This window comes from Cololabis saira, chromosome 24 (genome assembly GCF_033807715.1).
Source record: "Cololabis saira isolate AMF1-May2022 chromosome 24, fColSai1.1, whole genome shotgun sequence".
Lineage (NCBI taxonomy): Eukaryota > Metazoa > Chordata > Actinopteri > Beloniformes > Belonidae > Cololabis > Cololabis saira.
The window spans coordinates 23,351,674-23,409,173 of NC_084610.1; the positions used below are offsets into that span (position 1 = coordinate 23,351,674).

Genomic DNA, 57,500 nt, shown 5'->3' on the forward strand with positions numbered 1-57,500 from the left:
TTGAAATTTCGACTTTATTCTTCATATTGTATTTCAACATTAATCTCGACATTTCGACTTTATTCCCGAAATTGTATTTAAACTTTATTCTCGAAATTTCGACTTTACTAACGAAATTTCGACTTTATTAACGAAATTTCGACTTTATTAACGAAATTTCGACTTTATCCTTGAAATAGTATTTCAACTTTGTTCTCGAAATTTCGACTTTAGTAAAGAAATTTCGATTTTATTCACGAAATTTCGACTTTATTCTTGATATTGTATTTCAACTTTATTCTTGAAATTTCGACTTTAGTAAAGAAATTTCGACTTTATTCTTGAAATTTCGACTTTATTAACGAAATTTCAACTTTATTCTCGAAATTTCGACTTTATTCAAAAAATGTCGACTTTATTCTTGAAATTTCGACTTTATTCTTGAAATTTCGACTTTATTCCCGAAATTGTATTTAAACTTTATTCTCGAAATTTCGACTTTACTAACGAAATTTCGACTTTATTAACGAAATTTCGACTTTATTAACGAAATTTCGACTTTATCCTTGAAATAGTATTTCAACTTTGTTCTCGAAATTTCGACTTTAGTAAAGAAATTTCGATTTTATTCACGAAATTTCGACTTTATTCTTGATATTGTATTTCAACTTTATTCTTGAAATTTCGACTTTAGTAAAGAAATTTCGACTTTATTCTTGAAATTTCGACTTTATTAACGAAATTTCAACTTTATTCTCGAAATTTCGACTTTATTCAAAAAATGTCGACTTTATTCTTGAAATTTCGACTTTATTCTTGAAATTTCGACTTTATTCTTGAAATTTCGACTTTATTCACGATATTTCGACTTTAGTAAAGAAATTTCGATTTTATTAACGAAATTTCGACTTTATTCTTGAAATTTCGACTTTATTCTTGAAATTTCGACTTTATTCTTGAAATTTCGACTTTATTCTTGAAATTTCGACTTTATTCTTGAAATTTCGACTTTATTCTTGAAATTTCGACTTTATTCACGATATTTCGACTTTAGTAAAGAAATTTCGATTTTATTAACGAAATTTCGACTTTATTCTTGAAATTTCGACTTTATTCTTGAAATTTCGACTTTATTCTTGAAATTTCGACTTTATTCTTGAAATTTCGACTTTATTCTTGAAATTTCGACTTTATTCTTGAAATTTCGACTTTATTCTTGAAATTTCGACTTTGTTAACAAAATTTCGACTTTATTCTTGAAATTTCGACTTTATTAACGAACTTTCGACTTTATTCTTGAAATTGTATTACAACTTTATTCTCGAAATTTCGACTTTAGTAAAGAAATTTCGATTTTATTAACGAAATTTCGACTTTATTCTTGAAATTTGAACTTTATTCTGGAAATTTCGACTTTATTATTGATATTGTATGTCAACATTAATCTCGACATTTCGACTTTATTCACGAAATTGTATTTCAACTTTATTCTCGAAATTTCGACTTTAGTAAAGAAATTTCGATTTTATTCTTGAAATTTCGACTTTATTCTTGATATTGTATTTCAACTTTGTTCTTGAAATTTCAACTTTATTCTCCAAATTTCGACTTTGCTCATGAAATTTCGACTTTATTAACGAAATTTCAACTTTATTCTTGAAATTTCAACTCTATTCACGAAATTTCGACATTATTCTTGAAATTGTATTTCAACTTTATTCTCGAAATTTCGACTTTAGTAAAGAAATTTCGATTTTATTCTTGAAATTTCGACTTTTTTCACGAAATTTCGACTTTATTCTTGATATTGTATTTCAACATTAATCTCGACATTTCAACTTTATTCTCGAAATTTCGACTTTACTAACGAAATTTCAACTTTATTCTTGACTCAACATTAATCTCGACATTTCAAGCTAACTAACTTACATCCTTGGAGTGGAACGTTAAGTTTCTGAAGTTATGCAACGTTTATGCAATGTTTGATATGTGTTTTAAATCAATATCGTAAAGACAATTCACTTCATTCACGAAATTTCGGCTTTATTCTTTAAATTGTATCTCAAATTTATTCTCAAAATTTCGACCTTTTTCTCGACATTTCGACTTTTTTCTCGAAGTGCACAATAATAAAAACAAATCTTTTCCTCTCAAATTTGTTTTATCCTTCATGGCCCTGATTCTCTTCCGTGAAAGTCGGATGTCGTTCATCTGAAGTTCTTTTACTTATCATGATCAGATGATTGATTGTTCTGATTGATGATTTTCTGAGGCGACACCACCGTTTCCTCTCACAGAAACACCAGACGGTTGTGGAAATAAGTTAAAGTTGCTGCTGTGGTTCTGAGACATGCTGGGGGTCCGGACCCAGAAACATGGACCTGGTTCTGGATCAGAAACATGGACCTGGTTCTGGATCAGATACATGGACCTGGTTCTGGATCAGAAACATGGACCTGGTTCTGGCTCAGAAACATGGACCTGGTTCTGGTTCAGAAACATGGACCTGGTTCTGGATCAGAAACATGGACCTGGTTCTGGATCAGAAACATGGACCTGGTTCTGGATCAGAAACATGGACCTGGTTCTGGTTCAGAAACATGGACCTGGTTCTGGTTCAGAAACATGGACCTGGTTCTGGATCAGAAACATGGACCTGGTTCTGGATCAGAAACATGGACCTGGTTCTGGATCAGAAACATGGACCTGGTTCTGGATCAGAAACATGGACCTGGTTCTGGTTCAGAAACATGGACCTGGTTCTGGATCAGAAACATGGACCTGGTTCTGGATCAGAAACATGGACCTGGTTCTGGATCAGAAACATGGACCTGGTTCTGGTTCAGAAACATGGACCTGGTTCTGGGGACTTTATGAAGGATAAATCTGCAGGAACCTTTTCCCAAGTCTCATGGTTCTGGTCCTCCAGACTTGGTTAATTTATCCAGAACCATCGCACCAGTTTGGCCCGGTTGGTATCTTAGTGCAGGAGATAACCAAAACAATCGTTCAGTTTGTGATACCAGCATGACATTTGGTACACACATAAATAGCCAAAGACATTCCAAAAATAATTGGACGTGGAGCCATCGTGAATTTTCAACATGGCGCCCATGGCAGCCATTTTTCAAAATGGACGCCAGAAACAACTCTTTATAACACTTGGGACATAATATGATATTTTAGACATATTTACCACATATAGTACTTGGTAGATGTCTCTTAGATAATGTAAAAGTTGTCATTTAATATTCAAGATGGCCGCCATTTTTTAAAGATGGCAGCCATAGTTTGTGTTTGTGTCTGATATGGATGATCTTGGTGTCTAATCAGTCATTATTTATGATGCAGAAATCACATTTGAAACATTGGAATTGACCAGAAGCTTCCTTCTACCTCAAAACTGAACATGACAACTGTTTCTTTCATGATAACAGCCATATTAGCCAAAATAAAATATATAGGCTACCGTAATTTCATGAAAATAGATCTATTATACATAAAAACAAACCTTGAACTAATAAACCAAAAAGATCTTCATATCTGCAAGAACAGAACCATCCAATGAATGGATAAGTAATAGAGTGGATGTTGAAGCTCAGCCAGGGCAAACTGGGAACTCATTTCAACTAATCACTCGTTAGAAAACACTTGTTTCTGGCGGCCATTTTGAAAAATGGCTGCCATGGGCGCCATGTTGAAAATTCACGATGGCTCCACGTCCATATCTTTTGGGGATAGAGAAAAAAAAGAGGAAAAAAATATGAAAAAAATATGGAAAAAAGAGGAAAAAAATGAAAAAAGAGAAAAAAAGGATGAGAAAAAGAGAAGATGAAAAAAGAGAAAAAAGGGGAAAAAATAAGGAAAAAGATATGGAAAACAGGAAAAAAAGAGGAGAAAAATATGAATAAAATATGTAAAAAAGAGGGAAAAAAAGATGAAAAAAAATTAAAAAAGAGGAAAAAAAGATGTAAAAAAGAGGAAATAAAGAGGAAAAAAGAGGAAAAAAAAGGAGAAAAAGGATGAGAAAAGGAGAAGATGAAAAAAAGAGAAAAAAGGGGAAAAAATAAGGAAAAAGATATGGAAAAAGAGGAGAAAAATATGAAAAAAAGATAAGATGAAAAAAGAGAAAAAAGAGGAAAAAAAGAGAAGATGAAAAAAAGAGCCAGGGCAAACTGGCAACTCATTTCAACTAATCACTCATTAGAAAACACTTGTTTCTGGCGGCCATTTTGAAAAATGGCTGCCATGGCGCCATGTTGAAAATTCACGATGGCTCCACGTCCAGATCTTTTGGGGAAATCTTTGGCTATTTGTACCAAATTTCATGCTTGTATCACAAACTGAACGATTCCTATACATTTTAGAGATAAACAGCTGGACTATCTCTGGGGCCCATGTGGCGGGTTCATAACTGGTCCAGACTGGTCCAGACTGGTCCCAGGTGTGTCCTGAATGGTTTTCGTTCATACTGGGACCATAAACGGAGCCAGAACCTGGACTCTGGAGACCTGGACTGGTCCTGGTCCTGGTCTAAAACTGGTCCTGGTCCTGGTCCTGGTTCGTGGGGGGGGTGGGATACAGGACTAGGTTCTAGTCTGAACCGATCCGGGTCCAGATGTTTCCAGATGTGCAGCTTCCTGGAGTCGTTTCATGCAAGTTTAATGAACAATAATCCAAACAGCTTCATACCAGGACTGGGGGGTCCAGTCCAGCAGACGGGCCCTGGGGGGCCACGGGGAGCAGGAACCTGGGGGAGGGGGGCCAGGATGGTGAATCGTAACCCTAAGGGGGTCCATGAGGGGGTTCTGTGGGGGGCCCGGCTGGGTGGCCCTCAGAACCATAGACATATCTACGTAGACGCCTCATAGACGGACGCTATTGGAGCTGACGTTCAGCGCGGCCGCCATCTTGGATGGGTCTCCAATGCGGCCGCCATCTTGGAGTGGGCTCCAAGAGGCCGCCATCTTGGATGGGTCTCCAATGAGGCCGCCATCTTGGATGGGTCTCCAATGCGGCCGCCATCTTGTTTGGGTCTCCAGTACATTTATTTCTACTGAGGAAGGTTTTATCCCCGACTACAATAATCCATAACTCCCTGAATTTTTACCCGATTTTCACACGGTTTGGTTTGTTACAAACGGCAGAGATTTAGTTATGATACAGGATGCTGTATTAAAAAATACGTACTTTTATGCTGAAAGACTTTGTATTATGCTCTTTATTAAAGACATATATGGCATATTGATAAAGTAACTGAAATATTTTAATAAAGAAACAAGTTTGATTGTTCATTGAATTTATTTGAATTGGTGAGGGGTGTGTTGTATTTATTTATTTATATTTATTTTTCTTTCTTTCTTATTAATATTATTTGTTTATTTTTATTTATTGTTTTGAAAAGGGCAAAATATTGATATTTCTATTGTTATTGTAAATCTTTTTTTTTTTTTCTCTTATTGCCCTAAATAAATATATTTATAAATAAATCCTGGTCATTCCAGGGTCTTATATATTATATATACTGCCCTGTTAGCCTTGAACTGGGGCTGGGGAGATAAAACCCTTGAAAAATAACTGTTTTGCAGCTTCTTGCGTTTTCTGGCTGTAACTGTAACTGTAACTCTATAACTGTAACTGTAACTCTGTAACTCCAGTGTAGTTCATTCTGCCTGGAGTGAGGAGACCCATCCAAGATGGCGGCCACGCTGGATTACGTTCCAGCATGACTTTCTTCTGACGAAAGGAGGGCCTTTTTCCCCTAAACGTGCCTCGAAAGTCACCAAATTTTGCACCAAGCCCGGCCTGGTGATAAATGTGATATTTAATGGTTTGCATTAATGGGCGTGGCCTAACGGCTCAACAGCGCCCCCTAGAATACTTTGTTCCTCAAGTCCCACAATACGGTTTGACGTACATGCACGAAAATCGGTACACACCTGTATCATGTCACAACTTAAAGAAAAGTCTCTTGGCGCCATGGCCCAAACCCAACAGGAAGTCGGCCATTCTGAACATTTTGAATTAATCGTGTAATTTTGGCGCAATTTATGCCATTCCTTCGGCCGTTAATACGGCCCGAACCGTAACGTGCACCCAGGTGTGTTATACATCAAAATGTGCGTCTCCATCCTGCGACGACGCGCACTACTTTTCTCAGTCAAAAGCGTTACCGTGGCGACGCTTGATGCCAAAAAGCGCACCCCCCCCTTCATCTGATTGGTCCATATTTGATAGTTCCCCAAAAGGCACCAAATTTTGCACCAAGCCAGGTGATAAATTTGATATTTAATGCTTTGCAGAGGTCCCCCCCAGGACCCCTCGGCCCCCCCTGAGGCCCCCCCCCTCAGTAGGGCCTCCACACGGCCTCGGCCCCCCCCATGTTGGAGGGGGAGGAGCTGTGGCTAGGCTCCGCCTCCACCCCCACCCCCTCGCTCTGATTGGGCAGCGACGGGTGCAGGAGGGCGGAGCCTGTGGAGGCGTTGGTGCAGGGGGGCAGGATCCTGGGGGGCGAGGGGCCCGGGCCCCCCCCCCCCCATGGAGAACTGGTAGGAGCCGGTGGCGCTGGAGTAGTACAGGTGGTAGGGGGGGCCGCCCTGGGCCTGGTGGGGCCCGCTGGCCGAGTAGGGCGGGGGCAGGTAGGTGTGGTAGCGGCCCCCCGGCGTGGAGGCCATGGCCGTCGCCATGGTGATGCCCACGGAGCTGTGCGGGGGGTTGTAGCTGAAGGCGGCCGCCGGGGGGGGGTAGTGCACCCGCGGGTCCGGGAACCGGGACTCGGGCAGGGGCGGCAGCGAGCTGAAGGGCCGGTCCAGGGACACGCGGGGATCCCCGAAGGCCGCCAGGTCCGGCCCTGGGGGGGGGGGAGAGGGAGAGGTCAGAGGTCAGAGGTCAGAGGTTAGGAGCCCTGTTGAGCTGCGTTTTTTTGTAATAAACGTCCAAAATGTAATAACTTTTTCATTTCATTTTGTAATAAACTGCCCAATTTTGTAATAAATGTTGTTATTGCATTTTAAGATGATTATGATAAAATGCACTTGCAACTTTTTTATTTTCTAGGACAGGCGTCGGCAACCCTTTAGCGCCGCCCTAGTGGCTCCTGGAGCTTTTTCAAAAATGTTTGACCTTTTTTTTTCTTTTTTTTCTTCTTTTTTTCCTTTTTTCCCTCTTTTTTTGTTCCTTTTTCCTTTTTTAATCTCGACATTGCGACTTTTTTCTCGACATTTCAACTTTTTTCTCGACATTTCGACTTTTTTTTCGACATTTCGACTTTTTTCTCGACATTTTGACTTTTCTCGAAATTTCAACTTTTTTCTCAACATTTCGACTTTTCTCGAAATTTCGACTTTTTTTTCAGCATTTTGACTTTTTTCTCGACATTTCAACTTTTTTCTCGACATTTCGACTTTTTTTTCGACATTTCGACTTTTTTCTCGACATTTTGACTTTTCTCGAAATTTCAACTTTTTTCTCAACATTTCGACTTTTCTCGAAATTTCGACTTTTTTTTCAGCATTTTGACTTTTTTCTCGACATTTCAACTTTTTTCTCGACATTTCGACTTTTTTTTCGACATTTCGACTTTTTTCTCGACATTTTGACTTTTCTCGAAATTTCAACTTTTTTCTCAACATTTCGACTTTTCTCGAAATTTCGACTTTTTTTTCAGCATTTTGACTTTTTTCTCGACATTTCAACTTTTTTCTCGACATTTCGACTTTTTTTTCGACATTTCGACTTTTTTCTCGACATTTTGACTTTTCTCGAAATTTCAACTTTTTTCTCAACATTTCGACTTTTCTCGAAATTTCGACTTTTTTTTCAGCATTTTGACTTTTTTCTCGACATTTTGACTTTTTTCTCGACATTTCGCCATGTTTCTTCATTCTAATTCTGATACAAGACTTTTCATTTTTTGCGGCTCCAGACATATTAGTTTTTAGTGTTTTTGGTCCAATATGGCTCTAAAACATTTATGGTTGCCGACCCCTGCACTAGGAAATGTAATAACATGGTGCATTATGTAATAAAACCTATTATTGTTGTTGGTTTAACAATTAATTTATACAAGAGTGACTTTTGTTGTTTTTAAGGCAATTTCCCTCAGAGCTACGTAGCCCAATACATTTATGTATTTATGTATGTATGTATGTATGTACTGTATGTATGTATGTATGTATGTAAAACTCCAAATACAACTTTAGTTGCCTATTTGAAGTTTGGAATTATAATCCAGGGGTCGGCAACCATAAATGTTTTAGATCCATATTGGACCAAAAACACAAAAAACAAATATTTCTGGAGCCCCAAAAAATGAAAAGTCTTGTATCAGAATTAGAATGAAGAAACACATGGTGCATGTTTGTATATTAGTTAGAACTGGGGGAAGATGTATTTATTATGCACTTCGAGAAAAAAGTCAAAATGTCGAGATTAAAAAGGAAAGGAAAAAGGAAGAAAAAAAGAGAAAGAATTAAAAAAAAGAACAAAAGAAAAAAAGGAAAAGAGAAAAAAAAGAACAAAAAAAAAGTCAAACATTTTCTAAAAAGCTCCAGGAGCCACTAGGGCGGCGCTAAAGAGCCGCGGGTTGAAGACCCCTGATATAGGCCAATAACAAACAAATAAACTCTGCTTTAGAATTTTTATTACATAATGCACCATGTTATTACATTTTCTAGAATATAAAAAAGTTGCAAGTGCATTTTATAATAATCTTCTCAAAATTTAATAACTTAAACGTCCTAAAATCCAGGCTCAAAACCAAAGGTGAGCGAGCCTTTGCGGTGGCTAAGCTAAGCTAATCTAAGCTAAGCTAAGCTAAGCTGTGGAATATCTGCCACTAAACATTAGATCTGCTCAGACTAGAGGTTTTTAAATCTTCTTTGAAAACGTATTTCTTTTCTTTGTCTTTTGGTGTACGGTAAATAGCTACATGCTACATCTGTGAGAAGTGATTGTGCACTTTGTGTGTCTGTTCTTTACCGTCTATTTTCTATTTTTTATTACTATTTTATTGACCATCCTAGTACGTTAGTGATTTAATTGATTTTATTGTTTCTACACTCTGTACTGTATTTTCTTTTGGTATCGTTTCATTTTAAATGTTTACTGTACAGCACTTTGGTCGACCTCGGTCGTTTTTAAATGTGCTATATACCGTATTTTCTGGACTATAAGCCGCTACTTTTTCCATAGGTTTTCATCCATGCAGCTTATACAAAGGTGCAGCTATTCTGTGGATTTTTCTTCCACCACTCGGGGCGCTCTAACCGGAATTAGAATTAAAACTAAGACAAAATAAATGCAAAGAAGAATACACTACTTCTTCTTTAGCAGATAGAAGTAGAAGCAGATTTCAAACAGATAAATGGATAACTTTCTCGACATTTTGACTTTTTTTCTTGACATTTCGACTTTTTTTCCTCAACATTGACATTTTTTTGACATTTTGACTTTTTTTTGACATTTTGACTTTTTTTCTCGACATTTCGACTTTTTTTCTAGAAGTTTTGACTTTTTTCTCAAAATTTTGACTTTTTTCTCGACATTTCGACTTTTTTTCCTCGAAATTTTGACTTTTTTTCTCGACATTTTGACTTTTTTCTCGACATTTTGACTTTTTTCTCGACATTTTGACTTTTTTCTCAAAATTTTGACTTTTTTCTCAAAATTTTGACTTTTTTTCTCGACATTTCGATAAATGCTCTAACCGGAATTAGAATCAAAGCTAAGACAAAATAAATGCAAAGAAGAATACGCTACTTCTTCTTTAGCAGATAGAAGTAGAAGCAGATTTCAAACAGATAAATAGATAAATAAATAGCGGTTATTTTCTCTTGGTTCTGTCCCGTTTTAATCAGCAAAGTTGCTGCCGTGTTAAAAGACACTGTTAGGAAAGATCTATTTAGGTACAAACATGTACATCATTTACAGTTCAGAATCCTTCTGTACATGTAGTAAATATCTAATCTAACAACAGAAATGTCTAAATTGAGCGGATGCGGCTTGTATGCAGGTGCAGCTTATAGTCCAGAAAATATGGTAAATAAAATTGACCTTGACATTGACATATTACATAATGCGGCAAAATTTATTACAAAATGTGTTGGGGTAGTTTATTATGAAAAGCGGCTTTATTACAACATGAAATGAAAAAGTTATCATATTTTTCCCCCACTGCCGGTCTTACCTGAGAGCCGGGACGACAGGTCTCCCAGCGAGGATCGGCCCGGAGACAGCGGATTGGCCGAGTGGACGGTGGGCGTGGCTATCTGGCCCAGGTAGGGATACGATTGGTCGTAGGACCAGGAGGGGGAGGACTGGATCTGCCGGGAGTCTGGGGGGACAGAGAGTCATTATTATTATTTATCTATTATTATTATTATTTAATTATTAACACACTAATTATTATTGATGTATTATTATTTATTTATTATTTAATTATTCACACACTTTAATTATTATTTATTTATTATTATCTATTATTTATTTAATTATTAACACACTTTATTTATGTATTATTATTTATTTATTATTTAATTATTAACACACTTTAATTATTATTTATTTATTATTTAATTATTAACACACTAATTATTATTTATTTATTATTATTTATGTATTATTTATTTATTAACACACTTTAATTATTTATTATTATTTATTTATTGTTTAATTATTAACACACTTTAAGTATTATTTATTTAATTATTAAAACATTTTAATTATTTATTTATTTATTATTTAAATATTAACACACTTTAATTATAATTTATTTATTATTTAATTATTAACACACTTTAAGTATTATTTATTTGATTATTAACACACTTTAATTATTTATTTATGTATTATTTAATCATTAACACACTTTAATTATTTATTTATTATTATTTATTTATTATTTGATTATTAACACACTTTATTTATTTATTTATTATTATTTATTTATTATTTAATTATTAACACACTTTAAGTATTATTTATTTGATTATTAACACACTTTAATTATTTATTTATGTAGTATTTATTTATCATGTAATTATTAACACACTTTAATTATTATTTAATTATTATTATTTATTTATTTAATTATTAACACACGAATTATTATTTATGTATTATTATTTATTTATTATTTAATTATTAACACACTAATTATTTATTATTATTTATTTATTATTTAATTATTAACACACTTTAATGATTAATAATAATAATAATACATTTTATTTATATAGCGCTTTTCAGGGCACTCAAAGACGCTTAAGTAATATTAAGTAATTAAGTAATTGTAATATTTATTTATTATTTAATTATTAACACACTTCAATTATTATTATTATTATTATTATTATTATTATTATTATTATTATTATTATTATTATTATTATTATTATCGGCTGTAAGACATGTCGGAGCGCCGGTGCTCCCGTTGAACACGTACAATTACAACCAAATAAAACACAGCAATGATTCTCTCTGCAGGTTAAACAGGAAGTTTCACTTCCATATCCTGCATTTACAGGTTTAATCCAGTAAATCATTTGGAAACATCCCATAATAATCCAGTCAAATTGCAGAAATCTTCATAATTGACATGGCACTTTATGTCCTACGTTGACGTACGTCGACAACATCATCACATTGGCAGCGTGTCGTCAAGTTGGAATTTTTCACAGTATTTATTCCTGCCACTTCCCACGAAAAGGGAGGTGACGTCATTTCCCTGGGGAACTAGTCGGTTTGAATTTGCTTTTCACGAAAAATTACTCAGCGACACACACACACACACACACACACACACACACACACACCATACACTACACACTCACTATACAACCCCTGCACACATAACGGTTTACCGTGAGCAAAGCTGAGTTCAGCGCCAGATGAAGACGTGATATCTAAACGCAATATATAAAATGATGTACAGTAATCCCTCGCTATACCGCGGTTCTCCTTTCACGTCTCGCTGCTTCACGGATTTACATTGTGCATCGAGTTCTGCATTCTGATTGGCTAAACCAAGGGTGTCAAACGTGCGTCCCGAGAGAGATTTTCATGCGTCCCGCGAGAAGTTTCCAACGCAAAAAAACGAAATGTTAATTTACTAAAAAGGAAGGCATAAATAATTGGCATGAATCGCAGCATATCAGATAATATATTTCTTCTACAAATCCATCGTTATTCCAAAAATAGAGCAGTTTTTGACTTTTTTAGTTTTCTAGAATGCATTTGCTGATTTTATTTCTTTGTAGACGGTCGTTTATTTTTATTAACTGACTACTATTATATATTTTCGCAGGAAAAATCGGCGCACTGGTGTAAATATCCGCGCCAATTTTTAAAAATAAATACACTTAATTGTACTGGAAAAATCTCTAAATCACAAAGAAACACTCTCAGATGTAATAAGAAAGATTTAGCTTTTAATTAAATTTCCTATAAAAAAGCAAAATATAAAAAAAAACATACTTGTTTCTGTTTATCTTTGTAAAATGATATTAAAAGTATCTTATACATAATTTGAAAAAAAAACGAGAAATTTCAAGAAAAGATCCTGAAGAAATATATTTTACATAATTAGAGTGTAAACAAAGTGCATATTTCTTTTAAAATTAACTAAACTGATATTGGATTAGATAAAAATAGTAAAAAGAAAGAAAAAAAAAAAAAATTCGCACCGTTTTTGTTATTTTGAGCGTGCGGCCCGCGAGAAAGAAATTGGTCAAATCCGGCCCGCCAAGAAAAATGAGTTTGACACCCCTGGGCTAAACAGTCTCCCCGCTTCTTCACTTCCTGTATCAATAACGTTGGTTGCTTAGCAACAAGCTGAGAACGGCCAATGAGCTTCAGCAGCAGCTCAAGAACGGGACCATTTGATGAATCGTTCATTACAGTCTAAAACATACCAATGGTGGCATGTCGGTTTATAAGAATCTTTTTGCCTAGAAGAAAAAACAGTGACAACAACGACCTATAACTATTTTCTTCTCTGGTAAAAACACTCCTGCACCGCGGCTTTAGGAGAAAAAGACGCTACAGAGTCGAGATGCAGCGGCTCAGAAGAGCAGTGAAATCTGTCCTACTGTACTTGTTGTATTTTTTTTCACAATCATTTTTCATTTTCTCCTGTTCAAATCCAATTACTCGGGTCGCGGCGGGGCTGATCTCCGCAATTTGAAGCCTTGTATAATAATTGTAAAGAAAAAAAAAGGTTACTACTTTGCAGATTTCACTTATTACGGGTTCTTTTTGGAACGTCACCCCCGCGAAAAACCAGGAATTACTGTATTTCAAAAACTAAAGTATGAATTCATTCCAGATAAACTTCCTGTGGTCTGAAAAGCTTCTGTGTTACTTTTTTCCATTGACAGTTTTGAGGATCTAGCTGTGGGATTTCTGTATTTAGAAAAATATGTGTAAAAATAAAAAAACATTTACATTTTTTTGGTAGTTATTTGCACATTTTAGCAGTTATTTAGTTAGTCTGGACTTTTAACATCCAGATTATTAAATATTTGCTTATCTGGGTTGTATTGATGCCTAGCAAATAAAAATACTCCATAAACCGGCAGAATAGCAGAAATGTAAACATTCTTAGACTAATCTATGGTCATGAAGGTTCAATATTGCGTCCGTGAGAAAATCTGGTTCCTGGAATTGAACTTTGACATAATTGTCTGAGGAACTGAAAGAAAAGTGACCTACAACTCGGCCTGGGTTACAATTCTAAATCAACTCTCATATTAATTCCTAAAAATTGATTCGTATGTCTAAAGATCTTTTTCTTTTTCTTCATTACATTACAACTTTTGGTACTTGTGTGTTTATCCCCAAAAAAGGAATGTTTTGTTGGACACGAGAATAACTGGTGCCATGTTTTTGCCTTTAAAAATGTTTAAAGGTATGAAAACATTAAAGTTTTCAGTTATAATTGCATAAATTGTGTATATTTCATTACTTTATTTACTGTTTTGGGGTTCAGACCTGCAGACCTGCTCCTGTTGTACAGTATTTATTACTCAGTTGGAAAAAGGAGAAGTGAAAGAAAGGAAGACAAATATGAAATGAGAAATGAAAGTTTCTCTGGGGGTTTAGAGGAAAGGAGAGAAAAGAGGGAACCGAAAGAGAAACCGGAGGTCTGAGGTCTGGACTCCAACGGTTTCTACGAATGAATCAAACCTTTCAGCTGTTCGGGGTTCGATCTGAAGAAACCTGTTTCTCAGAGCGACTTCCTGTCAGCTGACTCTCGTTTCCTGTTGGAGGAACGAGAACTTCCTCTCCGGCTCGGCGGCAGCGCCGGCCCGGGAGACCTGGCGGTGCCACGTGGAGTCGCCACGGCAACCGCAACACACGGAGCTAGAGCAGTCTCATCATTCACAAATGCACACGCCAATCCGCAAATGCACAGACCGATCCACAAATGCACAGACCGATTTACAAATGCACTCGCCGATTCACAAATGCACAGACCGATCCACAAATGCACAGACCGATCCACAAATGCACAGACCGATCCACAAATGCACACACCGATCCACAAATGCACACACCGATCCACAAATGCACAGGACAAAATTCAGAAATGCACAGACCGATCCACAAATGCACAGACTGATTCACAAATGCACAGGCCGATCCACAAATGCACAGGACAAAATTCAGAAATGCACAGACCGATCCACAAATGCACAGACCGATCCGCAAATGCACAGACCGATCCGCAAATGCACAGACCGATCCGCAAATGCACAGACCGATCCGCAAATGCACAGACCGATCCGCAAATGCACAGACCGATCCACAAATGCACAGACCGATCCACAAATGCACAGACTGATCCACAAATGCACACGCCAATCTGCAAATGCACAGGACAAAAGTCACAAATACACAGAACAATTCACACAAGATACACAAGTGTAATTTTGATGCACACACAAATATAACCTGATTTACAAACTTTTTTTTTTGTCTGTGAGCTGCGCCGCATTTGCGTGTGACTTTTAAGACTCCCCTGACGTGTGTCAAACCATTAACCATTTTTTTAACACAGAAGGATCTGCATCTTCCTTTGTTTCAGCCAATCATAAGAGCGCACCCCACATGGGGGACGATTTACTCGTAAACCAATCAGATTAATACGGTGGCCATTGCTGAAAATAAAACTAACGCTGCAAACAGAAACAAACGCAGCTGCAAATTAAGAAACGCTGAAAATAAAAAGAAACGGCACTGCAAATAAAATAAACGCTTTGCAAATAAAAAAAATGCTGCAAATCTAAAGAAACCCTGCTACAAATAAAATAAACGCTGCTGTAAATAAAATAAACAGCACTGCAAATAAAAAAAGCCACAACGGAAGTGAAATACCCTGTACTATTTTTGCTGATGCACCGGTGTTTTTTACGTGAGAGGAGAAGAAGAAGATGAAGAGAACGTAAGTGAAAAGGAAGAAATAAGAAGAGCGAGGAATAAGAAGAACAACGAACGAGAAAATAAGTGAAAAGGTTAGTGTTCAACGTCGCTACGTGTAATTTTTAATGTGCAACACTGGTGCATCGGCAAAAATAGTCCCCAGTAATTCACTTCCGTTATGGCTTTTTTATTTGCGTCGTTTTTTTATCTTATTTGCAGCAGGGTTCATTTTATTTGCAGCAGGGTTCATTTTATTTGCAGCAGGGTTTATTTTATTTGCAGCGGGGTTTCTTTATATTTTCTAAGCGTTTATTTTATTTGCAGAAGTGTTTGTTTCTGTTTGCAGCGTTACTTTTATTTTCAGCAATGGCGGGTCTCGGCCACCGTAGATTAAAAGGGGCAGATACACCTGCTGTTTGAGCTGCGTTCACCTCCTGGCCAGTGGGGGCGCTGTGTGCGTTTTGTGGACAGCGGCTGCCGCGACCAAACAACAATAAAATGGCGACGATGGCAAATGGAAAATCTGTCAGATCAGACGTTTGGAATCATGGGATTCCCATTTAAAGAAGGAACACGAGAAAGGGACAAAAGTAGGGAGGAGTGTACAGCCCCTTTCACATAGAGCGCAAAACGCAGACCGCCGCCGGCTTTCCCGTTCATCTATGTGCCGCGGTGCAAGAGCGGACTGCTCTACCGCTGAGCTATGAGCGTGCATGAGCCGCGCCTTCCACGGCGTTTGCGCCATGCCTGCCTGCCCGAATTGAACATTTTTTAATTTCACCGTGCCGCGCTGTGACGACATCTGGGCCGACCCGGCAGTGGGCGCGGCGCAAACCGCGCAATATGTGAAAGCAGCTTAAGTTGTGCCACAACAGCAACAGGACAAACCTGCTGATCATGTTGACACAGAACTGGCATGTGTTTTTTTTTATTTTAACTTTTGTATTACAGTACAAATGCACAAGTGAGCCATTATGGTGCTGCTAAGTTTAATTGCTCAGTTAATTTCTATGTGAAGTAACAGGCCACGTGTTATAGGCATGAAAATAAAGAATAAAGAAAAATGGCCAACAGGTATTTGTGTATTTCTACATCTTACTTAATCAATATCGAATCGAATCGATATCGAATTGAATCGAAACCTAAAGAATCGAAATCGAATCGTGAGGTTCTTAACAATCCCCAGTCCTCCAGCAACTGATGATGAGAAACAGCGGAGAATTTTGTCCTGTGCATTTGTGGATCGGCGTGTGCATTTGTGGATCGGCGTGTGCATTTGTGGATCGGCGTGTGCATTTGTGGATCGGCGTGTGCATTTGTGGATCGGCGTGTGCATTTGTGAATCGGCGTGTGCATTTGTGAATCGGCGTGTGCATTTGTGGATCGGTGTGTGCATTTGTGGATCGGTGTGTGCATTTGTGGATCGGCGTGTGCATTTGTGGATCGGCGTGTGCATTTATGGATCAGTCTGTGCATTTGTGGATCAGTCTGTGCATTTGTGGATCGGCGTGTGCATTTGTGGATCGGTGTGTGCATTTGTGGATCGGCGTGTGCATTTGTGGATCGGCGTGTGCATTTGTGGATCGGCGTGTGCATTTGTGGATCGGCGTGTGCATTTGTGAATCGGTCTGTGCATTTGTGGATCTGTGTGTGCATTTGTGAATCGGCGTGTGCATTTGTGGATCGGCGTGTGCATTTGTGGATCTGTGTGTGCATTTGTGGATCGGCGTGTGCATTTGTGGATCGGCCTGTGCATTTGTGGATCGGCGTGTGCATTTGTGAATCGGCGTGTGCATTTGTGGATCGGCGTGTGCATTTGTGGATCGGTGTGTGCATTTGTGGATCGGCGTGTGCATTTGTGGATCGGCGTGTGCATTTGTGGATCGGCGTGTGCATTTGTGGATCATCGTGTGCATTTGTGGATCGGTCTGTGCATTTGTGGATCAGTGTGTGCATTTGTGGATCGGCGTGTGCATTTATGGATCAGTCTGTGCATTTGTGGATCAGTCTGTGCTTTTGTGGATCGGCGTGTGCATTTGTGGATCGGTGTGTGCATTTGTGGATCGGCGTGTGCATTTGTGGATCGGCGTGTGCATTTGTGGATCGGCGTGTGCATTTGTGGATCGGCGTGTGCATTTGTGAATCGGTCTGTGCATTTGTGGATCTGTGTGTGCATTTGTGGATCTGTGTGTGCATTTGTGGATCGGCGTGTGCATTTGTGGATCGGCGTGTGCATTTGTGGATCGGCGTGTGCATTTGTGGATCGGCGTGTGCATTTGTGGATCGGCGTGTGCATTTGTGGATCGGCGTGTGCATTTGTGGATCGGTCTGTGCATTTGTGGATCGGTCTGTGCATTTGTGGATCGGTCTGTGCATTTGTGGATCGGTCTGTGCATTTGTGGATCTGTGTGTGCATTTGTGGATCTGTGTGTGCATTTGTGGATCGGCGTGTGCATTTGTGGATCGGCGTGTGCATTTGTGGATCGGCCTGTGCATTTGTGGATCGGCGTGTGCATTTGTGGATCGGCGTGTGCATTTGTGGATCGGTCTGTGCATTTGTGGATCGGTCTGTGCATTTGTGGATCGGTCTGTGCATTTGTGGATCGGCGTGTGCATTTGTGGATCTGCGTTTTGCATTTTTATTGATCGGCCTGTGCATTTGTGAATTATGAGACTGTTCTATCTCCATAGCAACACACACGGACCACAAGGGACGAGCCTGAAACCACAGAGAGGAACCAGAGGTCTGGGGAACACGGGCCGGTTCTGGACCAGTACCGGGGGGGTCAGGGGGTCTGGCGGAGACCCGGTTCAGGCTGGGTCCGGTGGGCAGAACCACCTCAGACCCGTGGGTCATGTGACAGGAAATGACCCCGAACAGCAGATCTACGTCACTGATGAAGGATGGAAGGATCCTGGTTCTGGACCGACCTGGGTCGAGTCCAGACCTGGACCTGATTGAGATCCAGAGACCGTCATGCTGTGATGTCATCATGACGGTCTCGGGTCATGGAGTTTCTGACCCGCTCCACCACGACTCCAGAGGTTTCTGGGGGGTTCAGGTCTGAGGTATTTGGGACCCCAATCAACCCGGGTTCAGCTCTCTGGGGATCCCTGTAGCACCGATAATGTAATAATTTCCTAAAAATGTAATAATGCCTGAAAATTTAATAAAATCTGCACTAAACCCAATAAAAAATGTAATAAAATCCAATAATGTAATAACTTTTCTTTTTTTCTACCTTTTTCCTTTCCTTTTTAATCTCGACATTTTGACTTTTTTCTCGACATTTCGGCTTTTTTCTCAACATTTTGACTTTTTTCTCAACATTTCGACTTTTTTCTCGACATTTTGACTTTTTTCTCGACATTTCCACTTTTTTCTCAACATTTCGACTTTTTTCTCGATATTTCTACTTTTTTTTCGACATTTCCCCTTTCGCCATTTGTCTTCATTCTAAGGCTGATACAAGACTTTTCATTTTTTGCGGCTCCAGACTTATTCGTTTATAAATAATAAAATAAATATTATAATAATAATAATAAAATCCAATAATGTAATAACTTCAATAATGTAATAAAATATCCTGAAAATTACATTTTCAGGTGGGTCTTTTTTTTCTTTTCCAAAACTGATAATGTAATACTTGACAAATAATGTAATATATAAGTTCATTTTCAGTCCAAAGTTCCACATTTTGTGTTTTAAGTATCTAAGAATGTTTTATACGCTGGATTTGAAACAACTGAAGGACTATTGGGTTAAATTGCAGACTTTGAGTACCATGTAATAAATTCCCAATAATGTAATAAGGTCGAGAAAAAAGTCAAAATATCGAGAAAAAAGTCAAAATTGCATGAATAAAATTGAAATATTAAGGAAAAAGGTGAAATTCTGACCTATTACATTTTCAGGTGGGTCTTTTTTTTTTCCAAAACTGATAATGTAATACTTGATAAATAATGTAATATATATGTTAATTTTTAGTCCAGAGTTCTACATTTTGTGTTTTAAGAATGTTTTATACACTGGATTTGAAACACCAGAATGACTATTGGGTTAAATTGCAGACTTTGAGTTCCATGTAATAAATTCCCAATAATGTAATAAGGTATTACATTATTGGTAAAAATTTTATGATAATATTCATTAAGATATTTTATTAAATTATTGGTGAAGTTATTACATTATTGGGTTTTATTACATTTTTAATTGAGTTAAGTGCAAATTTTATAAAATTTTCATGAATTTATTACATTATAGGAAATTATTACATTATAGGAAATTATTCCATTATAGGAAATTATTACATTATAGGAAATTATTACATTATAGGTGCTACAATCCCCGAGGGGCTTCACCAGAACCAGCCGCCGGTCCGGCCCTGTTCGTCCCGGTTCCACCCGGGTCTGGGTCTTACCGGCGGTGATCTGGGCGGGGCCGGAGAAGGGCCCGCCGGGCTGGCGGCCGGCGTTGTGGTTCTGGTGGTGGTGGTGGGGGGGCGTGGCCCTCATGGAGCTCCGGCGCAGCGTCTCCAGCTCCGTCAGCCGCTCGGAGAAGGCCAGCGACCCGGGTTTCACCTCGTCCAGCTTCTGCCGGTGACCTGGAAGAGACCAGGTGGAACCGTTAGAAACTAGGAACTGGACCGGGACCGGGGGGGTCTGGGTCTGGCCTAGGGCTGGGCGATTATACGATCTCGATTTGTGATCGCGATCAAACTAAGTTCGATCACGGTGATCAGCTGTGGGTCTACTTTCTCGATCACGTGCAAAACATGCTGCAGCAAAGTGCACGACAACCAATCACAACCCGCTTTCCTGGCACCGCGCTGTCTGCATTAATTGATCATGCATGACATGCTGCGGCAAGTTGCATGACCATAGGCAGTAAACTAGTCACATCTGCCTCCCATGCACTGGTGGGAGCAAGCGTGACCAGAGAGAATAAAACTACAAGACAACGTCTTGCGTGCGTGCGTGCGTGCGTGCGTGCGTGCGTGCGTGCGTGCGTGCGTGCGTGCGTGCGTGCGTGCGTGCGTGCGTGCGTGCGTGCGTGCGAAATTTATTCCGCTTCAGTTTCGGCCTCAAATTTTCGTTTCGGTGCATCCCTAGTTTTTTTTTCGGTGGGTACCACTGGTAGCATTCTGGATTCTTGTTAAAACATGCTATTTGCTTTATTTGTTAATAAAAAAACAACTAATCTCTGGTTTCTTTCTATTTTATTCCAGAAGGGAGGGGGGATCTTCTGATTTAAAAAATCGTGATTTAAAAATCGAGATCATTCAATATGGGAAAAAAAATCGTGATCACTTTTTTTGCCATATCGCCCAGCCCTAGTCTGGCCTCCTCCTCCCTCCAGAGAGGAAGTCAGGGTTTAATCCGCTTCCTCCATAGAATCCACCTGCTTCCTCCAACACCAAACTTCAACCTTAAACTTCAAGCCCACCCAGAAAGACCCGGGTCCGTGTTTTCTTGGACCTGTGGTCCAGGTCTGGTCCACACCTCCCTCATCGAGGCTGGTTAATGATATTTGGACCACATGACCCACGTAGGAACCAGTCTAGACGCCTCCCAGAACCTCTGGTCGTCATGATAGTTGGCAGAACCGGCCCAGATTAGGCCTGAATGTGTCTAGGTGGACTAGTTTTATAGTCTGAGATTTAGAGCTGGATCTGAATCAATAAATAACCTGATCTTGACAGACTGACAGCTGTTTCCTGCGGTTTCCACTTTGATCAGTTTAACTGAGGGTGTTTTCAGACCTGCGGCCCGTTTGTTTTGTTCCGATTCAGGGGCTAAATCGATACAGTTGTTTCGTTTTTTGTTTGTGTTCACAAGGCAAGCGTCTGTAGCGGTTCAAAGCTGTTAACAAATGTCATGAACCAACTGTTCTCTCATTGGTCAGAAATGAAGGAGTTTCCTCTTCTGTACCATCGTAAACGAGTGTGGCTAGTTTGTTTCTGTGTGTTTCTGTGTGGATTATGTTCTCACTCCGGCTCGCTTGTTTTGTTCTGCATCCAAGTGAGATTGCTGTGTTCACATGTACCAAATGAATCGATCTTTAGGGGGAAACGCTCCCTGTTTCGAAACAACTGCTCCAAAAGGGACAGATGTGAAAGCTCCTTAATCACCATCAGCCTAACAGTTTGGTCAACGATCTTCTATAAAAGATTGGAAATAGATCCGTATTTCCTCTACATCAGTGGTCTCCAACCCCCGGAACCGGGCCGTGGGTCATTTGGTACCGGGCCGCACAGAGAGAAAAAAAAAAAAAAAAAAAAAATATATATATATATTTTTTTTATTAAAAAATAATTTCTGTTTCATCCCCGACTGATGATGGTTGACTCTCAAACTGATGGTTCACAATGTTTTTATTCCTTGGATGTAAATACAAAGCAAACACACCGTAAGAGCTATAAAGGAATAAAATAGTTAGTCTTTCTACATTCATATAAGTTTAACTTAAATACAGACCGACGCAGCTGCTGCTCGGTTGGCAATAAAGCTACCACAATACATGAGGGACCAAACTCAAGCTGGACATAAATACGGTATAAAATCTACACAAATCCTGATCAGCAGGTGCTTTTTGTGTCAGTTAGGCTCCACTTTAGCATTCCCGACACTAGTTTAGTCTTTCAGACACACTTTCTACTGCCGTTAAACTTTTACCATTAAAGTCCGAAGCGCCGGATGTTGACGAGGTCTCGGTGAGACGCCTTCAAAATAAAAGCAGTAAATATCGGTCTACTTAATGTATAACAATAAAATAAAAGCCCGGCTTTAAATAACGTTAATGATAAAACAAACATAAAAACACATGTATAGAAACACTGATATTATAGGTAATTTACAATTTCCATTATTTCATTTTATGTCTTCAAAAATGATGTTTTATTATTATTATTATTATTATTATTATTATTACTACTACTACTACTACTACTACTACTACTACTATAGCGAAAATACCACAGTTTTTAATGCCGGTCATTTTATTTAGTTTTTATCATACATCTTTAGATTGGGCCGTGAAAATATTGTCAGACATTAAACCGGTCCGCGGTGCAGAAAAGGTTGCGGACCACTGCTATACATGATGGTCCATCCCCTGATCTGTTTTAAGCCTGAAGAGCGAAAATCAATGTAAAAACCATAGAGGAGGACATTAGTAACCAGAGATGGGCATGTTTGAGTCCAATGAAGGTAAATGGGCCCTTGACTTGATCCCTGTGGGACTCCCTGTCAGGATGTTAGTGTGGGGGGGTCAGGACTCACGTCTTGGCTCTCTGGGCCCGTCCACGGTGATCTTGATGGCCCTCTGGTACGTGGCCACCTGGGGGGGGTTGGTGAACACCGTGATGGTCAGGGTGAAGCTCTTCCCTGGAAAACAGGAGAAGAAGAAGATGTTGGTTCAATGCTCTGCAGATTACGGCCCTGGACCACGCTGGCGTGTGTGTGTGTGTATGTGTATGTATGTAAATATATATATGTGTGTGTTTAGTATTTGTACTCAAGCATTCTCTAGTATGGTGTTGTAAGGTATTTTTAAAGGTGGAGGTGGTGTCAGCCTCCTTAACCCAGATTGGAAGTTGGTTCCATAGTAATGGTGCCTGATAGCAGAACGCCCGCCCTCCAAATCTACATTTAGATACTCTAGGAACTACGAGTAAACCTGCACTCTGAGAACGGAGAGCTCTGCCAGGAACATAAGGCACTATCAGGTCTTGCAAATAATGCGGAGCTAAGCCGTTTTGGGCTTTATACGCAAGTAATCCATCATCCATCCATCATCCTTCCATCATCCATCCATCATCCATCCATCCATCCATCCAACCATCATCCTTCCATCATCCATCCATCCATCCATCATCCATTATTGTTCCAATAAAGAGGAACCTCTGAATCTAGTTGAAAATTGGGAAAAAGTAGTCCTGAAAAAGGTGGGTATATAGGTATATGTGTGTGTGTGTGTATATATTTATATATATATATATATATATATATATATATATATATATATATATATATATGTATGTATGTGTGTGTGTGTGTGTGTGTGTGTGTATATAATTATGCGTCACATTAACCCACATCCTAAGTCACTTTTGTACAGACTCATATCACTTTTAAAAACCTCATATTGTACATTTCTGTTTATAAATTTTATCTCTTATATATTTGCTTTTATATTTGTATTGTATTGCACCAATCACCACAACAAATTCCTTGTGTGTGTTTCACAAACTTGGCAATAAACCCTTTTCTGATTCTGATTCTGATAAATATATATGTGAGTGTGTGTGTTTTTACTCTGGAATATTTCCAAGGCCACCCAGCTTCTGTTGCCGTGGAGACGGTAAATGTTCCAGTTATTTACCAGAAAGAGTCGAGTGTAGAAGTTTGAAAATGCTTGTTTAAACAAAAGTAATCTATCATGGACGACAGAAACCTGGTGACATCACCGGCTGGTTACCACGGAGACCTGGTGGGGAGAGCTGGTACCGTCCTGCCCCCCATCCATAAACTTTAGCAGCTTTAGCTCAGTTAGCAACTTTAGCTCAGTTTGCAGCTTTAGCCCAGTTAGCAACTTTAGCTCAGTTAGCAACTTTAGCTCTGTTAGCAGTATTAGCTCAGCTGGCTAGCCCAGCATTAGCCCTGACGCTAACTAGCATCACAAATATCCTGATCGGTCACTGTCTGTGAATCAGAGGGGACTGAGAGTGTGTGTGTGTGTGTGTGTGTGTGTGTGTGTGTGTGTGTGTGTGTGTGTGTGTGTGTGTGTGTGTGTGTGTGTGTGTGTGTGTGTGTGTGTGTGTGCGCTACATGTTGTGAAAGAGAGAAATGTTTAGTTCTGTTTAAAAGAGGAAGTAAGAGAATAAATCAGCTCCAGTTTCCAGTGAAAGAAAAAGCCAGATGTTGCATCATCACTACACACACACACACACACACACACACACACACACACACACACACAGCAGCCCTTCAGTGGTGATTCATGTGAGGAACATCATCTCCGGCCTCAGATGGATGGATGGATGGATGGATGGATGATGGATGGATGGATGGATGATGAATGGATGGATGGTGCTGGATGGATGGATGATGGAAGGATGATGGATGGATGATGGATGGAGGATGGATGGATGGATGGATGATGGATGGATGATGGATGGATGATGGATGGATGGATGATGGAAGGATGATGGATGGATGGATGAATGGATGATGGAAGGATGGATGGATGATGGAAGGATGGATGATGGATGGATGGATGATGGAGGGATGATGGATGGATGATGGAAGGATGGATGGATGATGGAAGGATGATGGAAGGATGGATGGATGATGGAAGGATGATGGATGGATGATGGATGGACTACTTGCGTATAAAGCCCAAAACGGCTTAGCTCTGCAATATTTGCAAGACCTGATAGTGCCTTATGTTCCTGGCAGAGCTCTCCGCTCTCAGAGTGCAGGTTTACTCGTAGTTCCTAGAGTATCTAAATGTGGTCATCCCGCTGCTGCTTCCACCCATGAATGTATGAATGTATGGATGGATGAATGTATGAATGAATGGATGAATGTATGAATGGATGATGGATGGATGAATGCATGTATGAATGAATGGATGCATGTATAAATGAATGAATGGATGAATGGATGGATGGATGAATGAATATATGAATGGATGATGGATATGGATGAATATATGAATACATGAATGTATGAATGTATGATGTTTCCCCCCAGCTGGTCCAGCATCTTTGTCCAACTTCATATTTGCATGAAAACAAATTCCTGCTCAACGGTTCATTTGAATGAATGAGGAGTGATACATGTGTGTGTGTGTGTGTGTGTGTGTGAGTGTGTGAGTGTGTGTGTATGTATATGTGTGTGTGTATATGTGTGTGTGTGTATATGTGTGTGTGTGTGAGGAGTACCACACGTGTGTACACAGCCTGCTCTCCACAGATAAAGTGGGACATTTGCCTACGAGTGATTTAGAGTAACTGTGGTCGGGTTGTCGGTTAGACGCCAGGGTGTGTGTGTGTGTGTGTGTGTGTGTGTGTGTGTGTGTGTGTGTGTGTGTGTGTGTGTGTGTGTGTGTGTGTGTGTGTGTGTGTGTGTGTGTGTGTGTGTGTGTGTGTGTGTGTGTGTGTGTCAGAGGGAAGTTCACCAGGACTGTTTTTATTCAGATCTACTTCCCCTGCAGAAACAGAGGAGAGACTGGTCCTGCAGCCTCCACATAGATATATATATATACCTCTCCCGCTCCGTGTGTGTGTGTATTAGTGTGTGTATTTTACCTCTCCCGCTCCGTGTGTGTGTGTGTGTGTGTATATGCGTGTATTAGTGTGTGTATTTTACCTCTCCCGCTCCGGCCCACGAAGCGCAGGTCGTTGAACCGGGCCACCTGGTTCTTCAGCGCCGCCGTGGCGTTACGTAGCTCTGCTGAGAAGTTCTCATCGTTCCCTGCCATCACCGTCACCAAGGTGCCGTCTGGGACGTCGCCCATGGCAACCACCTGGACACGGGGACGGAGACTTAGTGGTGGTAGAGGACCTGCAGGCCTGCATCTGGACCCTAGACACCAATTTACCTGAGGTCCAAACTGTTTACAAACACACCAGTGTGTGTATGTGTGTGTGTGTATATATCAGTGTGTTTACATGGGAAGTTTAATTCCTCTTTAATTCAGAATTTAAATTAAATCAAGTTTAAAATGAGTAAAAATGACCATGTAAACACCTAATTACCAATGAAAATGGCCATTCTGAATTAAACTTAATTCCGAAGTAAGTGGCTGGTTTATTCTGATTTTAAATCCCAATAGAATAATTCCATGATCATGTATAAACTCATTCCGCTTTAAATTAATTCCGGTCGAATTCCAGCGAAACTAACATGGTTACCATGTTTAAATTGTGAAATTTTATATCTGTTCATGTTCATTAAGCTGCTGCTATTCATTTCAAGGTTAAGCCAAAAAGTATTTAAATTTTCTGTGTTCAAACGCAATTTTTTGGTTCTCAAATATTTTTTTGCATTCAAACCCTTTTTTTCTTTGAAATAATTTTTTTTGATTGAAGTGACTTTTTTTTAATTGAAAATATATTTTTTGATTGAAGCAATCTTTTTTTTTTGATTGAATAATTTAGAAACAAATCTACCTCCAAATCTACCTTAAATACGATTTAAAATGAGTAAAAATGACCATGTAAACACCTAATTCCCAATGAAAATGGCCATTCCGAATTTATTAAATTAATCCCGGTCTTTCTTTCTGCTCGTTCCCTCCCCGTCTGTCTCCATGACCTTATATTCCACTGGGCTGGTTTTCCTAACAAAGTTTAAAGATGCAGCAGCAGTAAACGCTGGTCAAGAGCAGAGACCATTTATTTAAGAAATAGAAACCATTAAAAGAACAGATGGAAACAGTAAACGTCAAAATTGTGAGAATCATCGGCATGATGTTTTGTCGTGCTGCTGCTTCAAAAATAAAATCAAAACAAATCCAAAAAGGATGCTAATAATCATGGATCCTACGGGGGCTTGAAATCCTTGAAAGTGCTTGAATTTCAATGTTGTGTTTTCAAGGCCTAAAAAGTGCTTGAATTTTAGTTTAAGTGCTTGAAATTATAACTGTGTCTTTCACAAAATTGGGATCAGACTGTATAGTTTAGTTATTACAAGGAGAAATAAAATCAGTAAGATGAAACATAACTAGATGTTTGTATCGTGCTGTAATGTACATAATTGTGATAAAAAGCGTAAAAAACGATTATGAGTTTAGATATTCCTGTGGATATTTTACCGCAGCGATTAAGGTGCTGGAAGATTTTGAAAATGACCCTTGAAAGTGCTTGAATTTGACCTTGAAAAATGTGTAGGAACCCTGAATAATGTGGTCCTCCATTTTGTAATCGAGTAAGTTAGTTTTTCTTCCGGTAGTTTAACTTCCGGTCCCCCCCCTATCCAATCAGAACCTTCCCAACCCCCAGACCTGGAGAGGAATTGGAGAAAGACCATCAAACGTGTTTCCATGGAAACCTCAATTCAGAATTACTATTTCCATGGAAACTAGAAGGAAAATAATTGAATTCGGAATTATTTAATTGGGAATAATTAATTCCGAATTAAAAAACATCATGAAACCGTGGCCACTGACTGGTTTTCTGCTCCGGCTTTACGTCTTTGTTCTTCTAGTTAACATTAGCATGAGACAACCGCGGGGGCTTTTCCTCAGAACAATCAAAAAAAACTAAAAACTGATGTTGACAAAAGTTGCAATTGACCGTTGAGCCTTCTGATTGGTCCCTGACCGACCAATCAGAAACATCCGGGTCAGAATATCTGGTTTATCCGGTTGGAACAAACATTCGTCTCTTTTATTCACATCAATGGAAACATCCTAGTTTTTATTTTCCTTGTATCAACATTTAAATCACTGAATTATTTTTAAACTTTGTATTAGTAAAAGAAACACTTGCAGTGTAAAGAAATCTGGTCCGTACTTCCAAAACAAAGTCGGCTCGGCAGCAGCTACAACCGCGAAAGCTTTTATTTATTATATAACCATTAAAACCATAAAATGGTTAAGTGATGTGTAAAAATAGTAAAAGTGACACCTGCTACCCAGAATTCTGAGTAATTTAATTCGGAATAATTAATTCCGAATTAAAAAACATCATGTAACCGTGGCCTGTGTGTGTGTGTGTGTGTGTGTGTGTGTGTGTGTGTGTGTGTGTGTGTGTGTGTGTGTGTGTGTGTGTGTGTGTGTGTGTGTGTGTGTGTGTGTGTGTGTGTGTGTGTGTGTGTGTGTGTGTGTGTGTGTGTGTGTGTGTGTGTGTGTGTGTGTGTGTCCGTCCATCCCATCCATTATCAGTGAGATGTAGTGACATCCGCTCACGACACCCCATAATGATGCATAATGCACCACACACACACACACACACACACACTAATGCGTAGCTTCCATCAATCCACAAATGCGTCTCTGAGTGCAGGAACTCGTCCACTCGTCCCCCGAGACTCAGACCATCAGAGCGCCGGACGCTCGCCGGTCCGGCGTTCTGATGGTCTGATCTGGACCTAGTGGTCATTAAAGGACCTGCAGGTTTGGATCTGGACTAGTGATGCACCGAATGTTCGGTAACCGAAATTGTTCGGCCGAAAATGGCAAAAAAACACTTTCGGTGTTCAGTGGAATAAGTGGGGGAAAAACCGAACAATTAATAACGGCGTGTTTAGATGACGCAAAAAAAGTGGATAAAACAAAATAAAGAAAAAGAAAATCAACCCCTTTCCCATATTAATACTTGTATGGGAAAGGGATTGATTTTCTTTGTCTTTATTTTGTTTTATCCCCTTCTTTTGCACTTTTTTTACAATGCACTTTAATGCACTAAATGCATTCTTTTGTTTTAAGGCCTACGTTACAATTTTTCAGCAGTCAGTTATAGGCGTAATGTTACGACGGAGTATTAGGGCCAAACTAAGACAAAAAAAAATGGAAATTACGAGAATAAAGTCATAGCCTAATGTTGCGAGAATAAAGTCGTAATATTACGACTTTATTCTCGCAACAGCTATGACTTTATTCTCGTAATTTTACGACTTTATTCTCGTAATTTCCAAAACATTTTTGTGTCTTAGTTTGGCCCTAATACTACGTCGTATAATGTAAGCTCAAAAATGGCCAAAAAATAATTTTGCTCATTTATTTATTTTAAGTTATTGTGCCTTGTGCAGGGAAGTTAAAAAATGTTCAGTTGTTCATGTTCAATAAATATTTCTACCTTGTAATTTTGTAAAAGATTTTTTTCTTTGAAAAGCCTAAAGCACATTTATTTGATTTATGCAATGGTGAAAAAATTGGCAAAATAAATGAAAAAACTGCGAAGAACCTTTGTTCGGTATTGTTCGGTATTCGGCCAAGTCTTTATACAAATTTTCATTTCAGTGCATCACTAATCTGGACCCTAGTGGTCTGATCTGGACCCTGGTGGTCTCTAGTGGTCCCTGGTGGTCTCTGGTCCCCCCTACCCACCTTGAAGGCGATGGGCAGCGTCTTGTTGCACCTCCAGTGCGTGGGCAGCACCGAGCACAGGAAGTTGGGACTGTCAGTCTTCACCAGCTCCCCCGGGTGCTCCGAGACCACCTGGAACAGAGACACAGGTCAGGTCTAGACCCCCAGACCCCGAACCCCCCGAAACCCCTGAACCCTGAACCCCGACCCCCCTGGAACAGAGACACGGGTCAGGTCCAGACTAGGGCTGAAACCATTCCTCCAATAAAGGCCTTGACACATCAACCTGACGTCGTCCGCTCTCTGCTGACTGCTGTGTCGGGCTCACTAGACACACCGCAAATACGACACCCGACGGCCTGACTAGCACGTACGTTCTGCGCATGCGTGAGAGGTAATTCCCCTCCAGACCAGCAGGCAGCGCTAGTCTGTATTCAGGGGCTCAAGGAGGAGGACAGCGCTTTTTTTTTTCAAAGCTTTATTGGGAAAACACAAGTGCAGACAAACAAAACTCTGACCAGAACAGATCTGATCAAAACAGACAAACAAAAGAGAAACACCGCTGGCTGAAATAAATCATTTAGGAAGATAAATGTTGGTTTAATAGATGAAATCTAACAGTTGTAGCTACGCCTGTTAAGAAATTTGCTCCGAAAATTTCGGGATTTTCTGCCTGCCGGCTCCGGAGCTGATTTATGATTCCGCGTTAAATCGACGCAGAGCCTACGGCGTAGGGTACGGCGTACGGCGCGCGGCGCCGCGTAGCCTACGCCGTAGGCTCTGCGTTGGTGTAACGCGGGACCATAAAATAGCCTTTATTCTGGCGAGGTTTGAAAAAGACAAGCGAGTGATTATGTACATTCACTGAGTGAATATTATGAAAGTAAAATATTTATGCAAAATATTTATTTACGCAAATGACGACGAAAAGCATTCTGGGAAATTCCGGGAACAGCCAATCACAGAGTGAGTTGTTTTGACCGACGGCCGACGCCGATTCAACATGTCGAATCGGCTGAAAAGCTCCCGACGGGCGCCCAACCTGTGGCGACGTGCGGGACACACCGGGGAAACTAGCCCGACAGACGAGCACTGACGCTCATCGACGGCCCGACAGCCGATTTTCCGCTTGGTGTGTCAGGGCCTTAAGACGAGTAATTCGATTACAAAATATGATGGAGGAATTTTCTGTGCCTCGAGGAATCGTTTAATTTTGCAGCTCAAAGCTGGTATTTCGCCCGGACTACGTTTAATGCGGCACAGCGCGCTGACGAAAGAGGCGACGGATACGTTTGGTTTTAACTAAAAGAAAAGGCAGAAAATGACAAAAGTGTGGCAGCATTTCCAGCTGGACACCAAGGCAACACTGTTGCATGTTTCACTGTCAGACAGTGTAAAATTAAGGTCAAATTAAGTTAACGTAGCGCTGATTAATGAGATTAACGTTACGGTACCTTGCTAACATGACGTTAGCCCTGTGGAGGGCCGGGTTTCTGTTAATTATGACGACTGTCGATACATTTAATCCGTAAAAACCGAGCTGTGAGTGATGAGGGGGAAAAATAAAAACGTAATAAAGCTAACTGGGTAGTTTTTAATTTTAGCTCTGTAGTCATTGATGGATAAAACATCCAGTAGCGCTGGTGGCTAACGTGCTCCAATACAGCAGGGCTCAGAATTATATTTTGAACACTGACAAAACTCAAAATCTTATCAAGACTTTAACTTACAACTTAACTAGAACTTAAAATTAGCTTGAAATAAATTAAAATTCAATTGAAACTAGGGCTGGGCGGTATGGACTAAAAAATGTATCACGATAATTTCTCGCATTTATCCTGATAACCATAAAAAAAATACCAATTCAAAAAGTGTCATCAACGGGAATCTTTCTTTCTTTCTTTCTTTCTTTCTTTCTTTCTTTCTTTCTTTCTTTCTTTCTTTCTTTCTTTCTTTCTTTCTTTCTTTCTTTCTTTCTTTCTTTCTTTCTTTCTTTCTTTCTTTCTTTCTTTCTTTCTTTCTTTCTTTCTTTCGGACTCATTTCTTTCTTTCAGGCTCATTTCCTCAATTTATCATTTTTACCGTGAGATACAAATTCTTACCGTGGGGAATTTTTTTGGCGGTTTATCGTGAACGGTAAAATATCACCCATTCCTAATATAAACACGTGGGAAAAACAGCTAACCTTTTAAGTGATGTGTGATATCAGGTGTAACGGCATTTTTAGGTTAGAAATAAGAACATTTCTTGGTAAGAAGAAGTTTTTTGAGTGAAAGGCAGTGAATTTGTTCAGGGGTTTTAAAATGCACAGCCATGAACCTACTGGATTTATATAATTTAGTCTCAGTAATGTCAATTAAGTATTCATATATCATGAATTAATTAAACGTGTCATTAATTAATTAAATGCTGAAATAATAAATATATGTTTTTACTTAAAATGAATTGTATTTTAATTAATTAATGACATATTTAATTCTAATTTTAATTAATTATTGACACATTTAATTAATTAATGATATATTTCATTCCCATTTTAATTAATTAATTACCGTATGTATTTATTTATTTAATTTTGGCACAAAAAATCATCCATAATTAAGATCTAACATCTTATGTATATTTATAACTGCTCTTTAACTAAACAAAAATATGTTTTATCTGATTACTCGATCGACCCCTGACCCCCAACCCCGACCCCGTACCTCCACCATGCCGCGCTCCGCCATGCGTAGCTTCCCCACCAGGGCCGGCCCGCCGGCCTCCTGGGCCCCCAGGGGCAGGGCCTCCATCTTCCCCCCCGAGCCCAGCGACGTGGAGGGGGGGGTGTAGCGCCGGCCGGGGGCGGGGTCTGGGGAGAGAGGGGTCAGAGGTCAGAGGTCAGGTGGTGTGGTCAACCCAGATCAGTCATGTGACCCAAAATTAACCAAAATACAAATTCCGGAAATGAAAATATTGTATCAGGGCAACTGTTTCTTCGTACTAGAACAGTTTTATGGTCAGTAACCGTGTCCCTCAGGGTTCTGTACCGGTGTCCCTCAGGGTTCTGTACTGGTGTCCCTCAGGGTTCTATACTGGTGTCCCTCAGGGTTCTGTACTGGTGTCCCTCAGGGTTCTGTACTGGTGTCCCTCAGGGTTCTGTACTGGTGTCCCTCAGGGTTCTGTACTGGTGTCCCTCAGGGTTCTGTACCGGTGTCCCTCAGGGTTCTGTACTGGTGTCCCTCAGGGTTCTATACTGGTGTCCCTCAGGGTTCTGTACTGGTGTCCCTCAGGGTTCTGTACTGGTGTCCCTCAGGGTTCTATACTGGTGTCCCTCAGGGTTCTGTACTGGTGTCCCTCAGGGTTCAGTACTGGTGTCCCTCAGGGTTCTGTACTGGTGTCCCTCAGGATTCAGTAACGGTGTCCCTCAGGGTTCTGTACTGGTGTCCCTCAGGGTTCTGTACTGGTGTCCCTCAGGGTTCTGTACTGGTGTCCCTCAGGGTTCTGTACTGGTGTCCCTCAGGGTTTTGTACTGGTGTCCCTCAGGGTTCTGTACCGGTGTCCCTCAGGGTTCAGTACTGGTGTCCCTCAGGGTTCTGTACCGGTGTCCCTCAGGGTTCTGTACCGGTGTCCCTTATTTTTATCCCCCTTTTTTTTTTTTTTTAGTTTTTATTTTCCTTGTATCAACATTTAAATCACTGGATTATTTTTTAAACTTTGTATTAGTAAAAGAAACACTTGCAGTGTATTTTTATCTGGCAGAAATCTGGTCCGTACTTCCAAAACAAAGTCGGCTCGGCAGCAGCTACAACCCATAGCTACAACCGCAAAAGCTTTTATTTATTATATAACCATTATAATATTAAGTATATATAATATAAATATTAAGCGGTGTCTAAAAGTGGTAAAAGTGAAACCTGCTACCCAGAGAGAATCTCAGGAATACATTTAATCCCAAAACCAACCATAAATTACATTAAATGTCTCCACCTTCCATCGTGTTATCAGCTAAACTCATCAAAATATCTTGATTTTGCAGAAAACTTCCATTTTTTTTTTAACTCACTCCAGGGTAGCTGAAGTACTTTTTATTTATATCTAATTGCTGCTGATTTTCTTTGGTCCAATAATTGGAAATAAAGTGATGTAAAACCCAATTTTTACAATAGAAGTGGACGGGAGAGATGACGACCACCTAGCAACGGGGGCAACCTACCAATTTTATTTTGTACTATTTTATTTTATACTTATTCTACTTTTTATTCAAATGTTTTTTGAAGGAAAACACCACTCCGTGCTGCTTTTAATTTCGTTGTATACCTCGTATAATGACAATAAAACTTCTGAAATGAAAGGGTCAATTATCAAATGAGTCCAAAGAGAAGGAACTTTAACGAGTTTAACGAGGCCGTTGAAGGCAAATCTGCCAACATAAAACACAGACGAGCCCCCCCCAGTCCGATATCAGCTAGAACAAGGGTCGGCATCTCGCGGCTCTTTAGCGCCGCCCTAGTGGCTCCTGGAGCTTTTTCACAAATGTTTGACCTTTTTTTTCTCTCTTTTTTTCTCTTTTTGTTCCTTTTTTTCTTCTTTTTTTCTTTTTTTTCTCTTTTTTTCTTCCTTTTTCCTTTCCTTTTTAATCTCGACATTTCGACTTTTTTCTCGACATTTCGACTTTTTTCTTGAAATTTTGACTATTTCCTCAACATTTTGACTTTTTTCCTCGACATTTCACCTTTCGCCATTTGCCTTCATTCTAAGGCTTATAAAAGACTTTTCATTTTTTGCGGCTCCAGACATACAAGACTGTCTCAGAAAATTAGAATATTGTGATAAAGTTCTTTATTTTCTGTAATGCAATTTAAAAAAACTAAAATGTCATACATTCTGGATTCATTACAATCAACTGAAATATTGCAAGCCTTTTATTATTTTAATATTACTGATTATGGCTTACAGTTTAAGATTAAGATTCACAGAATATTCTAATTTTTTGTTTATAACTTATTCTGTTAAAACTAACAAATAAAAGTCTGATTCCATCATCAAAAACACAAATTTTGTTAAAACTAACAAAATAAAAGTCTGATTCCATCATCAAAAACACAAATTCTGTTAAAACTAACAAAATAAAAGTCTGATTCCATCATCAAAAACACATATTCTGTTAAAAACTAACAAAATAAAAGTCTGATTCTGTCATCAAAAACACTAATTTTGTTAAAACTAACAAATAAAAGTCTGATTCCGTCATCAAAAACACAAATTCTGTTAAAACTAACAAAATAAAAGCCTGATTTCGTCATAAAAAACACAAATTCTGTGAAAACTAACAAAATAAAAGTCTGATTGCATCATCAAAAACACAAATTCTGTTAAAACTAACAAAGATTAAGATTCCCAGAATATTAAAATTTTTTGAGATAGGATATTTGAGTTTTCTTAAGCTGTAAACCATGATCAGCAATATTAAAATAATAAAAGGCTTGCAATATTTCAGTTGATTTGTAATGAATCCAGAATGTATGACATTTTTGCATTACAGAAAATAAAGGACTTTATCACAATATTCTACTTTTCTGAGACAGTCCTGTATTTGTTTTTTTGTGTTTTTGGTCCAATATGGCTCTAAAACATTTTGGGTTTAGACCCCTGGAAGCTACAGTCCTTTAAGGTGGTGGGTGATCGTGGTACCAGAGCCACTCAGAGATGGGGCATCAGGGTTATTATAGGATGCAGCTGGGGGGAAACTGGGGGCAGAACTGGACCGTTTGATCGTCTAGCACCGGTTCTGGGGCCTCCAGAGGTGGAACTGCTGGGGGGGTTAGCGCTACGTTAGCGCTACGCTGGTGACGGTTAAACAAATCAGCTCCTCCATAAAGTGCACAGGAGCTGTTTGTTCTGCAGATAAGAGGCTGCTGCTGCAGCGGAGGCTTCGTTACGAACAGATAGATCATATCTGCTGCTGAACATTAGTGTAGAATGTAAACCCACAACCAGACCTGGACCAGACCCAGACCTGGACCGGGGTACCAGGACTCCCCGGTCTGCGGCGGGACCACATCCACCCACAACTAGAGATGCACCCATCAGGATTTTGAGGGCCGATCACCGATAACCGACGTCCAAAATCTGTATCTACCGATCACCGATCACAGCGTGAAATCCAGAAATTCATCAATAGTGTCGTCTCATGTACAACACTGACTTTGTATTATTAGGAATCAAAATTAGGAGATGAGAAAGTATCAGGAATTGTCAGCTTTATTGCAGGCTGAGGAAATGTGCAATATTTTACCCTCTAGAGATTCTTAGAGACGACTTTTACGAAGAGTAAGTGTAGATTACTAGGGTTTGGGAGGAACCCGGTTCTGGTTCTAGCTCTGGGGTCCCCCCAGAACCAGACCCAGACCCAGACCACCGGGCTGGTCGGGGTACCAGGACTCCCAGGACTCCCCGGTCCACGGCGGGACTACATTTACCCACAACCACGCACTCAGACTCACCACTCACACTGACCTGGTTCTGGTTCTGGGAGGAACCTGGTTCTGGTTCTGGTTCCTCCCAGACCCAGACCCGGTTCTGGAGGCCGGGGCCTGCAGACGGAGGAACCACGGTGGCGTTGAAACCATCATAAGCAGTAAAACCCCACCGAGCTGCAGACGATGGAAGCGTCTGCAGAATCACTGACACGTCCTCCGCTACTAGAGGACCGTTTATACGGATATAAATATATTTATGGACATTTATACACATATATATTTATGTACATGTATATGCATATACTTGTACATATGTGTATATAAATATATTTATGTACATGTTTACGTATAATTGCACGTATATATACGTGTGTATATATATATTTATATTTATATATTCATATACATAAATATATATTTTTATGTACATATATGTATGTATATATACATGTACATAGCCTATATATGTACAAATATGTACATGTTTGTACGTAGCTCATTAAAGCCGCTTCCTCAGTTTGATGATCAAATACATTTATTCTATTATATATATATATATATATATATATATATATATATATATATAGTGTGTGTGTGTGTCCATAAATGTATATGTACAAGTGTATACATATAATTACATATATATGTATATAAATATATATTTATGTACATGTGTATATATATATGCATGTACTTATAAACATATACTTGCACATATGAGTATATAAATATATTTATGTACGCATATATATATATATATATATATATATTATATTATATTTCGTAACTAAATATTTATTTACCCTTTCCTGCGTGTGTTAAGTTTCTGCTGCTGCACAAAGTGAGTTTCCCCATTGAGGGAGAAATAAAGGATAATCTAATGTAATACACACACGTGTGTGTGTGTGTGTGTGTGTGTGTGTGTGTGTGTGTGTGTGTGTGTGTGTGTGTGTGTGTGTGTGTGTGTGTGTGTGTGTGTGTGTGTGTGTGCGTGCACATGTATAAGAGAGAATAGTTTCCTAGAATATAATAATTCTAACAACATTGTAAAAACTTATTTAAATCCATCCTACGTTACTACATTTACTACAGTAGATACAGCCCACGCGCGGAGATAACAGGAAACATCCACATCCGTCACTCACTCACTCATATCCACTCACTCACTCACTCACTCACTCACTCACTCACTCACTCACTCACTCACTCAGCCCCGCGACCCGCGGGAAAGTTTCCACATGTACCGTATTTGTCCCACAGAAAAACCATGGGTGCGCGCGGAGTCCCGGGTCCCCGGAGCGGCGCGTCGCGCGTGGAGATCCGTCCCCGCGGGTCCCTGTCCCTGCGTGCGTAAATCCTCCGAGCGGGAGAAGGGTAAAGCTCTCCACGCCAAACGGGAGGTGTCCGTGCGCCGGTGCGTGGATCTTTGCGCCCTGGTGCGTGGATCAGAGTCCCCGCTGCGTCCCCGCTTCGTGGATCAGTGCGCCCTGGTGCGTGGATCACTGCGTCCCCGCGGTGTCTGGATCACAGTCCGCGCTGCTTGGATCAGTGCGCTCCGGTGCGTGGATCAGAGCGCGCTGGGTCCCCGCTCTGTGGATCCGTGCGCCCCGGTGTCTGGATCCGTGCGCCCCGGTGTCTGGATCCGTGCGCCGTGGGTGGATCCGTCCCCGGTGCGTGGATCAGTTTGCCGTGACTGGATCAGTGCGTCCCCGCCGTGTCTGGATCACAGCGCGCGGCTGCGTGGATCAGTGCGTGGATCAGTGCGTCCCTGCAGTGTGTGGATCTCAGCCGCTCCGCGGTTCCGCGGCTCCGGCAGCAGCTGCAGGTTTCACCCCCGACGCCCCCTCCGCCAATCAGGGCTCTGCCCGCGCGTTTCCGGTCCCAGAGAGCTGAGCCAATCAGAGCCCTGTCCGTCCGCCAGGGGGCGGGGCTTGATGAAGGGGGCGGGGCTGACGGAGCAGGTCTGAGTAGGAACAACCTGAGGTCCTGGTCCTGGTCCTGGACCTGGTTTTAGTTCTAGTTCTAGTTCTACTAGAACTAGAAATAAAACCAGACTAGAACTGTTCTAGTCCTGGTTCTAGTTCTGGTTCTGGTCCCGGTTCTATTCTCCAGGCTGCAGTACCGGCCGCAGCCACCGGGGGGCAGTAATGGATCCTAGTTAATCAGTTTACAGGAGACTCATCAAAACTTCCTCAGTTTGACGTAATAAAAAACACTAATTCTGTTAAAACTAACAAAATAAAAGTCTGATTCCGTCATCAAAAACACTTATTCTGTTAAAACTAACAAATAAAAGTCTGATTCCGTCATGAAAAACACTTATTCTGTTAAGACTAACAAAATAAAAGTCTGATTCCGTCATCAAAAACACTAATTCTGTTAAAACTAACAAAATAAAAGTCTGATTCCGTCATGAAAAACACTAATTCTGTTAAAACTAACAAAATAAAAGTCTGATTCCGTCATGAAAAACACTAATTCTGTTAAAAGTAACAAAATAAAAGTCTGATTCCGTCATCAAAAACACTTATTCTGTTAAAACTAACAAAATAAAAGTCTGTTTCCATCATCAAAAACACAAATTCTGTTAAAGATAACAAATAAAAGCCTGATTCCGTCATCAAACACAAATTCTGTTAAAACTAACAAAATAAAAGTCTGATTCCGTCATCAAAAACAATAATTGTGTTAAAACTAACAAAATAAAAGTTTGATTCCGTCATCAAAAACACTAATTCTGTTAAGACTAACAAAATAAAAGTCTGATTCCGTCATCAAAAACACTAATTCTGTTAAAACTAACAAATAAAAGTCTGATTCCATCATCAAAAACACTAATTCTGTTAAAACTAACAAATAAAAGCCTGATTCCATCATCGAAAACAAGAATTCTGTTAAAAATAACAAAATAAAAGCCCGATTCCGTCATGAAAAACACTTATTCTGTTAAAACTAACAAATAAAAGTCTTATTCCGTCATCAAAAAACTAATTTTGTTGAAAGTAACAAAATAAAAGTCTTTTTCCATCATCAAAAACACTTATTCTGTTAAAACTAACAAATAAGAGTCTGATTCCGTCATCAACAACACTAATTCTGTTAAAACTAACAAAATAAAAGTCTGATTCCATCATGAAAAACACAAATTCTGTTAAAACTAACAAAATAAAAGTCTGTTTCCATCATCAAAAACACAAATTCTGTTAAAGATAACAAATAAAAGCCTGATTCCGTCATCAAACACAAATTCTGTTAAAACTAACAAATAAAAGTCTGACTCCTTCCTCAAAAAAACTAATTCTGTAAAAAATAACAAAATAAAAGTCTGACTCCTTCCTCAAAAACACTAATTCTGTTAAAAATAACAAAATAAAAGCCTGATTCCGTCATCAAAAACACTTATTCTGTTAAAAATAACAAATAGAAGTCTGATTTTGTCATCAAAAACACTAATTCTGTTAAAAATAACAAAAGCCTGATTCCATCATCAAAAACACTAATTATGTTAAAATTAACAGAAAAAAGACTGATTCCGTCATCAAAAACACTAATTCTGTTAAAACTAACAAAATAAAAGTCTGATTGCGTCATCAAAAACAATTATTCTGTTAAAACTAACACATAAAAGTATGATTCCGTCACCAAAAACACTAATTCTGTTAAAAGTAACAAAATAAAAGCCTGATTCCGTCATCAAAAACACTAATTCTGTCAAAACTAACAAATAAAAGCCTGATTCCATCATCAAAAACACCAATTCTGTTAAAAATAACAAATAAAAGCCTGATTCCATCATCAAAAACACTAATTCTGTTAAAAATAACAAATAAAAGTCTGATTCCGTCATCAAAAACAATAATTGTGTTAAAACTAACAAAATAAAAGTCTGATTCCGTCATCAAAAACACTAATTCTGTTAAAACTAACAAATAAAAGTCTGATTCCGTCATCAAAAACACTAATTCTGTTAAAACTAACAAATAAAAGTCTGATTCCGTCATCAAAAACACTTATTCTGTTAAAACTAACAAAATAAAAGTCTGATTGCGTCATCAAAAACAATTATTCTGTTAAAACTAACAAGATTCCGTCATCAAAAACACATATTCTGTTAAAACTAACAAATAAAAGTCTTATTCCGTCATCAAAAAACTAATTTTGTTGAAAGTAACAAAATAAAAGTATTTTTCCATCATCAACAACACTTATTCTGTTAAAAATAACAAAATAAAAGTCTGACTCCTTCCTCAAAAACACTAATTCTGTTAAAAATAACAAAATAAAAGTCTGACTCCTTCCTCAAAAACACTAATTCTGTTAAAAATAACAAAATAAAAGTCTGATTGCGTCATCAAAAACAATTATTCTGTTAAAACTAACAAATAAAAGTCTTATTCCGTCATCAAAAAACTAATTTTGTTGAAAGTAACAAAATAAAAGTATTTTTCCATCATCAAAAACACTAATTCTGTTAAAAATAACAAAAGCCTGATTCCATCATCAAAAACACTAATTCTGTTAAAATTAACAGAAAAAAGACTGATTCCGTCATCAAAAACACCAATTCTGTTAAAATTAACAAAATAAAAGTCTGATTACGTCATCAAAAACACTAATTCTGTTAAAACTAACAAATAAAAGTCTGATTCCATCATCAAAAACACTAATTCTGTTAAAACTAACAAAATAAAAGTCTGACTCCTTCCTCAAAAACACTAATTCTGTTAAAAATAACAAAATAAAAGTCTGATTGCGTCATCAAAAACAATTATTCTGTTAAAACTAACAAGATTCCGTCATCAAAAACACATTCTGTTAAAACTAACAAATAAAAGTCTTATTCCGTCATCAAAAAACTAATTTTGTTGAAAGTAACAAAATAAAAGTCTTTTTCCATCATCAAAAACACTTATTCTGTTAAAACTAACAAATAAAAGTCTGACTCCTTCCTCAAAAAAAATAATTCTGTAAAAAATAACAAAATAAAAGTCTGACTCCTTCCTCAAAAACACTAATTCTGTTAAAAATAACAAAATAAAAGTCTGACTCCTTCCTCAAAAACACTTATTCTGTTAAAAATAACAAAATAAAAGCCTGATTCCGTCATCAAAAACACTAATTCTGTTACAACTAACAAAATAAAAGTCTGATTCCGTTATCAAAAACACTAATTCTGTTAAAAATAACAAAAGCCTTATTCCATCATCAAAAACACTAATTCTGTTAAAATTAACAGAAAAAAGACTGATTCCGTCATCAAAAACACTTATTCTGTTAAAACTAACAAAATAAAAGTCTGATTGCGTCATCAAAAACAATTATTCTGTTAAAACTAACAAAATAAAAGTCTGATTCCATCATCAAAAACACTAATTCTGTTGAAACTAACAAAATAAAAGTATTTTTCCATCATCAAAAACACTTATTCTGTAAAAACTAACAAGATTCCATCATCAAAAACACTAATTCTGTTAAAAATAACAAAATAAAAATCTGATTGCGTCATCAAAAACAATTATTCTGTTAAAACTAACAAGATTCCGTCATCAAAAACACATATTCTGTTAAAAATAACAAAATAAATGTCAGATTCCATCATCAAAAACACTAATTATGTATAAAATAACAAAATAAAAGTCTGATTGCGTCATCAAAAACAATTATTCTGTTAAAACTAACAAATAAAAGTCTTATTCCGTCATCAAAAAACTAATTTTGTTGAAAGTAACAAAATAAAAGTATTTTTCCATCATCAAAAACACTAATTCTGTTAAAAATAACAAAAGCCTGATTCCATCATCAAAAACACTAATTCTGTTAAAATTAACAGAAAAAAGACTGATTCCGTCATCAAAAACACCAATTCTGTTAAAATTAACAAAATAAAAGTTTGATTCCATCATCAAAAACACTAATTCTGTTAAAACTAACAAAATAAAAGTCTGACTCCTTCCTCAAAAACACTAATTCTGTTAAAAATAACAAAATAAAAGTCTGATTGCGTCATCAAAAACAATTATTCTGTTAAAACTAACAAGATTCCGTCATCAAAAACACATTCTGTTAAAACTAACAAATAAAAGTCTTATTCCGTCATCAAAAAACTAATTTTGTTGAAAGTAACAAAATAAAAGTCTTTTTCCATCATCAAAAACACTTATTCTGTTAAAACTAACAAATAAAAGTCTGACTCCTTCCTCAAAAAAAATAATTCTGTAAAAAATAACAAAATAAAAGTCTGACTCCTTCCTCAAAAACACTAATTCTGTTAAAAATAACAAAATAAAAGTCTGACTCCTTCCTCAAAAACACTTATTCTGTTAAAAATAACAAAATAAAAGCCTGATTCCGTCATCAAAAACACTAATTCTGTTACAACTAACAAAATAAAAGTCTGATTCCGTTATCAAAAACACTAATTCTGTTAAAAATAACAAAAGCCTTATTCCATCATCAAAAACACTAATTCTGTTAAAATTAACAGAAAAAAGACTGATTCCGTCATCAAAAACACTTATTCTGTTAAAACTAACAAAATAAAAGTCTGATTGCGTCATCAAAAACAATTATTCTGTTAAAACTAACAAAATAAAAGTCTGATTCCATCATCAAAAACACTAATTCTGTTGAAACTAACAAAATAAAAGTATTTTTCCATCATCAAAAACACTTATTCTGTTAAAACTAACAAATAAGAGTCTGATTCCGTCATCAACAACACTTATTCTGTTAAAACTAACAAATAAAAGTCTGACTCCTTCCTCAAAAAAACTAATTCTGTTAAAAATAACAAAATAAAAGCCTGATTCCATCATCAAAAACAATTATTCTGTTAAAACTAACAAATAAAAGTCTGATTCCATCATCAAAAACACTAATTCTGTTGAAACTAACAAAATAAAAGTATTTTTCCATCATCAAAAACACTTATTCTGTTAAAAATAACAAAATAAATGTCAGATTCCATCATCAAAAACACTAATTATGTATAAAATAACAAAATAAAAGCCTGATCCAGCTGTGGATGCAGATGCGTCTCCACCTCCACCTCAGAAACGTGAAACAAACATCTGAGCCATGATGACATCACCAGACCTCCACACAATCCCTCAGCTTTAACTTTGAAATGACGTCTGGACCTTTCAAAATAAAAGCTGGAGCTAACTTCTGGTTCTGATCCAAACAAACGGATTGAAGTGGAACCAAGTCCTCGTCCTCCGATGGAATTAAAGTCTGGAGTTTCCCGCCTCGTCCATGAAGCCGCTTTACTGGACTTAAACTGGATCTGAGTCCAGATTTGAGTCCAGAAGGTCCAAGTCTGAAGGTCCTGCTCGGTTCAGCCCGGTTCTGCTGGACCAGAGAGGAGGAAATGACCCGCCGGGGGGGTTGGGTTTCACCGGGCCAGCGTTCCTCCTGGAAACCTGATCCATAATCAATACTCAGAGGTATCAACGGGCTCCAGCTGATCAAACTGTCAGGACCTGGAAGACCCGAGAAAACCGGAGGGAAGCCGAAGGAACCTAAGCAACATTGACTGTGTTTCCAGCATCAATAACCTTTTTAAAACCCGAATATTGGCAATAACCCGAATTTGCACGGCCATTTAAACACCAATAACCAAAACCACTTATTCTGTTAAAATTAACAAAATAAAAGTCTGATTCCGTCATCAAAAACAATAATTGTGTTAAAACTAACAAAATAAAAGTTTGATTCCGTCATCAAAAACAATAATTGTGTTAAAACTAACAAAATAAAAGTCTGATTCCATCATCAAAAACACTAATTCTGTTAAAACTAACAAATAAAAGCCTGATTCCATCATCAAAAACACTAATTCTGTTAAAACTAACAAATAAAAGCCTGATTCCATCATCAAAAACACTAATTCTGTTAAAACTAACAAATAAAAGCCTGATTCCATCATCAAACACAAATTCTGTTAAAACTAACAAAATAAAAGTCTGATTCCGTCATCAAAAACACTTATTCTGTTAAAGCTAACAAAATAAAAGTCTGATTCCGTCATCAAAAACACTAATTCCGAATATTAGCAATAACCCGGTTACACGGCCATGTAAACACCAATAACCCCTTTGAATAACCAGAATTTACTCATATTCCGGTTTTTAAAAACCCCAATATAACCCCTGGGTTTCTCCTCGACTTTTTTCACAAAATTTTCACTATTCCGTCAACATTTCGACTTTTTTCTCGAAATTTCGACTTTTTTTTATCAAGATTGTACTTCAACATTAATCTCGACATTTCGACTTTTTTTTTTTTCCCGACCTTTGCAACTTTTTTTTTTCTCGAAGTGCATAATGAAAAAAAAAACCTTACCCCAGTTATAGCTAATATAGATATATCTTTTTTTCTTTTTTTTTCTTCCTGTTTCCTTTCCTTTTTAATCTCAAAATTTCGACCCTTTTAAAACCCGAATATTGGCAATAACCCGAATTTGCACGGCCATGTAAACACCAATAACCCCTTTGAATAACCTGAATTTGCACGGCCATGTAAACACCAATAACCCCTTTGAATAACCTGAATTTGCTCATATTCAGGTTTTTAAAAACCCCAATATGAGCCCTGGGTTACTCCTTTTAAAACCTGAATATTGGGTCATGTAAACACCAAACAGAATATCCCCATCAAACGGAACAGGAATTTGTTTTCTGCACATGCTCTGTTCACAAGGAATCCTGGTCTTTTGAGTCCAGGAAGTTCTTATAAACACAGAGTTTTTTTTCCTCTTTTTTCCTCTTTCTTCCTCTTTTTTCATCTTTTTTAACTCTTTTTTCATTTTTTTCCTTCTTTTTTCCTCTTTTTCTTTTTTTCCTCTTTTTTTCCTTTTTTTAACCTTTTTTTCCTCTTTTTTTTATCATTTTTTTCTCTTTTTTCCCTTTTTCTTCCTCTTTTTTTCCTCTGTCTTTTTCATCTTTTTTTCCTCTTTTTTCCTCTTTTTTCCTATTTTTTTCCTCTTTTTTTCCTTTTTTCCTTTTCTCGTCTCTTTTTTTCATCTTTTTCCCCCTTTCTTTTTTTCTTTTTTTCATCTCTTTTTTTCATCTCTTTTTTTCCTCTTTTTTCCGTTTTTTCCAGGAAGTTCTTCTAAACACGGAGAAACACAAGACCAGGAGGAGACTAATCACTTCATAAATGTAATGAAGGATATGAACATTTCTGCATTTGTAGACGCTAGAAAGTACCGGGATAGAAGATTTACAAGAAGGAGAGAGAAAAGTTGAAGCAGCATTTGTTTTGAATTTGGATACAGGAAGAAGAAGCAGAAATGACGGGAATTGCGTCATCATGTTCTCCGTGCGTCGCTGGTTTGATCCAGATATCCAGAATGATTAATTACCATGTAAACGGAATATTCCCATTGTTTCAGTAACCGGAATATTAGCAATAACCTGAATTTTGACTGATGGAAACGTAGTCAGTGAAAATGATCAGTAGATGCTTTCTATCCGTCACCACTCAACTGGAACCTGAACCCGGGGACCAAACGACCAACTTTATTGATAAAGCTCTGTAAAACAACCACAGCTGAAACAAGTGCTGCCTCTGACTGAACACTAGAACCTACGAGAACAAACGTGACGCAGATCAAAACATAAGTCCTCCTGGACCTCAGGACCTACAGGAGTTTCCTCCTGGACCTCCAACACAAAGTCCACTACAGAAATCCGAACTGGACGAATTGAAAGTTTGGATCAGAGTTTGAAAATGCTGCCTGGAGAGAAATTATTTCACTTTTGCCTTAAATGATTAAAACAGGACTTAAGAATGGACCTAATTTGGGCGAGAGTATGTAGTCCAGATCCCACATCAACATAGGTAAACTCACAGGGTCCAAACACTCATTAAAACTTTATAAGTTCAAGTCCAACCAGGCTCTTACATCCTCCCAATAATACCCGTAGGAACCCAGAGGAACCTGGAGGAACCCAGAGGTCCAGGGGAAAAGTAGTGTTCCTAGTACCGAGCCATGTGGGACTCCACGGAAAGGGCTCGGGATGATTCTGCACCTAAAGAAGAACCTGTCAGCCAGATACGACCCAAACCAATTCTACCTGCCTGCAGATGAACTGAAGGTTCAGAGGTGTGTTTGGTTTCAGCACGTTGGTTCTGGTGAACATCTGGAATCATTTCTCATCAGCGTTAACGGGTCAGAACATGGAAACTGTTCTGTTTGGATCGGTGGTTTGAACATGAGGATAAAGTCTCCGTCGTCTTCACCGCCGTTCACGGAACTTTCTCCACCATTTTGGTTTGTTTACATCACTTTTATACACGTAAACTCCCGGATCTGGACCAGAAGACGGACCAATGGATTCTGGACCATTGGATTCTGGACCAACGGATTCTAGACCAATGGATTCTAGACCATCAGATTCTGGACCGACGGATTCTGGACCAACGGATTCTGGACCGTTGGATTCTGGACCATCGGATTCTGGACCATTAGATTCTAGACCATTGGATTCTAGACCAACAGGTTCTTCCTGTGGTTCACCAGAAGTCCCGCCCCCCCGGTTGTAGCTCCGCCCACGTCCCATGATCCTCTCTGGCTGGTTGGAGGTCCATCTAACAGGTTGGTTCTGGTCCCTGGAGGCCCAGTCCAGAAGAACCAGACTAGATACTGGTGATGATCTAGAGTTAGAGGAGGTGGAGGACGAGTCTCACTCCCCAGGTCCAGAATCCGGCTGTCCAGAATCCGAGTCCTCCTAAAACCTGGAGAACAAGGAGAACACAGAGAACAGGAACTTTACCGAAGAGCGCGGCGCCGGTCCGGCCCTTCCTCATCAGGTACATGGCCCAGGACAGCGGGCCGGGGTTCATGGTCCGGTCCGGTCTGGAGGAGGAGATGATGGAGGTGATGGAGAGACAGAGGTGATGGAGGTGATGGAGGTGTAGGTTCTCGGCCCGTCTCAGTCCGAGTCTGAGTCTCCAAATGATCTGAAAGACAAAAACAGTTGGTCTGGTCCTGGCAGCCGTCTTTTATACGGCCCGTCCCCCCACTACGTCCCCCCCCTACGCTTCCCCCTGCCTGTCATTAACATGTAGGGTGAGATGGGCGAGCAGTCAAGCCTGATTCATCGCAGCCTCGCTAAGCGTAGCCACGGGGGACAAGACTCCACTCTGCCCTCAGGCTCCTCAGAGCTGCTAATTTCATTTAGCTACTCAAATGAATTCTCCCTGCTGCCCCCCCATCCTCCTCTCCATCCCTCCATCCCTCCTTCTCACTGGTGAGAAGTTCTGGGGAAGAGTTGAGGTCAGATAAAGTTGCTTTTGTCAAGGAAAATTATGACTAAATATCGTCGTCAACGAACCTTTATCACCTGAGGAAAAGGAGATGCAACGAAAATGCTGATCATGTGATGATAACCATAATTAGTGCCACAGCTGCGGCAGAGCCACTCTTATTATTGCTCAGGCTTATTATTTATTCTTCCGTATAAACTTCGGCGCGTAACTAGTCTCGCAGCTTTGAGAAAACGCGAAAAGTAAAAACGTAGAAACGTGCGCCCTAATCGGCAATCAAGTGGTATGACTTTTATTAGCGATTGGTGTGCACGTTTTTGTGCAACGTGCGAAAACGTGCGCTTTTTGGGCCATCCGGAACGCATTGGGAGAACTTTGGGGCCTCACCACTCGCAAACCGTTACTTGAAAAATTCTGAACCAATTTAGAAAGTTGTAGGCCCTGAATTTAACTACAGTCCTGTGAATTTTCAGAGCGATCGCACAAATAGTTTTCGCACGAAGTGCAAAAACATTTCCAAACTAATGGGGAGATTTTCCCATGTATGTGTGTGGCGCGGAATGTCACACTGTGGATGGGAGGTAAAAAAAAAGCCAAAATTCACATTTTTTCTGAATCCCCTAGCTTTCTCATACCTGAACGTAGAAATGTCATTCAAACTTCAAAACGGAGGAAAACTTCTCTTCTCTCTCCAAAACACCAAACAGTTTTTTCCTAAGATGTAAACTTTTCAAAATATGAGCACACAAACAAGGACTGGAAATCACTTTTTCGTCAAACCTAGAGTGCGGAATGTCAGTCGGTAGACTGTGAGAAGCTGTTAAAAATTTCCTGAATTTTTATTTGTAACTCGAGCTCACGGCCAAACCGTAAAAAGGCAATGTAATCAAACGTTTTCTTCAAAAGAATCTCACTCTGTCTTCGCACTGAGTTTACTTACTCTTTTTAAGGAATATCTGAATAAAAGTAAGATTGTCAGAATCTGTTGGCTTCTGTGTCTCTCACGATGTTTTCGAGAGCTACGGTTTTATCGCAAATCGGATTTATCTGAAAAATGCAGCAGTGTACACAAATGGGAGGCAGCGCCCCGTGGCAATCTTGAAATTTCTGCGAGGACATTTTCTAGTTAGTGCCACGGCTGCGCAGGGGCACTCTTATTATTGCTCAGGCTTATTATTTATTCCTCCGTAATAAACTTCGGCGCGTAACTAGTCCCGCGATTTTGAGAAAACGCGAAAAGTAAAAACGTAGAAACGTGCGCCCTAATCGGGAATCAAGTGATATGACTTTTATTAGCGATTGGTGCGCACGTTTTCGTGCAACGTGCGAAAACGTGCGCTTTTTTGGCCATCCGGAACGCATTGGGAGAACTTTGGGGCCTCACCAGTCGCACACCGTTACTTGAAAAATTCTGAACCAATTTAGAAAGTTGTAGGCCCTGAATTTAACTACAGTCCTGTGAATTTTCAGAGCGATTGCACAAATAGTTTTCGCACGAAGTGCAAAAACATTTCCAAATATCCAAACTAATGGGGAGATTTTCCCATGTATGTGTGTGGCGCGGAATGTCACACAGTGGATGGAAGGAGGTAAAAAAAAGCCAAAATTCACCTTTTTTCTGGGTCACCTAACTTTTTCATACTTGCACGTAGAAATGTCATTCAAACTTCAAAACGGAGGAAAACTTCTCTTCTCTCTCCAAACCCCAAACAGTTTTTTCCTTAAATGTACACTTTTCAAAATAGGAGCACACAAACGAGGACTGAAAATCACTTTTTCGTCAAACCTAGAGTGCCGAATGTCGGTTGGTAGAGTGTGAGAAGCCGTTAAAAATTACCTGAATTCTTATTTGTAACTCGAGCTCACGGCCAAACCGGAAAAAGGAGACAAATACGAGCTTACTCACTCATTTTAAGGAATATCTGAATAAAAGTAAGATTGTCACAATATGCCGGCTTCTGTGTCTCTCACGATGTTTTCGAGAGCTACGGTTTTATAGCAAATCGGAGTGTGAATCGGTGTGAAATCAGAGCCTTCAAGGGTCTTCTAGGGTCTTGGCGGGTCTTGGAGGGTCTTTGGTCTTTGGTCTAACATACAATTTTTAAAAGTGAAAGGTGCAGCAGTATGAGGTAGTCATGGTTATTGGAAGGTGCATTGTTACAGCATATGATTGTGGTTATTATTATTAGGGCCCGAGCACTGACAGTGCGAAGGCCCTGTTGTATCTGTAGGAATTTTCCTTATCCTTTTTTTCCTTCTTCCGACTAAATGAGGGCCTTTTTTCTCCCCTAAACGTGCCCAAAAGTCATCAAATTTTGCACCAAGCCAGGCCTGGTGAAAAATTTGATATTGACGTACGTGTACGAAAATCGCTACACACCTGTATCATGTCGTAACTTAAAGAAAAGTCTCTTGGCGCCATGGCCCAAACCCAACAGGAAGTCGGCCATTTTGAATTAATTGTGTAATTTTGGCAAAATTTATGCCATTTCTTCGGCAGTTAATACGGCCCGAACCGTAACGTGAACCCAGGTGTGTTATACATCAAAATGTGCGTCTCCATCCTGCGACGATGCGCATTACTTTTCTCAGTCAAAAGCATTACCATGGTGACGATAGACACCAAAAAGTGTGCCTACCCTTCATCTGATTGGTCCAGACAGAAAAAACTTTGTTCCTCAAGCCCCACAATACGGTTTGACTTACATGCACGAAAATCGCTACACACCTGTATCATGTCGCAACTTAAACAAAAGTCTCCTGGCGCCATGGCCGAAACCGAACAGGAAGTCGGCCATTTTCAATCAATCATGTAATTTGGGCGAAATTTATGCCTGTTTCCTGTTTCCTGGTCCTGGACTAGTACAGGTCCTGGATAGATGGGAGATTAGTCCCAATTATCCTCTCTGCAGAACGGGTCGGTGAAGGAAATGACGTTTTTTAGACATTTGGAGGTTTCAGACGGCTTGATGTCTGAAAGTGAGGAACCCTGATCACCCAGATCACCACCCTGATCAATAACTCCACCCTGATCACCCAGATCACCACCCTGATCAATAACTCCACCCTGATCACCCAGATCACCACCCTGATCAATAACTCCACCTGGAAGTGGAGTCCATCGTTCCTGTAGTTTCTTGTGCCGGCCCCCCTTTTTTCTCTTTTGTGCATGTTTGCAGGCCGGAGCCTCGGGAGCTGCGTGCTGGCCTGCGCCCCCCAGGTCCACGTCCATGTCCAGGTCCAGGTCCTGGTCCAGGTCCAGGTCCTGATCCAGGTCCAGGTCCTGGTCCAGGTCCTGGTCCTGGTCCTGATCCAGGTCCTGGACCAGGTCCAGGACCTGGACCTGGTCCAGGTTTCTTCCTCCTAAAGGGGAGTTTTTCTTGCCACTGTTTGGCTTAAGGTTTTTCTCCCACTAGGGGAGTTTTTACCTGCCATTGTTTATGTAATAATTGCTGGGGGTTTATGTTCATGTTCATGTTCTGGTTCTGGAAAGCGTCTAGAGACACATCTGTTTTATTAGACGCTATACAAATAAAATTGAATTGAATTGAATTGGAATGTGACTTCCATCAAACTCAGAAACTCTGAGCTGCTCAGGAAACAATCCCACAATCCCTCTGGCTGGTGACTCGACCACAGACCTCGATGTGACGGCGATGACAAGCTCAGACCAGCAGTGTGTGTGTGTGTGTGTGTGAGTGTGTGTGTGTGTGTGTGTGTGTGTGTGTGTGTGTGTGTGTGTGTGTGTGTGTGTGTGTGTGTGTGTGTGTGTGTGTGTGTGTGTGTGTGTGTGTGTGTGTGTGTGTGTGTGTGTGTGTGTGTGTGTGTGTAGGTGTAGGTGTGTGTATATGTGTGTGTATAAGTGTGTGTGTGTCTGGTTCACCACTGTGGTCGTGGGGGGAACCAAAGCCGAGTTCAGGACGGTGAGTGTGATGTGGTTGTGTTGACAAACCGCTGCTCAGAGACGAGTCGTCCTCGTCTCCGTCTCGTCATCGCAGCTCAGAGATCAGACGGAGGGGAGGGGGGGACCAGAAATCAGACGACCCGTCAACACGGGGGGGAAAAAACCAAGGTCCTGGTTTCTAGACCTCATTCAGACCAGATCAGGTTTAGTTTAGTGGCAGCAGGAGTCTGGAAAAAAAAAAATAAAGGACGCCCCGATTTCAGCAGCGCAGGAGCCAAAAAAAAGCTCCAAAACTTCTAAACTGCATAAAAAAGTGTTTATTTTATATGAAAAAACAAAATGCTTTGATTTAAAATTTAAAGTGCTTTAATGGCATTGAACTTGCATGACTGTATAGACGGACAACCATACTAGCAACTGAAATATCCTCCTATGCTACGTATGTCCATATCAGCCAAGATGGAAAATATAGCTACAGGTGAAGAATGTGGTGTAAAAGTTAATTTATTTCAATAATTCAACTAGAATGGTGTAAAAGTTAATTTATTTCAATAATTCAACTAGAATGGTGTAAAAAATAATTTATTTCAATAATTCAACTAGAATATGGTGTAAAAGTTAATTTATTTCAATAATTCAACTAGAATATGGTGTAAAAGTTAATTTATTTCAATAATTCAACTAGAATATGGTGTAAAAGTTAATTTATTTCAATAATTCAACTAGAATATGGTGTAAAAGTTAATTTATTTCAATAATTCAACTAGAATATGATGTAAAAAAATAATTTATTTCAATAATTCAACTAGAATATGGTGTAAAAGTTAATTTATTTCAATAATTCAACTAGAATATGGTGTAAAAGTTAATTTATTTCAATAATCCAACTAGAATATGGTGTAAAAGTTAATTTATTTCAATAATTCAACTAGAATATGGTGTAAAAATTAATTTATTTCAATAATTTAACTAGAATATGGTGTAAAAGTTAATTTATTTCAATAATTCAGCTAGAATATGGTGTAAAAGTTAACTTATTTCAATAATTCAACTAGAATATGGTGTAAAAGTTAATTTATTTCAATAATTCAACTAGAATGGTGTAAAAATTAATTTATTTCAATAATTCAACTAGAATATGGTGTAAAAGTTAATTTATTTCAATAATTCAACTAGAATATGGTGTAAAAGTTAATTTATTTCAATAATTCAACTAGAATATGGTGTAAAAGTTAATTTATTTCAATAATTTAACTAGAATATGGTGTAAAAGTTAATTTATTTCAATAATCCAACTAGAATATGGTGTAAAAGTTAATTTATTTCAATAATTCAACTAGAATATGGTGTAAAAATTAATTTATTTCAATAATTTAACTAGAATATGGTGTAAAAGTTAATTTATTTCAATAATTCAGCTAGAATATGGTGTAAAAGTTAATTTATTTCAATAATTCAACTAGAATATGGTGTAAAAGTTAACTTATTTCAATAATTCAACTAGAATATGGTGTAAAAGTTCATTTATATTCAACTTAAAAGGTGAAACTAATATATTACATAGTCTCATTACATGCTAAACAAGATATGTAAAACCTTTATTTGTTATAATTTTGATGATTGAATTGTTTATTGATTTCATAAAATATTCAATTTTTTTGAGATTTTTTATTTGGGGTTTCATATGCCATAATCACCAAAATTATAACAAATAAATGCTTGAAATAATCTCACTTTGAATGTAGTGGGAAATAATATATTTGTTTCACCTTTAGTTGAATTTACTACGAATGAAGTTTTGAAATATATTAAAATTTTCCGACCTTCACCTGTATATTATTACATAAATAAATAAGAGCATAATTTATGTCCGTATTGGTTCAATACGGAACGCAACTTTTAATTCCCAATTACGGAACAATTCCGTATTTTAAGGGACGGGTGGCGACTCTAGTGACTAGAGGACCTGCAGGTCTGGATCTGGACCCTAGTGGTCTGTAGAGGACCTGCAGGTCTGGATCTGGACCCTAGTGGTCTGTAGAGGACCTGCAGGTCTGGATCTGGACCCTAGTGGTCTGTAGAGGACCTGCAGGTCTGGATCTGGACCCTAGTGGTCTGTAGAGGACCTGCAGGTCTGGATCTGGACCCTAGTGGTCTGTAGAGGACCTGCAGGTCTGGATCTGGACCCTAGTGGTCCGTAGAGGACCTGCAGGTCTGGATCTGGACCCTAGTGGTCTGTAGAGGACCTGCAGGTCTGGATCTGGACCCTAGTGGTCTGTAGAGGACCTGCAGGTCTGGATCTGGACTCTAGTGGTCTGTAGAGGACCTGCAGGTCTGGATCTGGACCCTAGTGGTCTGTAGAGGACCTGCAGGTCTGGATCTGGACCCTAGTGGTCTGTAGAGGACCTGCAGGTCTGGATCTGGACCCTAGTGGTCTGTAGAGGACCTGCAGGTCTGGATCTGGACCCGTTACCCCCCAGAACGCTTCATGACGGAGCTTCTGAAGAATCACAGCTGACATGACCCCCGGTCCTCGCCGGCGGCGGTCTGTCCCCGTCCTCCCCTCAGCTGAGGCCACCCTGAGGCCAGGTACAGGAATCAATACCACACACACACACACACACACACACACACACACACACACACACACAGCGAGGGCTTGATGACGGTAGATAAAGAAAACCGAGACGTCCCCTGGTTCGGTCTCTGCCTCCAGATCAGCTAACTGATCACCTCCATCTGTCTCAGATAACAAGAAAACCATTTCTCTGGGTTCAGAAATCAACCCAACGAATATAAATATATTAAAAACCAACAACAACAGCGTTCTGACGCCACATTGAGCTGCGGTGGTGGAGAGTCTGGCGTCACGGTATCTGGCCTAGCGCCAGGCTTCACGTGAACAAGAGGAAGCTGTGCTAGCTGAAGGCTAGCTCTGCTCGAGTGTCAATCAAGCTGAGGCCGTTACCCCGAGAATCCGTTACTCTGAGAAACCGTTACCCTTAGAAACAGTTTATGCTGAGAAACCGTTACCATGACAAACCGTTACCATGACAAACCGTTACCATGAGAAACCGTTACCATGAGAAACCGTTACCATGACAAACCGTTACCATGAGAAACCGTTACCATTAGAAACCGTTACCATTAGAAACTGTTACCATGATAAACCGTTACCCTGAGAAACCGTTACCCTAGAAACCGTTACCATGATAAACCGTTATCCTGAGAAAGTGTTACCCTGAGAAACTGTTACCATGATAAACCGTTATCCTGAGAAAGAAGACTAACCCTATTTTATCTGTCCCTTTTTCCTAAGAAATCAAATTTCAATTAATGTAACAATAAAAAAACTAGACAATTTCATCGCAGAAATTTCGAGAGTGCAACGGCGGGCTGCTGCACATTTGTGTACATTTTACAATCAATAAAGGTGAAGGACTCAATACCGAGTCCAATGACACCACCCATGACTCTCTATGTCAAACCATTCAAAAGATATTGGACTATAACATATCGGCCAATCAGAAGAAGGGGCGGGGCTAATTTGTATATATAATATACAAATGTAAATATTTATATGTATAAAAATAATAATATACATATATATCCCATGAACCGGTTCCCAGCAGGACTGTTGATCATCTAAGGTCAAAAGGTCAGGGTTCAGATTTTCTTCATTTTCCAGGTTAAAGTATATGAAGCCTATACTGATTGAGTCATGTGACCAGTTCTGGATCAGTCTAATAACTCAGCAGCTGAGCTCTGGTTGCTAGGGGCAACAAGAACCTCGACATGAGGAAGGTGCCGGGTTCGCTTTGAGAAAACCCCAGCTTTTGCCTTGTGAGAAGTTCTCAAATAACTCCGATTTGTGAGAAAACCGTAGCTCCTAGCAGAAAAATAGAGACATCGTGAGAGACACAGAACCCGGCAGATTCTGACAATCTTAATTTTATTCAGATATTACTTAAAATGTGTTAGTAACGGCAGTTCCAAAACAAAGTGAGATTTTTTTGAAGAAAACATTTAAAAAAATTTTATTACATTGCAGTCAATGGAGACTGAGGCAGGAATTCGCATGGCTGTTAGCCCCCCGTTTGAATTTTGTGCATACCCCGCCTGTCAAAGTCACATTTTATGAATCCCAAAACGTATGTCTACATTCTGACCAAAAATTATCTGTCTACCTTTTACGGTTTGGCCGTGAGCCCGAGTTACAAATAAAAAAATAAGGTTATTTATTGACTGTTTCTCTCACTCTAAAAGATTAGAGCTTCACTCTAAATTTGACAAAAAAGTGATTTCCAGTCCTCGCTTGAGCGCTCATATCTTGAAAACTGTACATTTTAAGAAAAAAAAGTTTCAGGTTTGGAGAGAGAAGAGAAGTTTTCCTCTGTTTTGAAGTTTGAATGACGTGCAAGTATGAGAAAGATACGTGACTCAGAAAAAAGGTGAATTTTTTTTTTTTTTTTTTTTACCTCATCCCATCCCACAGTGTGACATTCTGCCCCATTCACTTACATGGGAAAATCTCCCCATTAGTTTGGAAATTTGGAAATGTTTTTGCAATTCGTGCAAAAACTATTTTTGCCATCGCTCTGAAAATCCACAGGACTGTAGTTTAATTCAGGGCCTACAAACTTCTAAATTGGTTCAGAATTTTTTGAGTAACGGTGTGCGAGTGGTGAGGCCCCAAAGTTCTCCCAATGCATTCCGGATGGCGCTAAGCGCGCACGTTTTTGCACGTTGCGCAAAAACGTGCACGCCAATCGCTAATAAAAGACACACGATTCCCGCTTAAGGCGCACGTTTTCTCAAAGCTGCGGGACTAGTTACGCGCCGAAGTTTGTCCGGAAAATGAATAATAAATCCACACGATAACAATAGTGCCTCTGGCTTCGCCCTGAGCCCCCTCTTGGCGCAGCCATGGCACTAACTAAACAAATGACAAATTACGCAATTAAAAAAACAACTTTCCAATAAATGTATTTAAAAAAAAACAACAAAAAAACTAAAACAAAACTCCAACAAAGTTATAAAATAACACAAAATAGCGGTCGTCAAACACAGATAGTCGTATTCTTTTTTGATTCAAAGAAAAAAATATGACAATGATGCTAAAAAGAGAGAGAGAAAAAAAGAAAAAACACCTAACTTAACAATTATCATGATATTTCTTCATCAAACTGGCTTTTATTATTCTTTCAAATGTAATGTTTGATTTGCATTCTTTGGATTCTGTATACAGATTGTTCCATAAACTGATACCTTTTACAGAAACACAACGTTCCTGAATTTGGGTTTTTTGAAGATCTCTGTTCCTTTTAAGTTATACTTATTTTCTCTTTTTTCAATTTTTTCTGTATATTGATTGGCAAAATTTTCTTATGAGCTAATTTCCACATAATTAGCAGAATTCTGTGGTTCACTAATTCAAGAAATGTCAACAGTTTTAACTGAAGGAATAATGGATTTAAAGACTGATTATATTGTTTTCTACTAATTATTCTTATGGATTTTTTGTAAAACGAAAATAGACTGGGTATATTTTTTGCAAGTGTTTCCCCAAACTTCAATGCAAAAGTTCAGATATGCAACAATCATAGTATTAGATAAAGTATACAAGGCTTTGTTATCCAATGAATCTTTTACTTTTACTATTGTTGATATATTTGTTATATTTTCAGACGAGTCCTGGACCTAACGAGCCTCCGGCGCTGTTCACTCATCAATTGATCAGTTAGCAGTCGTCGCTAACAGTAGTAGTTAACGGAGCCATGAATTCACACACACACACACACACACACACACACACACTCGTACACTCACCTCGTCCATAATTCAGGAGCTGGATGTGCGGAAGCCGTTAACTGCTGCTTAAAAGTAATTAATTGATTTTCTGACATATCAGTTAGCAGCAGCTCCGAGTGACACACACACACACACACACACACACACACACACACACACACACACACACACACACACACACACACACACACACACACACACACACACACACACACACACAGGGTTCGGACTTACAGAAACACTTTCATGCAGCCTGGAGGAAGAGGAGGATGAAGGTTTATGCACTGGAATTGTTTAAAATCATTTTTCATCAAATGTCTACAAACACAAGTGATGATGATCATCTTCATTGATGACTTCATCATCTTCATGGACTACCTCATAATCTCCATTGATGACCTCGGGCCTCATTTAAAATGGACTGCGTAGGATTCATACTAAAAGTGCACGTACACCCAAAAGCCGAAAATGGCGGGCGCAAAAAAAAATCCGGATCTATAAAACCGTGTGCACGCACACTTGCACGCAATGTTGGCTTTATAAATCACAGTCCAGCTGGAAGGCTGCGCAGCTGAATCCGCCTCATATCCCGCCCTCTACACGCCCACTTTTTACCTTA

General features: G+C 39.0%; 1 protein-coding gene across 1 annotated transcript; it reads right to left on the bottom strand.

Moving 5' to 3' along the window:
• Positions 1–6,325: 6,325 nt before the first annotated feature.
• On the bottom strand, positions 6,326–37,261 carry LOC133425283 (runt-related transcription factor 1-like). The gene is given in 9 exon segments (XM_061716038.1): positions 6,326–6,515; positions 6,517–6,829; positions 10,166–10,312; positions 19,821–20,003; positions 22,681–22,785; positions 25,774–25,930; positions 29,456–29,566; positions 32,140–32,285; positions 37,140–37,261. Coding segments are annotated over 9 exon segments (1,377 nt in total). The 5' UTR covers positions 37,165–37,261.
• Between the last annotated feature and the right edge of the window lie 20,239 nt (positions 37,262–57,500).